The 63,949-nt window shown below is 32.9% G+C and overlaps 2 protein-coding genes and 3 pseudogenes across 2 annotated transcripts; 4 read left to right on the top strand and 1 right to left on the bottom strand.

The window, feature by feature from the left end:
* Window positions 1-3,429: 3,429 nt before the first annotated feature.
* LOC125809421 (tubulin-folding cofactor C-like) lies at window positions 3,430-4,201 on the top strand (annotated as a pseudogene).
* A 10,372-nt stretch (window positions 4,202-14,573) lies between these two features.
* LOC125809338 (heat shock 70 kDa protein 6, chloroplastic-like) lies at window positions 14,574-19,270 on the top strand. The gene is made up of 8 exons (XM_049488995.1): window positions 14,574-15,328; window positions 16,205-16,457; window positions 16,874-16,953; window positions 17,060-17,202; window positions 17,327-17,425; window positions 17,634-17,823; window positions 17,941-18,339; window positions 18,612-19,270. The coding sequence occupies exons 1-8, from the start codon at window positions 14,816-14,818 to the stop codon at window positions 19,023-19,025; spliced, it is 2,091 nt and encodes a 696-aa protein (XP_049344952.1). The 5' UTR covers window positions 14,574-14,815; the 3' UTR covers window positions 19,026-19,270.
* A 9,100-nt stretch (window positions 19,271-28,370) lies between these two features.
* On the bottom strand, window positions 28,371-36,179 carry LOC125809348 (uncharacterized). Its single transcript, XM_049489006.1, has 10 exons — window positions 35,998-36,179; window positions 34,883-35,013; window positions 33,021-33,165; window positions 32,731-32,858; window positions 32,194-32,265; window positions 29,511-29,637; window positions 29,319-29,443; window positions 29,174-29,215; window positions 28,632-28,844; window positions 28,371-28,538 (listed from the first exon to the last, which is right to left on the bottom strand). The coding sequence occupies exons 1-10, from the start codon at window positions 36,140-36,142 to the stop codon at window positions 28,470-28,472; spliced, it is 1,197 nt and encodes a 398-aa protein (XP_049344963.1). The 5' UTR covers window positions 36,143-36,179; the 3' UTR covers window positions 28,371-28,469.
* A 7,268-nt stretch (window positions 36,180-43,447) lies between these two features.
* Window positions 43,448-53,555, top strand: LOC125809420 (putative late blight resistance protein homolog R1A-3; annotated as a pseudogene).
* Window positions 53,556-54,156: 601 nt separating this feature from the next.
* LOC125809419 (uncharacterized) lies at window positions 54,157-60,700 on the top strand (annotated as a pseudogene).
* Window positions 60,701-63,949: the final 3,249 nt, after the last annotated feature.

Raw genomic sequence — 63,949 nt, 5'->3', positions numbered from 1 at the left:
CCTTATATGCTTTACGTTGGAATAGAAGAAGCTGACATCAAATGTCCAAGTAGAGCAATTAAGTGTTAACATGGTAAAAGACACTATCTCCCCATTTGGGATTACATTTCTATGCTAATGAGTTTTATCTCAGTCTTTGTCGAGAGCATCCAAGCGGATGAATTCTCAAGCAAACCACAGGTGCGGACGACATAAAAAAGGATACAGCACAACGTGGAACTTTTTCTTAGCAGCAAACTGGGGCATAGTCCAAAGAGGAATACCAAACTCTTAGGACGCGAGCTGAGGAGCGACTTCCACCACAATCAAACTACACCCTACTAGAAGGCATGTGGGTTTTTCTTTAGGTTTATTCATTCCAGTTTCGCATCCGAAAAATTTTGGTTTCCACCGAAGGCAACTTTCCAATCCTAGTGACAATGCACCAAGGTAAGTTCTTAATTATGGTGTAAAGTGCACCACATTCATGGCTAAGAGGTTGCAAGCCTCCTTTTCACATTCGACTTACTTGTCACTCCCCAGAACCAAAGGTTATCTTGCATAATAGATTTCCTTTTCAATCGATTGAGTCAAACTACAAGCAGCCTGATTTCCTAAATTAAGGGATATATAGGCAGGATCAGAGATGAAAACTCGGTTGTATTCCAACATTCGCTCCTAAATCTTATTCCCAAGTTTTTCGGTCTCTTTATAATTTGATATTGGAATAACTTTTGAATTTTTTCAGAATCGTGCGGTAAATCAAGTGTATCGAACTACAAGTGGCCTAAATTCTCATATAACCTGAGATATGTAGGAAACCCATTTTTGGGGTTCGGCCATAATTCCTAAGTCCATACAAAAGCCATTTTCATAGAACATGAAGATGTGGTTGCTCAAAATTGAATTTGTCAATTTCATTTGCCTCAGATTTCTTTTATCAATCAAGTCAAACGAGGTACAGTTGTTGACACCCAATTTTATACCTCCACAATATAAATTAATTATTTTGAGCTTCTTCAATTTCAAACGATTTAAAATAATTAGTTTTATAAAATTTCAAAAAATAAAAATAAAATAATAATAATTATAGTTTGCAAGATATTCTAAAGAGTTTTATCACTTTTTGTAATTTTAAATTAACATATATGTTTTATATAATTTTGTATATAATTAGTATATTTTATAAACATTTCGAAAACCATCTCAAAATCATGTACCAAGAACAACTTTTCCCCTTCCTTTGGGGAGAAAAATTTGAATTGCGAGTTCGAGCTTCAAATTCCTACTCTACCCTTTTCCCACTCGAATTTTCCAGATTTTCCCTTCTATATATATCCCCTCTTTCATTCACTGTTGGAGTGGGGAGGGAAAAAAAAGTTGGGAGAAAAATACTAAGAGTTAGGTAAGTGTTGAGAGGAAGAAATATATCTAAACCAAAAATCTTTAAAGCTGTTCGGATCAGTCTTGGCTCTCGCTCATTTTTGTCTTGTTCGTTCAAGTTTCTCGAAATTGTGTTTTGGTGGAAGAATCGCTGCCCTCTGCTGCTCTTCTTATCTCAGTTCGCTACTCCAAAGAAGGTAAATTATTTTCATTCTGATTTCGTTGCTTAGTTTCCTAGCTTATAGTTGGATTGTTATGGGTGGTGTGAATCGGTTAGTCATTATTGTGTTTTTATCTCAATATTGAATGCTCTGTACTTGATGAGGATTTAGTTTCCGAAACTTATTATAAAAATACCATATTGGTTCGTTGTATTAGTAGTGTTTTGGTCTATTGGAGTGTTTCATAGCAGCATGTGCATATTGTTTCACTTTGATCTTGCTATGTATGTCATGTTACATCTTTATCTTGGTATATTTTGAAAATAAAATTTCATCACTTATGTTGAATCTAGTAGTCTGGTATGATTTGCTTTAGCCCGCTGATTATTCTGAGACAACACTTTAATTACTGTCACATCGAGAAATGCATCTTTGCCATTTATTTCTATTAGTTATCATGTTTAAGAAACTCTAAGTTGTAGATTTTCATGCCTATCTTATGATTTGATCTAAAAGAGTAGTAGCTTTATTGCATAAAAATGAGTTTGGTCTTATCATTTTAGCATGTTCGTGATTGATATATTTTATTAGTTCATGATTGTTATTTTAGTATAGTCATAAGTATTCCCTTTTTTAGGTGTCTTAACTTAGAGTTATTAAATAGTTCTCCATGTTTTTTCTCATATTAATCTTTGGTAGGATATTAAAACTTGAGTCTAATTTGGTTGTCTCTCATTACGTGGGTAAATCTCTGAGTTTTGTATGTTTATTTGTTGGTTAACTACAGATGCATAAAGATAGGTATTATTGAAGTTACCTCTTAGCTTTGACTTAAATTATTGTTTGGTGTTTCAATTCATTTACAAAAATATTTGTAGTTATTAATAATATGTTTGTTGGTACTAATTTGCGTAGTGTAGTTGTTGTTGGTTATAATTTTCTATTTCTTACTCTTTTGAGTAATTTTACTGTAAGTGCCTTCTATCCTTAGGATTAAATATGTTTTGTCAATATACAAGTCCTCCTTATTTTGCATACAGTAGGATACTCCTTGATTTAGGACTCTAAAAACACAATTATGTATTTTCTTAATTTAGATAAATAAGATTCTTATGTGATTTTATCTTCTTCTTTTACATGTGACATTTATCCGAGTCCATTTTGGACACCTTCGTTACATTTCGTTGAGTTGAGATTCATTATCGAGTCAACTTCATCCATTCCAAGAGCAGAGGCTAAAATACAGGGCAAACAGAAATAAATAATGCCGAAAAAGGGTTGTATACAACATTATACACTGATATACATGTTTAGTATAGCAAATGTGAGACCCCAAAACGCAAAAACACAGGACGGAGACGAAATACAGGAGTCCAGAAGCAAGAGATACATGAAAAGAGCTTATAATACACGCTAATATACACTAATATACATCAGGTGTATACAAAAACGGGTTTAAGATTAAACCCCAAAAATTCCAGCGAAATTGGCCCAAAAGGAGGCCCAAATCCAATTTCTCCCTTACTCTTTAATTATTTAATTGTGATTATTTATTGTTTGTTGTTTAACTCTAACTTTATAATTGTTAATTAACTTAATGAATTCCCCAAAAGATGAGTTATTTTCTTTGTGTTGGTTTAATTTTAATATATTTTATGTTTTTGTGTTCATTTATTTTAGGGCAAAGGGTCAAAAATACCCCTCAACTTTAATTTATTGTTTAACTTTACCCTCGCCGTTAAAATGAAGTTAATTTTACCCCTCCTGTTACTAATTTCACCAAATTTACCCCTCATTAGACGGAATCCCCAAAATTGACCCAAATTGACCCGAATTTAAAAAAACCCCTATTCCCTATTTTAAACCAATGACCCGACCCCCTAGAGGATAACCCATTCCCCTACCATCCTACAAAGTCCGTACATGCCTCAAAACTATAACCGATCTAAAATAATTAGTCGAACAGGTTACGTGCGAAGTAATCCCAAGGAAGAAATTCTCTTTCAAAAACGAATCAACGAAGAAAATCACAACGCAAAACAACATCATATCAGAAGTTCCAAATGTGATATCAAAGGATTCAGTGTTAAGGGTTTTGGATTCGCCAAGGTTTAGGGGCAAAGAAAATGAGGTATTAGTGAAGGAATTCGGTAGGGGTAATGATGAAGAGATCAGGGAATTTGTTTTATCAGATTTAAAGGGTTGAGATGTGAGATTAATGGGGGAGTGTGAGGGCATTGTTTGTGCATAAATTGATTGATTGTAAGGTATATGTTGGACCTGTTTTTAGGTCAGTGTTGATTGAAGAAGTAACGAATTGTGTGTTCGTTATGGCTTCACATCAGATTTGGATTCATCAAGCTAAAATATGTGATTTTTATCTTCGAGTGAGGAGTAGGCCGGTTATCGAGGATAGTGATGGTGTAAGGTTTGCACCATATTGCTTAAAGTATGAAGGGATTGAGAAGGATCTTGAGGAAGTTAATCTTGGTGAAGAGACAGGGAATTGGTCGAATGTAGATGATTTTAAGTGGTTAAGAGCAGTGCAGTCTTCAAATTGGTCAATTTTGCCGGAAAATGAACGCGCTGGCACAGTTGATATGGAAGAACAATCAGAGGGAAGAGAAATGAAGAACAACGGGTTAGAGGGGTCGGGGCAGGTCTGGGCATTGGGTTAAAATAGGGAATAGGGTTTTTTTTTTTAAATTCGGGTCAATTTTGGGGATTCCGTCAAATGAGGGGTAATTTTGGTGAAATTAGTAACGGGAGGGGTAAATTAACTTCATTTTAACGACGAGGGTAAAGTCAAACAATAAACTAAAGTTGAGGGGTATTTTTGACCCTTTTCCCTTTATTTTATTAATCAAGTATATTTGTCAAAATTTTATTAAGTTAAACCTTTGGTCCTTAAAAAAGATATTATTTAATGCTTCTTCACTTAAATCACATTTTTTTACTCATTTTAAAATTGTTTCATGTTAAAAATGTTTTTCTCAAATAAACTTTAAAAATGTTAGTCAAAACTTTTTTTTTCAATTAAATTAATGAATACTTACTTAGGCATTTTCTCTAAAGGGTTAGTCAATTAATTTAAAATAATTTTCATGCTTTAATTTATCAAATTGGTTTAAATTATTGTTTTAAAAATGAATTAAATAAATTCTAATTAATCTAGTTTTATTAATATTCTAATCACTTGCAATTTAATTCAAATGTTTCATTTTGGGTCCCTTTCTCTAAAACATAAAAACAAAATAAAAATAAAAAATGCGTCATTTATTTAATTATTTTTTCAAAGTTAATCAAATATTGTAAGTTATTATTTTTTACGTCAAAACCATTATTTTCCTAAGAGTAGTCAAATATATTTTAGTCAAGTCGCAGGTCAACCACATGTTAGCGGACACTTCAAATGCTTAAACACTTCTTGAAGTGTAAATTGAACTTCGAACCCTCTTTGGTATTTTCAAATGATTTTTTCTGTTTAAATCTTTGAAAATTATAAGTTTTCTTAATTTCTTAAAAAAATTAAGTGGCGACTCTTTTCTAAGTATTTTTCTCAAATTTTTTTATACTTAGAACATTTCAAAAAGTGATTTTTCTAAAGATAGGAAAATTACGACATAACATTAATTATTTTTATTTTTGTGACCGATTTAATTATTTTGAGTATTTTCTGATAATGTTTGAACTTATCTGTAAGCCTCATTATAAATCTCTTATTTACATAGATGGTTTTCTTCTTTCTTAATTATTTTTTTCTTTGAATTTCAATAATTATTTTTGTTGACTAATGGTAGATCTATATGAATTATTTATATATGTTTGTCAGCTAAAATGATCTCTGACCACTTTTTGAATCACATTTGTTTACTTTGATGTCTAATCATGACTTAGTGCTATTTTTGTTTGCCTTGGAATAATTTTATGTTTGTTTATTTTTTATTTATTTTTTCGTTAATTTCTTGTTTGAAAAATATTACACATTATGTTATGTTGCATTTCTTAGTTTTATATCATTATTATTATTATTATAGTTAAATTGGCCAATGAAAAAAATCTCTTCGTCGATTTCAAAGGCCTCTCCATTTTAAAAGACGGAAATTTAGTTTAGGTTTATATTCTTTGTATGTTAAAATTAGCCGATGAAGAGATTACCGTCGATTTCCAAGGCCTCCCATGTTAATAAAACGGGATTTTATTTTTAAGTTATTATTTGATTTATTCATTTTTACTCGTATTTATTTATTACTAACACTTTTACTAAGTGTATTTATAGGTACTCCGGAGTCGCTTCCCATTGAAGCCATTCGAATAAAGTTCAAAAACTATATTCATTATTATGTATATTGTTAGCGATAGGCAAACATTAGGTCGTTTCTCATATTTCTTGTTTACTTTATTACTTGTGTACATTGCATGTTTATTATAGTTGTATATTATTATTATTATCTCCTCCTCAATTTGAAAAAAATGATTTAGTTGGGACCCACAGTTGTGGATTTTGAAATATGTCTAACATTTTCCCTTCGGAATAAATTGAACCCCTTACCTAGAATCTATTGATTTCATAGATCATTTAATTGGTTTCCTCGTTTTTCCTAAAATTAGGTGGCGACTCCTTTAACATTCGTCTATTCTTAAAATTCTATTAAAATTGATTCAATTGATTTTTTTGAGTCACCGCGATGTTTCGTCCTATTTGAATAAAATAGGGATGTAAACAGAATGACGACTCCGCTGGGATATAGAGGTTCTAACCATTATAAATTCATTTTTTAAAATTAAGGAGTTATTCTTTGGGAAAATGCATAAATTGCCCCCTAAACTTGTCATGAAAAGTCAGTTACACGCTTAAACTATTGTAACGACCAATTACACGCCTTTACTATTTAAAATAAATTTAACACCACCCTGAGACGTGTAACATCACTCTCACAGCATGTAGTGTATTACATTCGCTGCCACATCATCCCCACGTCAGTGCCACGTCAAATTTTATAATTTCTTTATTCTTTTTGTTTTGTTTTCTTTATTAATTAACTTTCTTTTTGTTAACTCTTATTTACACTAATTAATCTCTATTTAATTATTAAAATTCTCTAATAGTTATATTTTTTTTATCGCTAAATCCCACCCACTTAATCTCTAATCTCATCGGAGAAATCATTCATTTGAATTTATACAAGAATTTTCTTTGTCTTCTTCGGCGAAGAACAACCAATCCATCACCACCATAAGTCCGCCTCCACAATGCCATTTGTTCTTCTTTTTCGACGAACCATCAGCCACCAAACAACCACCACAAAACAGCCACTCAAAATCCAAATCAATCACCAACAAACACCAAACCAGACCCTCTTACCTTATCCCTTTGCGATTTTATTCTTTTGATTTGTTTTACAAGTGTGTCGGCAAGCTCAAAGCTTCAGCCATGGCTCCGATGAAGTTCCAAAGAGCTCCACACTTTTAGATCTGAATAACCAACAAATAATCTGAACAACAAACAACACCACTAATACACTCACGTCACTGTGAATTTTTGAGGTTGTGATGAAAAAAAAAAAGTTGTGATGAAAATTAAAGAATGAAGAAGAAGAGGGTAATGGGTGGGGATGAAAGATTTTGATTTTTTAATTCTTTTTCTAAAGGGTAATGGGAAGGGAAGGAAGATTTTGATTTTTTTAATTCTTTGTTTAACTTTAATTTTTTCTGACGCGCCAATTTTTATTTATTTTTTATTTTTTGCCACGTCAGTTTTAGGGAGTAAATAAATTCAATTTTAAGTAGTAAAGGTGTGTAATAGGTCGTCAGGATAGTTTAAAAGTGTAACTGACTTTTCGGGACAAGTTCAAGGGAGAATCTATGCCTTTTCCCTTATTCTTTTATTATGTTATTCATTATATCTTTGTATATTTTGTTGATTATTTGTATATTATACTTGTTATTTATTCATTATTTGTTTAAACTATATATAACTGTCATTGCATTTCATGACATTTTCTGTTGTATGTATAGTATATTAAAGAACGGTTATGCGGAACCGCAGCCAGACTTTTTTATACTCAACCTATTTCCGGAATGATCGGCAATTTATTGGTTCGTTATGCATCCAATGGTTGTCGTGAGTTTCAGCCTAAGTTGTTCACTTGGGTTCCCGGTCTTTCAAAAGTCATTTTAGTCAACTAGCGTAGAGCGAAACCAAATCTCGATTTCTAGCGCATTTTGAATTAAGTTGACCCAACACCCAAGGCGTGTTAGGTCCATTAGAAGCCCACTTTGAGTCTAAAATAGCCTCCGGCCTAAATGGACGATCATAATTGTGTGTTCAAATTTGAAAGATGTATACGTCATTTGGCAATTCATTATCACTCGGGGTTAGGGGTTTAATTTAGTAGCTTACTCCAGTCGAAGAATGAACTTTACAAACTACCATTCCATCCAAAAGGTGTTGGCATTCGGAAATGACAAGAAGCTCAAAAGGAAGTACATTCCATAAAGGATTAGTTTAGGATGGTACCCCTGCGTGAGACTGATTATTTGTATTTTTTTCTTTTTTCTTATTTTGTAATTCTATTTGATTTATTCATAAAATTAGTACTAAGTATTTTGGGGCAATGTTGTCAAATGGCGTAATACATCCTTCAAATTGATAGGCCTACCCTTGACATAAAAGGGTCACACATTTGTATAGGATGCGCAATAATTGTTTGTATGTTATGTGATATAATTGAGTTTGTATTCAATCAAAGCAATGCTTATGTGTTTAATTAATTTTTTGTGTGATATTTTGCATTATCCATTATAAACACGAACTAACACTTTTGCCTCTTGAGTTTTTCTTCTTTTTTAAACAAGAGGTTGATTTATGTCAGAATCTGAAAGTCATTGTTTGTCCGAAGTTGCAAGGGACAAGAGGACTCGCGAAATTCGAGTCTATATTTCATCAGACACTAACACCCTGAAGTTGGTCAAACAAGTCATCAATCCTGGGGATGGGATACTTATTCTTGATTGTGACTTTGTTCAACTGCCTATAGTCAATGCACATTCTGAGAAAACCATCTTTCTTATTCACGAACAATACTGGTGCACCCCATGGTGAAATACTAGGTCTGATGAAGCCCTTATCTAGAAGGTCTTTCAACTGCTCTTTCAATTCCTTAAGCTCAGCTGGAGCCATTCTGTAAGGAGGGATAGAGATAGGTTGGGTATCTGGAAGGAGATCAATTCCAAAGTCAATTTCCCTTTCAGGAGGAACTCCGGGAAGATCTTCTGGAAACACTTCTGGAAACCCACTGACTACAGGAATTGACTCAAGAGTTGGGGATTCGGAACTAGAATTCTTAACCCAAACTAGATGATAGAGATAACCCTTAGAGATCATCTTTTTGGCCTTAAGGTAAGATATGAATCGACCCATAGGCACTAAGCTACTACCCTTCCATTCTTGGATTGGTTCGTCTGGAAACTGAAAACGAACAATCCTAGTTCTACAATCGACTGAGGCATAACATGAATGTAACCAATCCATGCCTAGAATGACATCAAAGTCTATCATTTCTAACTCTACAAGATCTGCTGAGGTGACTTTCTGAGAGACTGTGACAGGGCAATTTCTGTATACCCGTCTTGCTATAACTGGGTCACCGACTAGAGTAGAAACTGAGAAGGGTTCTGAAAGAGTTTCTGGACTAACACTGAATTGGACTGCTATGTAAGGAGTTACAAAAGACAAAGTAGCCCCTGGATCTAACAATGCATAAACATCAAGATCAAAGACTCGTAACGTACCAGTGACTACATCAAGAGAATCTTCCTGATCTTGATGAGCCTGAAGAGCATAAAGCCTGTTTTGGCACTGTCCGCCACCAGTACCAGAAGAGTTACCCTGCTAAGTCGGGCGACCTGCTGGTGCTGCTGAAGTTGTAGACTGAGCTCTACAATTATTTCCTCCTTGACCTTGTCTTGAAGGACAATCCTTCAATCTATGACCAGACTGACCACACCCAAAACATCCTTCCTTACCTGCAAAGCACTCGCCCGGATGGTTCCTACTACATTTCGGGCAAGTTGGGTAGGTTTTGGTGCCTGAAACACTACCTTGAGACTTAGAGCCTGACGCCCTACCTTTCTGATCATTACGGAACCTGGGGGATGGAACACTAGCTGATGAAGGGGCTGGAGTCGAAGACTTCTGCTGAAAATGCGAGCGGTTTCCACCACCCGATTTCTGGTGGGAATACTCGTAGTTACCTGTTCTTGCTTTCTTAGTCTCCTTAGCCTGTTCCCTAAGCTTATCACCCTCAACCTGCTGAGCATGAGTCATGAGCCTAGAGATGTTCATGTCTCCCAACAACATAGCATGCATGTACTCTGTTTTCACTAAGTCTGACACTCCATAGAGAAACTTATTCATCTGAGCTCTGGAATCAGCAACCATGTGAGGAGCATACCTGGAGAGTTGGTTAAACTTGAGCCCATACTCTTGGACAGTCATGTTACTCTGCCTTAAGTTCATAAATTCCTAGGCCCTTGCTTCTCTCAATTCTATGGGGAAAAATCTGTCTAGAAAGGTTTTGCTGAAACATTCCCAAGTAATAGGAGCAACATTTGTACCCCTGTTCTCCTTCCACTGAGTATACCATATATGAGCTACATCCTTAAGTTGGTAAGATGCTAACTCAACCCGATCATTCCCAGTGACTTGCATCACCTCAAAGATCTTCTTGATCTCATCCAAGAAATTCTGGGGATCTTCACCAGTCTGCGATCCTAAGAACTCTGGAAGATTCATCCTAACAAAGTCACGGACCCTTGCTGCTGCTGATCCACCATTTGCATTCACAGGAGCTTGAACCCGCTGATTGTTCTGGTTAGCGACACTCTGAGCTAACATCTGAATGACATTCCTGAATTTAGCATTTGAGACTTCCTGATCTGGAACTGGAGGAGCTGCGTTTGCGTTCCTGGATACTGAGAACCTGAACCTACATCACGAGAAGATGTAGCACACGTATGCGTCAGTACTTGAGAGGTACTGAGCAGGTAGGATAGAGTAAAGCTGAAAAGAACATTAACTGAACAAAGCAATAAAGCAATGAAATAATCTGAACATGATATAGATACTGAATACTGAGCTAACTGAATGCAATGACCAATTTATAACATGTTGACTGAATACTGAATGAACTGTAAATGTGGTCAATGCAATAGAGTCTGACTGAACTGTGGGAGCTACTAATAACCGACATAAAATCACATGAGCTAAATGTGGAGTCCGATGTATACGCCCCATCGAGAGAACGCAATATACCCGGCCAAAGGTATAGAGGCATGACTAGCGTGATCACTAAACTGATATTGCCCACAGAGGGGACTTACACCTACGTGGCTCGTAGTTCTGGGACTATATGGGTACACTGAAACCCTAGTCCAACTCGGTATTATGCTACTCCCAATGAATTAAGTAGTTAACTGGTTATGACTGAATTTCTGTAAATGCTGGATAGCTCGAACTGAACATGCAAACTGAGAATGCAACAATTAATCTGATAATGATGCATTCATAAACTGAGGCATGTATACTGAATACTGAAATATCTGACCTGGCATGTGTAATTCAAGAACTAAAGAAATACATAGTTAGGGTTCTGAAATTCATGCGATAAACTGAGCAATAACATGATAATATGATTTGGAACATTTAAATAACTAATTCATGATGATCTGCTATAATTCTAGAAACCCTAGGTCTGTTCATAATCATGGAATCAAGAATCTGACTGAATTCTAGGGACCTAATGGGCGAAAGGAACCCACTAGTGATATCCCACATACCTGGTGACGAATTCCACGGAGAAATCTTTCGATTTTGGGGCTGGAACTGAAGAAACCTCGTTGCGTTCTTGAACTAGGATTCTTGACCTTTTTCTCCTCTCTTGCTTTTAATTTTTCTAAGTTTTGATTAATGAATTTGACTTAGGTAGGTTCTAGTTATGTTTCTAGGCTTAAACTAATTAAAACCTCATGATTTAGGGTCTAAACGACGTATCTTAGGGGTTAAACGAAATAGGAAAAGACCAAAAGACCCTTGAATTAACTGCTGTCGGAGTGACTGACGGAATGGACCTACGGTCCGTCAATCAATCGACGGTCCGTCGATTGGGTCCGTGGTCGAGTCTGCCCGACAGGGCTTCACTAAAACGGGAATAACTTTTTACTCGGAGGTCGGAATTTAGTAAACTCGGTGGCTTTGGAAAGATAATTAAATTATCTATCTAACCATAGGTCATGGTACACATAATTAATTTTTTTCTAAGAGTTATGACCATCTGAAGTTGACCCACCATTATTTTTCAGCTAACTGGCTGCTGACTCTCATCTACGGTCAGACCTATGGACCGTGGATTGAATGACGGTCTGTGCTGGTCGACCATAGTTTGTGTCAGAGGCTGGGTAAGGGAAGTCTTGATCCATGGACACAGACCACGGACCGTGGTCTGATCTACGGACCGTGAGTCTGTCCGTGAGTCGGGACTTAGCCAAATTTTCTGACTGAGTTCTGGGGAAGTTTTCTGTCACGAACCACAGACCTGCAGGACGGACCGTGAGTCCATCTACGGTCCGTGGATGGTGTCCGTGAGTGCCACCTGTAACACCAGAAATCTGAAATCTCTATTTTCGGATACGGGGTGTTACATAATTCTCATCTCGATGAGATACGTAGGCAACCCTTCTTAGGTTCGATATTCATTCTTTAAAAAAAATATTGTGTATATATTGTAAGAGTCATGTCTTCAGCTCAGTTGAGACCAATACAGTTAGGAGCATGCGAAATATTCAATATGATGAAGATGACTGACTTTGTGGTAAACCATAGATTCCCGTGGTACCTCTCATTTGTACTTTTGTGATTCTTGAAAATTCTCTTGCATGCATTCAAGATAAGAATAAAATTGACCTCATGGTTTCATGCGCATTGTGTGGTGAGCTTTTAGATCAAAATTCATTTGCATCGCACTGTTGACCTAGAACTTGGCTTGAATGTTTATTAAGGCGAAATTCTGAGTTATGTTTGGTTTGGGAAATGATTATAGACATTCTTTGACTCGATTGTGCCTTTCAAAACCTACCAAATGACATTAATCCCTAATTTTCCCACTTCGAGCCTGAAGCCTTTTCTTTGGACGACCACATCTTAGCCATTAGGCGAAATCCTGAGTTATGTTTGGGAAGATCTCACATGAGGATCATGTTCATCATCAAATCAGGATGACCACGGAGTCAGGAAGTGCCTAACCTTTCTCCTTCGACCTGATCCTTACTGTGACCCGAAATGAACTTATTCTCTCTTTGTCTCTTGCCTTTGAATCGAATATTCCGATGAAAGCGAATTCTCTTTCCGTCCCTCATCATCGAGAGGAAGAATCGCTAAGTGACCAATGACACTAGTCGATTATGTAGTTGGAAGAGGTAGAATGAGTCCTTAAGAAAGAAAACATTGCATGAGATTCTCATCCGTTTAGAATCTAAATTATAACGACGATAGCCTTTTTGTGTTGGAGAGGAAAAGTGAATAGAATAGAGAGCAAAAAAAATGAAAAGCTACTGCAAATTTCAATCAAGTCTGATACGTAATGAAAGAAATGAGACTTTCCTATAAATAGGTTTACAATAAAATTGAAAATACTAAAATTTAGGTCCACTAACTCTCTAAGTACTATTAGCTACTAATTTGTCACAACATCTAAACTTGCTAAAATAGATAAAAACCAATTAACAAACTCCTAAAGACTTGGCCAAGTATCTTTTAAATCACTTTTCAACACTCTCCCTTGATTCAAAACTGTAAACTGCAAGTTGAACTTTGAAGAACTCGTGCTTTGCTTGCAGAAATGACTTCGTAAAGATGTCTGTTGATTACTCATTTATATCACATGACTTCAAAGTAATCTCTTCGTTAGAAACAAGACTTCGATTATAGTGATAGCGAATATTTGTGTGACTTGTTCTACTATGAAATGTTGGCTTCTTTCTCATCGCAATAAAAGATCTATTGTCACAAAAAATTCTTAGTTGCACCAGTTGGTTTTTTATTAAAATCAGCACCAACTCTCCTTAACCAAATTGTTTGACAAGCTGCAGAGGTTGTTACGGTATATTAGGCCTCTAAAGTTGATAAGGCCGCTACTTGGTGCTTCTTTGAACTCCATGAAATTGCTCCAGATCCATCATTAAACAAGAAACTAGATGTTCTCTTTTTATCATCAATGTTACCAACATAGTCACTATCAGTAAATACAATTAGTATGAAATTTATTATCTTAGAATATCAAATTTCGTGCTTTGTTGTCCCAGCAATATATCTCAGTATTACCTTAGAATATCAAATTACTTTAAAGTTACCCTTACTTATTTTACTATAATGAAAAGTGGAAGAAAAATTAAAGAACTTACGTTTCTATGGTATGATCTCGTCAGCCCCACTATAACGGTCATGCAGACACTATAGAGGTGTCACCATAGCAGGAGTCTTTTCGCTATGACGGGATGACATCAGCCCGAATCAATTCAAATTCCTAAATTTAGTCGCGTACCTTGATTTTAAAATTGACAATGTATTTCAAGAATTTTTGAGATTTCGCACAAGGTGTCTTTTTAAATAACAACAAATTAGGTCATTACAGTAGATTCATGAGAGTTACATCTCATGTCTCGAAGCTTTCGCCTTACCCATGTTACATAAACCGTCTGGACTTACGCCCACACTTTTTATAACATAAATGATTAGTAGCTCTTTTTATAAAAATATATTTCAAAAAATGGTACGTTTTAAATTTTTAAAAGAACTCCAAAAGCAAGATTATGGCCCCAAAATCATTTTTTTTTCTAGTTTTTGGGTTCTTGAATTTTTTGTCAAAAACTTTTATTTTTAACTAGGTAAAAAATAAATCAAAATTTTCAGAAATCACCCTGTAGGTGGGAAAACGCCAAAAAGAAGTTTGTGTTGTCTTCACCAGAAGCTCCTGGAGTTTCCCACAATTTTCATGAAAACCCCATAACCAAGACAAGGACCTTCTCTTTATCTATCGCCTTTTACAGTATATAATACTCCAAAACAACAAAATCTTGATCCCCTAGACCCTTCTAGAATTGTCCTTTACCAGTATCCTTTCTCTATATACATACATCCCTCTCTCACTTGCAGAGTTTCATCAACAACAAGAATTGTCGATCATTTCAATATTTCACTCTCACACACTAAACCAAACCTATTTTTCAGTTAAAAAATGGCTTCATCAGCAACCCACCAAGTGAAAATCCCATTTTCCGGGCATAAGCTGGATAACAAAACCCCATTTTTGGGAGGGAAAATTAGTTTTGCATCACGGAAGAAATGTTACAGCGACAAGGCGGTGAGGCAAAGGTGCAGACCCATGAAAGTAGTGAATGAGAAGGTGGTGGGGATAGATTTGGGGACGACGAATTCAGCAGTGGCCGTAATGGAAGGTGGGAAACCGACAATAGTGACAAATGCGGAGGGGCAAAGAACGACGCCGTCTGTAGTGGCGTATACGAAGACTGGGGATAGATTAGTTGGGCAGATAGCGAAAAGGCAATCGGTGGTGAATCCGGAGAACACTTTCTTCTCAGTGAAGAGGTTTATAGGGAGGAAAATGGCGGAGGTTGATGAAGAGTCGAAACAAGTATCGTATAGAGTGATGAAAGATGAGAATGGGAATGTTAAACTTGAGTGTCCTGCTATTGGTAAACAGTTTGCTCCTGAGGAAATTTCGGCTCAGGTATGTATGGCTGTCCCATTTTAATGGTGAATTTATCTACTACTTATAAATTTCACTGCAAAATTGAACTTGGAATTAAGTTTGGTTGACAGATTTATGTTTTTATCAACTTTGGAGCTGAAACTTAGGTTGATGTTTGACTGTTTTTGGTTACTCTGTTTTCTTGATTATCTACAAAGTTTGAAATTTTGTTTTAGTGTGTGTTTATTCAAGCATCTCCTCCTTTTGCCTATACCCGCTCTGTTTTAGTTCCTTTAAAAAAGAATGCATTTTTTTGTATATGGCAATTCTTGATTCTAACTTTTTACGTTGCGTATAAAAGACCACAAGATTAAGATTAAAGAGTATGTTAATAGAATGATTAAGATTAAAGAGTATGTTAATACATTCTATGTATCCTTTATTTAAGATTACAAGTCTTCCTTTTTTTTTAAAAAAAATCGTGTCAAAGTCAAAACCAAACAAATAAATTGAAACGGACGAGTGCTATTTATGAGAAACCATATTTGGTTTGGGCTATTTCTCATTACTTGTAGGCTGGTGATCTTGGTTGTGCCACTGTGACTAACCATACAAATTATGTTGTTTTGAGTTATAACTAATAATTGTGCTGTCCTCCTGTGAACAGCACTGATAATATAAATGGGAATCAGTGATGAGTTGAAGCTAGCTATATCTTTCAATCTCTTAGTTAAATTATCTGTTGAATTTTGATTTGTTTAACTGAACCATTGAAAGTTGGTATGATTATATAGTAAGTATGGTTACTTAGTTGAGATGGATGGAGTCATTAGACGTATCCGTGTTTACCGCATATTTGAAAAGCATCATGCTTCTTTTCTTATTCTAAGGAATTGCTTAATTTCTGGTTCCCAGGTCTTGAGAAAACTTGTAGATGATGCTTCAAAATTCTTGAATGATAAAGTTGCTAAAGCAGTGATTACAGTACCTGCATACTTTAATGACTCTCAGAGAACTGCAACAAAAGATGCAGGTCGCATTGCCGGATTAGATGTTCTCCGCATAATCAATGAACCCACTGCTGCTTCATTGGCTTATGGATTTGAGAAGAAGAGTAATGAAACCATTCTAGTCTTTGACCTGGGAGGTGGTACTTTTGATGTATCAGGTATGTGAAGCTATTCAAGGCAAGATCTGGCTTCAGTCTCAATACTGGCTCTATTCTTCTTACCTATAGTTTAGATGATGACTATTGTTATTAACATAAACATAATAATATAAAAAGGATTATTACTACATCCTGATCATATGAATCTTGCTTTTCCAGAGTTTTCTTCCTTGGTACTAGGTTTTGGGTTGTATTATAGACTTGAGCATAATTCTATTACCTCTGTCGTGTATGCTGTGAGATCTAAGTGATGCTGACAGCTAATACATTAATGTTTTTACTTATGTATTTCAACATAGAACATCAACAATATGGATGGAAGAAAAAGCAGTGATATGAAGGCTCGTGGGTAGAATTCTAACTTTAAATGTGCCTTTGCATCTACACTAACTCATATATCGACTTCTATGATGCAGTTCTTGAGGTTGGAGATGGAGTATTTGAGGTACTTTCTACCTCAGGAGACACACACTTAGGAGGTGATGATTTTGATAAGGTATTAAATTATCAGTACCTTTGTTTTGCTCACATGCATCTTGTTTTTTTTTTCCTTGTTTTGGGGCTTCTTCTGTACAATGCTTACACTTTTTTCTATCAAACAGAGACTTGTGGACTGGCTTGCTGAAACTTTTAGGAAAGAAGAAGGAATAGAGCTTCTAAAAGACAAACAAGCGCTTCAACGTCTTACTGAAGCTGCTGAAAAGGCAAAGATAGAATTGTCAACCTTGACTCAAACTAATATCAGGTATCTCAGTTACTAGCTGGTTCTTTCTCCTTTGCTTCCCTTCCCTTCTGGAAAAAATGGAGGGTGAAACTGCTGCTTCTGCTCTAACAAGCTTTCATTGAATGTACCTTTCCTTTTTGTGCAGTTTGCCATTCATCACTGCTACTGCAGATGGTCCGAAACACATTGACACAACATTTACAAGGGCCAAGTTTGAGGAGTTATGCTCAGACTTATTGGACAGGTATCAATTTTGTCCACAAAATTACCTGTCAATTAGTATGGGGGTGTTGTTATGAATATATAGGCTTCAGCTGTGCAATAGCTTAGATTTTGAGATGATCTTGCTTCTGTAAACTGATGTAATAGTCCAGCCGCATAATCATCTTGTTCCTAAGATTTCACTGTTTGTCCTTCTGACTTGACAACTCCGATTGAATTTGTCTTCACAGGCTTAAGACACCAGTTGAAACTGCCTTAAAGGATGCCAGCCTTTCCTTCAAAGATATAGATGAAGTAGTTCTTGTTGGTGGATCAACACGAATACCAGCTGTTCAAAACCTTGTCCGCAAGATGACTGGTAAAGAGCCTAATGTTTCTGTCAATCCTGATGAAGTGGTTGCTCTTGGAGCTTCAGTTCAGGTTTGTGGCTTTCCCCTCTCTCTCTCTCTTCAAATCATCTTGTCTTAAGATTTTATGCAGTAATTATACTCGTGCAATATTGTGATCCGGTTACATTATTCTCTTTTATATTCTCAGGCTGGTGTCTTGGCTGGAGATGTTAGTGACATCGTGTTATTAGATGTAACTCCATTGTCACTTGGTCTGGAAACTCTGGGTGGAGTTATGACCAAAATCATCCCAAGAAATACAACACTACCAACTTCAAAATCAGAAGTTTTTTCAACTGCAGCAGATGGGCAAACCAGTGTTGAGATTAATGTGCTGCAAGGTGAAAGAGAGTTTGTAAAAGATAATAAGTCTATTGGAAGGTTCCGCCTAGATGGAATCCCTCCAGCTCCCAGGGGTGTTCCCCAGATTGAAGTGAAATTCGACATCGATGCCAATGGTATACTTTCTGTCACGGCTACTGATAAGGGTACAGGAAAGAAGCAGGACATTACCATAACTGGTGCTAGCACTTTGCCCAAAGATGAGGTATACTCAACAAATCTTTGGTGTTTTATCAACTTACAGCTACCATATTTCAAGTATATTAGTGTGATTAAATGCCTGACAAGATACAAATTGCATTCCCTGATCTTTCCTCGCACCTTATCAAGTATTGCACAATAGTTAAAGTGGATTCTTAAGTTGCATGTTACGAACTGTGTGAAATATTAATCACAGAGAGATTTGTAATTGTGGTTATTATTTAATCCTATGACATATTTCTCACTGATGTTACTTTTAATGAAATGAAATTTCAGGTTGATAGAATGGTTCAAGAAGCTGAGAAGTTTGCTAGAGAGGACAAGGAGAAGAGAGATGCCATAGACGCAAAGAACCAAGCAGAATCTGTTGTATACCAAACCGAGAAGCAGCTAAAAGAGTTGGGAGATAAGGTGCCTGCTGACGTTAAAAACAAAGTGGAATCCAAACTGAAAGAGCTCAAGGATGCCATTCCCAGTGATTCTACTCAAACCATTAAGGACGCAATGGCTGCACTGAACCAAGAAGTCATGCAGCTGGGACAGTCTCTATACAGCCAGCCAGGTGCTGCTGCTGGTCCTGCTGGTTCTGGTCCTTCTCCTGGTGCTGGTACAACCGGAGCATCTGGTTCCACCAGTAAAGATGATGGAGATGGAGAAGTTATCGATGCAGACTTCAGCGAAAGCAATTAAGAATCCATCAATATATCAAATTTCTTTTAGCAACAACACCAATAGTAAATATTTCGTGTAAATTTATAATAGCAGATGAGAGGATTGTATATGCGTGGCTAGTTCACTGGAAGTGTAACAAAGTTGAAGAATAGCTTTTCCAAACCAATCTGGTCAACAAAAGTGCTCTCAAAACGAGTAATAGCGAAATCAATTGTTGCCCAGTAACTATACTTATTTCAATAATTGAAGCTAGAATTTTGCATATTATGAGGAGATTTTTCATTATTGATTCTGAAACTGAAATATTTATTCAAGGACGAAAAAATTTCATTCATCTTCTTATCCTAGCTCATTCTGTAAAATATATTATATTACTAGAAAGAGGAGTGTAAATAGTTCCTCCAATTAGAAATTGTTCACATATTCACCATCATCTAACACTTCAAACAGATATGAAATAAAAGGGACATTAAACCTTAAAACAGAGATGTTAATTAATCTGACATAAATAAATCATGAAAACCAACATTAATTCATCTAAATCGAAGCAATTTGATGCAAGCTCTTAGAATCTTATTGCCTTTCTCCTTGTGAACATTAAAATTCTCAGTTTTTTCATCATAAACAAGATTATCATTTCGATGATGAATTTTGCAATATCCTCCTCCTCCTCTACCTCCTGCAGATGAAGATGAAACTGAAGATGATCTTTTCATTGGAGTACTACTTCTTTCTTTCTCCGTCATGGATTTGTATGACGAAACAGAGCGGCTTCTTTCTAAAATAACTCCAAACATCTCTCCATCCCCTTCTTCCCCATTTATAATATTTTCATCATTTTTGTTGCTTTTTTCTTCATGGGGTTGAGATATTATTGGTGGGGTTTCAGATATTGAAAGAGAAAGATGATCAGAGAAATCTATAGCTACTGATTTTCTTTTGCTTTTGCTTTTACTGTTGATTCTTGAATATCTGTTCATCTTTGTTTTTTTTTTTTTCTTTCTGCAGAAATGGTACTGTTATTTTTTGCAGTGTGAATGTGGGGTTTAAATTAGCAGTTGGAAAAAAGAATTGAGTGTTGAAGTTGTCAAAGGGACTAAAGAATAAGAAGGTAAGTCAATCATTGGATGAAAATGTGTGACTGTGATGTGGGCAAACTTGGATGTTTCTTATTGCGTGCTTCAATTTATTCGGAAAAAACATTTAATTTAAGAAAAAAAAAATAAAAAAATCTTAAATCTTGTGATTTTAAAGTTAGGTAGAATATACTAAAATATTTTTTAATTTTGTTATTAAATTTTTTAAAATTTAAAAGGTTTTTAAAAAAATACTTTTTTAAATCAACTAAAAAAAAGTAAGATACAAATTGCTCAAAGGGAGTACTTTAATTAGGAGGGAAATTATGAGTTCCCTTGCTCTTAGGCTAATATTTTTCTATTCCTTATCACATTCCCACTCACGGTACTAATTGTGTATTGGATAGAAGTATCAAAAACACTCTTAAATTTGGCACAAATTATTAGTTTCATATTTGAACTATTGACAGCCTTAAAAACACTCATTTACTTGACTAATTGAAACTATATACACTTCCGATCTTGCAACATTAGTGAAATACATCCCTAAAGTTTCGTCAAGTTTAGGGGTGTTTTCAACACTTCTCTCGATTTTTATTAAAAACTTCATGCTCCTACAAGGGTTTGAGACCACTTGCTATGATATGTTGCATATTGGGAGCATATCAAAGGTGTATCTAAGTTTAGTTAGTCAAGTAGAGGGGTGTTTTTAAGGATGTCAATAATTCGAGAATGAAACTAATAATTTGTGTCAAGTTTAGGGGTGTTTTTGATACTTCTCTCAAATATTAAGTTCATATAATTAGGGGTTGAATTGAATTTTTCGATTAGATTGTAAAGTTTTGACTTTTCAATTTTTTATTTTAAAAAGGTACAATTCACTTTGAATCAAAACAAGTTTGATTTGGTTCTCTTGTTTATTTGGTTCAAACCTTTTTTGTTTATAATTATTTGATTATGTCATAAAACAATTAATATAATTGAATAATTATATTTAAGAACAACAAAAAAGAACAAATAGTATAGAGGATTATGCGTCCAAGGCTCCAACATATAAATTGAACACACATAAGGTGTGTCAGCTGAAAGTAACGTATGATGAAATGTCTCTTATGATTGGTAAGAATTTGATTAGAAAAAAATAATATTTTAAAGATCTTTCATATTTTATTCACGTATTTACTATGTTATTTTTGTCACTCTTATGTAAAGGGAGGTTAGCTGCAGAGGCGGACCTAGGTAGAAGGGTATAGGTGAAAGTTCACTCGTTAACTTTTAAAAAATTATATATACATCTCTTGAGATATGAACATAGATTTTCTTACACACCCTGAGATGCCAAAGTAAGTTGGGTGAATTGGTTGAAATGTTTTTTGAATGCACGACCTCATGGTGCAAAAGTAGAGTTGACTACTATCACTCCACAAAGCAAACATTGCGATCAAAGTCATGTAATTAATATTTATATAAATACTTAGTTTTTATAGTTCTTATGTTTGACAAAATCATTGTAAGAAACACTATGATATGACATACTTTAACTAATGTGTATTAGTCTTTTATGATGCATCCATCATCTTCAATTTTTGAATTCGCCTTTGATCTGATTGTATTAGCAACATGGTGGACTTGCTAATAGGAAAATATGGAGTTTCTTTTTTCCACAATATACAAAATTGAATTGTGTATAAACCTTTGACTTTTTAGAAATTCTATTTTTTGTAGAGTAAAGTTGTAGGATTATTGTGGACTTACTCCATGCAAGTGTTCTATACTACTTCAAGGTGTACACATTTGTATTTTACACACACCTTAGACTTTCATCTCCTTATGCACCAAATTCTTGAATTTCTATTTTGACAATTTAATTTAAAGGAAAGGACTATACACAATATGTCATATTATTTAATATCCCCTCAAATAACCTTTAACTTTATCGTGGTTTCGAGCTCTAAAAAGGAACAACTTGATCTAGTGGAGAATATTTCAACATATGATGAAAATCTAAATTAATTGAACAAGTAGATTTTTGATACCATATACTCCTTCCGTCTCATTTTATGTGAGGTAGTTTGACTCGACACGGAGTTTAAGAAAGAAAGGAAATTTTTTTAAAATTTGTGATCCAAAATGAATGATAGAAATTTGTGTGGCTGTAAATCATTTCATTAAAGGGTAAAATAGATATTTTATAGTTAAATTGTTACTTAATATAGAAATGTGTCATTCTTTTTGGAACTGACTAAAAAGGAAAATAAGTCACATAAATTAAGACAGAGGGAGTAATTATTTTAAAAAATAGTTTTTAGGTAAGTTGATTTGGATAGTGCATATTCAACTAATTTTTAATTGATTGAAAGTTTGTCTTTTGGTGTGTATGATGTATATATGTATGTGTATAAAATAAGTACAAGAAGTCAACAAATTTAAAGGAGTTTCCACCAAGAGTCTTCATGAAAATTAATTTAATGTCAAAGATAGGTATTAGATGGAGTAATTTCAATGGATATTAAAATTGAGAAAAAGGACAAAAGAGAACAAACAAAGGTATTATTAAACAAACTAACTTATTTAAGAAGGCAAAAGGACAGCAAATGGGTCTGGAAATTACTCATATTATGGTACTATGGTTATGTGGTACAAAGGGATTTCCTTTTGCCCATGTTATATGTTTCTTGGGATCCCTTTGTCTATTCAAATTTTTATTTTATTTTTTTGGTAAGAAAATAGTTTATGGTTATGTATGAGCGGAATGACACGAGGAATTCTTATACTTGGCTTCGTTAGTTAGTTAGTTAGATCCTCCTACTCATTATTTTTCAAATGAACATTTAAACTCGATGAAACAGTATTTTTGACCTGTTTCTCAAGTAAAATTCTTTTCAATACTCAAAAATTCAAGCTAAATGCACATTCAAATATAATTCAATTTTCAAATATACTCTTTCAACTTTCACATAGATGACACTAATGGGTAGTTGTAGTGATTTTTATTGAGAAATTCCACCACCAAGAGTTTCCACTTGAGGTCAAATATGGGTAGTGGTAGTGATTTTTATGTTCTTTTTGTCAAAAAGTCCAATTGATGTCAAAATGGGTAGTTATGATTTTCTAAAAGTTTCATTGATAGATACTGACTTTGAAAAACTGACACAAAACAAAAGTAAAAGAGAAAGAGTCAGTTAATTAGAGGGAAAGAGAACAACAAGGTGGGTTGGCAGTAGTATTTTAGGTGACTCAGAGGTGGAATCCGAATTTTTAGTTTATAAATTTTAAATTACTAGTATTATTCTTGATTATTGGATTTTTTATTTTTATAGCTATGCATATCAAATAAGTTTCTATACATGATAAATATAAAATTTAAATCAAATTATTGAATTCTATAGTATAAAGCCAGCTCCACCCTTGTGTGGTGCCAAGTGTTCTACAATTTTTAATGTTCCTTATGAGTTAGATGTGGCCAATGTGTTAGTTCTTTGTGGGGAATTTAGGTTTTATATTTGGACAAAAACCAGGGTGTTCCAGTCTTTTTGTCTATGAGTTGGTAGGGATTTTCTTATTTTCCATTCAATTTTTGGTATCTATATTGGAGCCCGATTAAATTCGAATTCACGTCAGGAAGTCTCATAGTGGGGCTAAAACACTCTCTAACAAAGGCGACTCCGTACCTAAGGGGGCTCGAACCCGAAACCTCTTGATTAAGAATAAAGAAGTATTTATCACTCCATCACAACCCTTGTTGGTAATGATAGGATATTTGTTTGTGAGCATTTTGATGTGCCGAACTTTCATTATGTTCCGGCTTGAAGATGAGTCTATTATATAATATTGAATTTACATAATATAAATTTATTTATTTTATTTATAATATTAAGTTGTTAATTATAAATATGACAACTTCATAAAACTGCATGGTTATACATGTTTCTATATCTAGTTTTTTTTTACTTACTGTGCTGATTTTGTGGAAGTCATAATTTATTTTTATTTAATTTTTAAAATTTTCAATCGCAATAATATTTGAAGACGTTTCTTTATTAAAGATTTCATTTTCTCTTTCTTATTTCCCTTTTGAAGAAAGGAAGACCATTTAATTGATTTTTTATCAATTTCAACGTTAATTTCAAGGTAGAAGAAGGCTGGGGTACACATGATCGGCAGGGGCGGATCTACATGGAGGTTAGGGGTCACCCGACCCCCCTCATCGAAAAATTACACGGTATATATAAGATCAAATTCTGTTTTTATGTGTGTATATATTAAAATGAACCCTCTAAACACATGTAAAGAGGCTAGCTCAGTGGTAAAGGGGGTTCAAGAATTCGCTTGGACGTCATGGGTTCGATTTTGCGCAACAACACTTTCCTGAAATTTTTCTTGTTTTCTTCATTTGGAAAATCAAATAGCAAGGCTGAGATGAGCTCAACATTTTTGGGCTGGAGATTTATTGTTTTTTTTTTCTTCATTTTTTAATGTTATTTCTCCTTTTTAATATTCATTTTTTCGAATTTCTAAGGCACATTATTTTCATTTTTGTATTTTATTTTTTTATCTCCATTGCTCATTTTACTTTTTACGTAACTCTCTTTTTATATACTAATTCAAAGGAACTTTTTAAAAAACTGTCAATTATTCTTAAACTTGAAATTGAGATAGAGAAAAAAAACTTTAAAGATAAGTTAAACTTAATCAAACGAATAAATTTGAAAGACATGATTATTCATCATATTTCTTTCTCATTTTTTCAGTTCTATTCTAGAGAGATGTAAACTACATTGATATGATTTATTCATTTTTTTTACCGATGAAAAACCTTATAAATTGAATAAATGAACAAAAAATTGGTGATGCTATTTATTTATCCTTTTATTATGCATTATAATATTAGTAACTCAATCCCCACACATTTTAAAAAGTATTAAACAATTTTTAAAGTAACATATGATTGAATGAACACTAATTTAATTTATTTTAAAAATTCAAAATAAAGTAAAATAATAAAAAATTAAAGAAAAAAATCATTTAAAAAAAAAAAGAATCAATGAAGCATAGTAAAAGTAGGAAGAAACGCTAAATGCGGCATGACAAGACAAATTATATTTAATGGATTAAGGATAATTTTTTCTTTCCCGATCCGTTTTGCTCCATTTTCTTATTTACTTCTTATAAGTTGAACCCCCTCCACGAAAATCCTGGCTCCGCCACTGAGGATCGGATTGGTTTGGGTTTTTCAAATATCAAAATCAAATCATTTGAGTAAAAAAATTAAATTTGTAAACTAATAAAACTCGGGTTTTTTCGGATTTTTCAACCTCAGGTTGGTTCGGATTTTTCAAATACCAAACCAAACCATTGTGTCGAATTTTTAAACTTTTAAATCAAACCAAACTAATAAACCTCGAATTTTTCCAGCTTTTTGGATTTTTTCGGTAAAGTATGCAAACAAACATATAATTAACTTGTGCTCCAAATATTTCTTTAGTCCAACCAAAATACAACTATCTAAGCTATTTCTTAAGAAAAAAACACAAAATATGAGATGAGTGATGACACTAAAATATTCAATAAAAAATAATTATGAAATCATCATATAAAATAAATATTGCAAAGTCATAATGAAACTGGTCATAATTAAAAGTACTAAATCAATGCTAAAATAAATCTAATAAATATTAGTTACATGAGATTATGTATTTTAAATTAAAACTAAAGAACAAATATTCAATATTATTGTCATTCTTAGTGTTGAATTAATTTATTTTGTTAGCATAGTATTGATTTGATTTCGAATTGAGCTTTATTAGAGTTACTAATATCTATGAACTATAACCTTTATTGAACCATTCAAAATTCTAAGTCTAAAAAAACTTGAAAAAATATGTTAAAAGATAAAAATTATGAAAACATATAAGTAAGATTTAGAAATTACATCAAAGTAAATACTTTTATTATAAAATAATTTTAAAAATTATATATAAAATGTCGGGTTGGTTTGGTCTTGGGTTGACTTTTTTTAGTTAAAACTAAACCAACCCAAGTATAGTCGGGTTTTTCTTCAATACCAAACCAAACCATTAGTCATATTTTTTTTCCGATTTGACTCGATTTTCGATTTGATTTTATAGGCCGAGAAGAAGGTATTCATACCATATTTTCTTGGTAATACCCTTTGGTTTGTTTGCTTTCATTCTTCATTTTCAAATTTCAAGGAGAAAGAGGTTACACTTGTGTATTTGTTAAGAATATGGTATATTAGAAATTATTTATAGAATAAATACTGGTGTATTATATGCATTAACATTAGGATGATATAATAAAAGGTACATTGATACCAAGTTTGGTTCTATAATAATTTTTAAAAAATAGTATATTATATGATGGCAAATAAATATGATACATGGTATAAGTTGTTATATCAATATTTATTCTATTCCTTCAATCTTGAAATTCATATACATTCCAATGACATAGTTATAGATAGACACAAACAAACTTACAACATGCATAACACCATAATATAATTAATTATTTACAATTTTTTTTGAAAATTAGTACAATTTAATTAATATATTATGGTGACAATGTGGTGTACACTTCAAATATGATATATTATGCACAACATACATCATAATTTACACCACAAGCTAACCAAGAATTATCAGTTTATTTGTTAAAATAATTTAATTACACCATGTGCATATGATGATGATTTAACATTGTTATCCTAAAAAAAATTAACATAATAAATGACCAATACAAAACTATAGTTAACTAAATGCATTACACCAGCATACAATTAATTTATATATCATTTTTTAATTAATTATATTTTGCATGAATGTACATTATGGTGAAAATATGGTGTACGGTTCAATTTGATACAAAATAGATTATTTAAACCAACACATACACCATGAAATAACCAAGAATTTATCAAATTTATAGGTATAATCAAGTTAATTTATACAATTCAATTTATATTTGGTGATAATTTTGATTTGGTTATATGTGCAACCTTTCAATGCATAATATCATAATCTACAAACCATATTAATTTTTCCGTTTTAACAATTATACAAACACTACTGTCATTCAACATACGAATTATTCATCAAAATCAATTTACAAATAATTTATTTTTCATGATTAACAACATCGATTTACATAAAAATCAACAACTCTATTAAAGTTTTAGAATTATACGCACAAGCCTTCATATCACTGTTTTCCTTCCCTCCACATACTGATGTTCTACGTTGAAATACATAAATCGAAACACTATTTATGTATTTAAACGTTATACAACTTTATGCATAAACAGAAACATTCCTTCCCTCAGGAGGTTAGAACTCTACGTAGTGTCTATTTGTTCAACTTTATACGAGTGTTTATTTATGCACACCCAAAATTGGAGGGCATAAATATGAGTTGAGGCCAAATTAAAGGATCTATTCATGTATTTTGTCATCTTAGAAAGAGAGGAAAACAAGTATGTTCAAAGTGGTACTTATGTGAACAAGAGGCAGAGACAATAAATCAATTGGTTGTACATAGCAGAACTACAAGGCAGCTATGAGATCAATTCATCAATCTCAGACAGAGGCATATCCAAGATTTCGAGATGATGGGTGCACTATTACAAAAATGTTGATCTAAGATATAAATTTGATCGACATTTAGGTTCTTATTACTAAAAAAAGGTTAAAATTTTAATATTATAGGTCCATAATTAATATATATATGAATTAATTAAAATGTCAAAAGTGCTACCAATAACCACTTAGAGAGGTGTTATATAATTTTAGAAAGGAAAATGAAACAAGATAAATATAAAATTTAAATTTCTAACCTCACGTAGAGAGGTGCACCCAGTCATCATCCATTACATGATACTCCGAGTGTGGGTTCACATATCTATATTTCAATAATTTCTTAAAAAAACAACTCTACTATATATGATCTCGGGAGGGGAGCATAGGTTCATGTGAACCCGGTGACCCCCCCCCCCCCCACCGGATACGCATCAGAGGTTCTAGCTGGACAATGCCAAAAAGAACCTTCGAAGTTATTGCATGCTGGAACAAAGATGGAAACTGCAAAACTAACAAAGATGATCCTGAGGAATCATAGATGTACTAGGTACCTTGTAAGATGAACAAGGCTCTAGGTTTTGTAGTTCACCTGCCTCTTTCGTTTTTGATCGGGGTGGATCCTGATATATACGCAGAAAAAGATTCAGACCTTTATTAAGTGAGTGCAAACAATTAAGCAAATTAGACCTTAGTTTATCTGAATACTTGTGCCAGTACAGAGATAAATATGAAACGTAAAGAAACTACTTTGAGCAATGGCAAGAAATGTTTCTTTCATCATACTGATTGGTTCAATTGACAATCTCTATTCCTGTAAAAGGTTTTCCTGCATGGAGTTGAAGAGCAACATCTCCAACAACCTGTAATTTAACAATTACTCTCATATTACAAGTTCCATTTCAACAAGATGTACAACAAATAATAAACTAGCCTGAATTGAGCAAACTACTGACCTTGGCCATGTCTCTGTAAGACAATTCTGTCACACCAGCAACATGGGGTGTGATTATAACATCTGGAAATTTGAGGATAGCATCATCAGGATCAAATGGTTCAGTCCAAGCCACATCAATTCCTAAACCTCCTAAATGTCCCGATTTGAGATGAGTTAAAACAGCATCATAATCCAACAGACCACCTCGAGAGATATTAATCAGAATGGCACCCTGCACCAAACAAGAGCATGCAAACTTTCATGAGATATAAAAATATTGGTAACCCATTGTTTACCCATCTTCAACCCACCCATTATAAGCCCGGTAAAGTTCGGAAAGTTTGTTAACCCGCCTATTTATTTATTCAACACATTTTTAACCCACATAGCCCATTTGCCACCCTTTATATTATTCAACACATTTTTAACCCACATAGCCCATTTGCCACCCTTTATATTCTCCACTGATTTCCCCCATGGAGGAATAGAATTTAACACGGTTCCAAACTTCCCCCTGACCCCCCCAAGTTTCTGGAAGGAGATTTCCACTTGAAGACAAACCTTTCTCATGACAGATATAAAATTGTTGTTCACGATGCCAATCTGCAAGTGAGCAGCATATTTTTAGGTATAAGCTTGGCAAAATATATTGATCATCAGAAAGCACAAGATTTCCTGACCAGCCAGAGAGAAAGAGCAGTCTTACAGTTTCACTGTTCATAGCTAAGCAACATACAACAATATCAGCTTTGCTTGCAAACTTCAAGATATCAGCATGGTTTCCCCTCTCGTCGACCAGGTCAGTGTAGCCACCATTCTCAACAGACGGTGCTGGAAACATAGATATGCGGTTCCTATCAATATTTAGAAATGAATGAAATTCACAAGGTTTTCTTACCCTCGGATTTGCTCGAGTCCTGTGCAAGCCTGCCCCAACTTCGTTTCGTAGCAAGTATTTTCACGTCAAATGGACGTAGACGCTTTGCCAAATGTATCCCGATATTTCCAAACCCCAGGATAAACACCTATATGATAATGCAGAAATTGTTTAAGACATAAAAAAAGTGTGATTCTTACACAAGTTTGATGGTCTGTAAATTCGTCCAGACCTAGTCATCGACAATATCCAAGCTCGCGACAATGCCATTAAAGTCTTTTCATTTGTGATATCTATTAGAACTACTCCACTGGATATTAGCAAATTTGAATGTGCACTGTGTGTTTAGTCCCATTAAAAGAATGAAGGTGAAGTTGGAATTAGACAGGATAATGGTACATTTGCAAACAATTCAGATATAAGTCCACTCTTCCTGAGAAAATGACATGATAGATGAAGAAGTAACCCATAAAATCAATATATGATGATCAAAATGGAGGCGCATTACAAGAGTGACATGTAAAAGGAAGATACCTAACAACGCGAAAGGCAAGTTCTATATATAGAATGGTTGGATGGTATGTAGGAATGAATGTTGACCCCTCTAAAGCCCAACATATCTAAGATGTATTCATACCATAGGACTGAATGATGAGCCCTTTAATGCCCAACATATCTGTAAGATGTATTCATAGGAGGAGATTTCAATGGACAATGTATACATCAGATCAACCCCGAGGGGCTATGACTATGTGCAAGGAGGTTTTGGTTTCAGGTACAAGAATGAAGGAGGAGTCTCGCTTTTGGATTTCACCAAGAGCGCTTGGGTTAGAGGTAGTCAATTCGAGTTTCTCAAAGGAGGAGGAACACTTGGTAACTTTTCATAGAACGGTGCTAAGACACAGATAAATTATTTGCTCCTTATGAAGGATGATGAACGTCTTTGTAAAAACTGTAAGGTTTTTCTAAGTGAGAATCTTACAACCCAACATAAGCTCTTGAAGATGGATTTGGAGATCAAGAGACAGAGGAAGAAGTGGGTTGTGGGTGACCACCTAGGATCAAATGGGGTAGCTTGACTATGGTCAGTGCCCAAGAGATGGAGGAGAAGTTGATTGCTACAGAGGCTTAGGGGAGTAGTGGGGATGCGACAGTATGTGGGATAGGAGTGTTAGTTGCATTAGGAAGGCAGCTAGAGAGGTGTTCGGGGTCTCGAGAAATAGATTAGGTGGGCACCGAGGGGACAAATGGTGGAATGGAGAAGTCCAAAGGAAGGTGAAGGCAAAAAAAGTGGTGTATGCGAAGTTGGGGGAGAGTAAGGACGGAGGAAAAGCGGACATATAAGAAGAGGTATAAGATGGCGAGGAAGGAGCCAAAGTTAGCAATTTCGACTACAAAAAAGGCAACATTTGAATGCTTATATGTAGAATAAGAGGGCAAAGGGAGATAATAAGTTGTACGAGCTAGCGAAGGCGGGAGAGGGGAGGGACCATGACCTGGATCAAGTTCAGTACATCAAGCAGGGGCGGAGCTACATGGTAGCGGCCTAATAGACACTTGTACTAGCACCGATTTGTCATCCCGGCCCCTCAACTTCACAAAGTTTCATCCAAATACATGAACTGGTTCAAAACCTACATTTCAAACCCCTTTGACCTGCATGTCTCTTAATTGCCCTACCAGTTTACAAGCCGCACTTAAGCCCTAAAGCGAGGCTCAAAACATGTTAAGCGCTCCGTCTCAATTAATGTGCGGTTCAGCATCATCATCAAGGTTCTAAAGCATACTTTTCCTTGTCAATGAGCCTCTTCTAAAGAGGCGACACTAAACAATTGATATTTCACTTTATCGTAAAAAAAAAATCAATTTCTTTGTTCATATATTTGTCATTCATGCTTATAATTATTAGCCTTGGACTAAATATATATATTTATACATATTTTTTCCCTTTGCGCCTTTTTTCATTAAAGCCCATCTCCTCCTTCTCCAACACTACTATGCAAAAAAAGTCATAAACCATTTTCTTCCTCAATTTCTGAGCAGAGACATTGCTCCTCCCCCTCCACTATTCTCATTTCTTTCTCTTTTTTGATAAGGAAAAACAAATTTCATATTCTCATTTCTTTCTCTTCCACCCATCCCTATCGTAGACCACTGCCCATCTCCACTGATAAAGTTTTGTTAATAAATAAAACAACTATTATCTTTTTCCCCAAGTACCCAATGTGTATATACTTGTATCCTAAAAAAGGATACAATACCCCTATGCTCTTTTTTGATAAGGAAAAACAAATTTCATACTCATTTCTTTCTCTTCCACCCATCCCTATCGTAGACCACTGCCCATCTCCACCGATAAAGTTTTGTTAATAAATAAAACAACTATTATCTTTTTCCCCAAGTACCCAATGTGTATATACTTGTATCCTAAAAAAGGATACAATACCCCTATGCAATAAAATGGAAAATAGAAGAAAAGAAACGGATACCATATAGGTACTTACTCCTAGGAGTATCCTGGGTGTTTTGTACCAGCACTGCAGCAATTAATCTAAGCAATTTAAATTAGCATCCCCACTTCATAATTTTACACAAAATACACACCATTTACCTTAACAATTAAGGTAATTAATTGTCAAGTAAACATATTTGATGAAGCATTTGTAGCTCAGCCAACAGTTGCAGGATAAAAAGTGAAACTCACCGTTTTCCCTTGCAGGTTGTCACCAGTTGGCTCCCCTAGCTTTTTCTGCTCCACAGAAATTTTCATTTGATTCTGCAACATTTGGGGGATGCCAAGTTAAAAAGGGAAACAACATAGCTTACATGAGAACAAAAGATACTCTTCAGTAAACCTATACATGTAGCTATCGGCATATACTTTCACTTCTAGAACCACAAAGATAAAGTAGCAACGGGATTCCCAGAAGTAGAAGTAAGTACTCAACACCCCTCTTTATTTGACCACTCAGTCCAAATCACTTTAGATTTCGTTGAGATTCTAGGCTCTCGTATCCACTCCAGTGAAGACATTAACATTAGAAATATAAACCACTTTCAAGCAGACAAGTACTGAAACAGACTGCAAAACCAGATGCATTAATTATTCTTACAAAATAGTGATATATATCCCAAATCTATCAACTTTATGAAGAACGGAAGTATAATATGTTCTATGTGTTATCCTCAAAGAGTTCAGAAGAAGTAAAGCCTTGAATTATAAGATTAGAGTCAAACCAACTTGCTTACGCAGGAGGCCCAAGATGAGATATATGGCCATTTCAGCACATGAAGCAGCATTTCCAGTTGCACCACTTGGGATTTTGGCGACCTTAATGCCATGCTTTGTGGCAGCATTAATGTCAACACCTTTAGACAACAACATTATAAAATATTTAGGCAATTGGAAACTTTAAAATGGCTGATTAACAATGAATCCAGCTACCAAAGAAATAATATCAAGATAAAGGAGAACAAAACAAAACAAAAGGCATAAGGCAAGGAGACAAACAGAAAAAGAATCAATTTGACCTTCTAACCCAACTCCAAATTGCATTATGAGCTTCATCCTCTTTGCACGGGAGAGAACATCAGAGTTCATACGGAAGCTTTTAACCACACAAATTTCATAGTCACCAATCACAGCAGGCACACTTTCAAGTGGAACATCATCAACCTACAACGGAGGCATATATCATCATTCAAGATTTGATTATCACTTGTAATTTGGACCCATTTTAGAAGATAGTGCAAGAAGGTACTGACAGATACCACTCAAAAAATTGAATAGCAGAATTAAAGAGTTTTACCTTTTCTATGAGTTAATTTTTAGCTGTACGTTAGGAAAAATAACTACGAATCAAATATTGAAATGGTAAAGAAGATTAAGAAGTTAGATTTAAAAATTGCAAGTTTATAATTAGGTAGCATGTTTACCATGCAAACAGTGCACAAGTACAATTAGCAGCTCTTAGTTTACTCAGTAAAGTAACAAACAGACCTCTAGACAATTAGTTTCTCTGTTTATGTTTTTGCTTTTTTTTTATTTGATAACTGAGTAGTAGTTTTATCAGTACAGCCTGTAGATGTATTATAGTTACTCTATTTGATTTAGTGTACGTACAGTCATTTACTAATCCTCCCAAAATGAAGCCTATAATCTACACAAACTGACATATGCTTGTCACCTAAGAAATACAAATGAAATAAAAAGGAATAGTCTTGAACAAACGAATTTCAATTCTTTCTAAGGTTTTACGATCATCTCTCTCCAAACTGTCCAAATATTACACAGGTGATTTATCTTTCATATGTAAATTTCCTTGCCTCAATGCTTGTAAAAAGTCTTGTTTCTTGACCCTTTGTTTGTCCCATTTGTCCTGTGTAGGCACTTCAAGTGAAAAACATAACCATTTTTGTTTCCCTTTGAAATGATGGTATATAACAACTTCTGTTGTGGCTCAAGTTTCCTTTATTTGCTGTCAAATATTTCCACTCATATCAAATTAATTGTCTGCATCTTTAATGAGTTGTATGAAAATAGCATTTACTTTTTCTTTAGAGGAAACTCTTAATGCAAATTACAACACAACAATACATGGACCTCTTGCCAGCCCTACGTATATCAACAAGATAAAGGCGGTATACATTTTACATAGGAAATACTAGAGAATACACATTTTTCAACTCTGTTTTTTGAATGATATGAAGTCAAATAAATAAATTCATCTTTGACAAGAGAATGCAATGACTACCCCTAAAATAAGGGCTCACTTTTCATGTATTCTGATTGTGCATATGATTATCAAACGTCTACCTCGCTCCAGATAGCTATATCAAAATTTCTTTAGAAATCGAAAAAAATAGGCAAACCAAAAAAGTCAGAAACCATGTAGAAACTTCAATTATGCAATTATTTTTTAATCATTCATCAAGATCCTCTGTTGCTTTATGAACTTCATCACTATTATGTAAACAAGTTTATAAATCAACCTGCCTTTATTTATTTCCCTATGGATGCCTGAAGAACATATATGATTGAACAACTTTGAAATGGAGCCAATATTAAGTCTCGTGCAACGAAGAAATACAGCCCTTCCTATCTGATAGAAAAGGATCCCATGATCTTGAACCGATCTTACCTGAGATTGTAAATCCCAAGTCTGTCTATGGAGAGCGGATCTAATAGTATTAGTGTCTATAATTGATTTCTTATGTGTAATACTAATCGATAGGACATCACTGGTAAGTGCTACAAGAACTCATGCATTGGTCCCCGAAACCGTTAGTATGGGACATTTTCTTTTCCAAGTGAAATCCCCTAGTATATGAAAGCCTCAAAAAGTTCTTTCATTGTTGTGGAATAAGAAGCAGTAAAAGAAAGAAAGTAACACCTGAACAAATGGATAGCCTTGCAAATATTCTCTTGTATAATTGTGAGAATCAGGAAAGTGAGGCCCACAAAAAAGAACACGGGTAACGTGACTGCACCTATTATCACTCATTTTCTGAAATGTGTTTGCACCTAAATGAATAAGAAAATGCAAATATAGACATCAGTAATGTACCCTTATTACACCTGACAGTGAGTATTATACATATTGTTAGAGAAAACACATTATCATCATGGCTGCATATTGCAAAAATCTCCCTCTCCCAGCACTAGGTGGGATGTGGACAAAGAGGAGAGGGTAAAAATCCCTTCAAATTATGTAATGGTATACCAGCAGGGGCCGACCCATGTTGAGCGAAGAGGTGTCACTAGACACAGAGGCGTATCTAGGGGGGGTCACCAGGTTCACGTGAACCCATGGTCCCCTCCCGAGATCATATATAGTAGTGTTATATTTTTTAAAATATATTGAAATATAGATGTGTGAACCCACACTTATAGTATCACATAAGGCGATCATGACTGGGTGCACCTTTCTCCGCGAGGTTAGAAATTTGAATTTTATATTTATCTTATATTATTTTTCTTCCTAAAATTAGATAACACTTCTCTAAGTGGTAATTGCTATATATATATATAAGAATTAATTTTAGACCTATAATTTTAAAATTTTAACGGTACTAAAAACCTAAATGTCGAATCGATCAAATTTATATCATAAATCAACCTTTTTATAACAGTGCACCCATCATCTCAAAATCCTGGATATGCCTTTGACTAGACACGCTTTGTCAGAAAATTTTACTGTATATCATATCTATGCATAAAGTGATATATTGAACGAAATGACACTGTTTGACAATGGATGTCTCTTGGAGTTCGAACCTCAACCTAAGCATAGTTTTGGGAAATATAAAATGTATTGCTTAAAATTATGGTTAAGTAACATTGAACCTTAGTCCTTAGATATCTTCTAACTTTAACACCAAACTAAACCAATGAGTCAACGATATGTCTTATATATATAATATGATATTGGATCAACCAAACACATGAGAACAATTGAACATAAAAATAAATTTAAGAAAAAAGAAAAATTGTGAATTTGTGGATTACCAGCTTGAGCTAAGGAACAGAACCAATGGCGTTGATGTTGGTGATGAAGATAAGTGTTCTCCAGAACGTTGCAAGTGATGAGTGTTTTTGCGTTAGAAACCCAAGTTTTGCAGAGAAGTAATGCAGAGGTGCTCTTACTGTACATCTATGGTGAGATGAAATCCGATCTAACTTAGGTTTTGTCAGACTAAGATTTGAAAAATGCAATTCCATTAGGATGGGAAACGGATCCCATCCAGTAAAATTAGCTCCAGTAATGTCCGGTGATAGCTTTAGATGATGCCACCTAGACAAAATGAAATCTAAAGGCTAGAAATTATTGCTTCTAAAATTAAATTTCACACCGTTAATTTTCTCTTCTCCACTGTTTGGTACAAACTAAAATTGCAGAAGTGTCAATTTAATTAAAAATGTTTTTTTTATTATTATTTTAAGTTTTTTTTTTTAATTTCTCTCTCGTACTTTTTGATTTATTTAAATTTTGATTTCATCTTAAATCTCACTTCATCTTCCACCCTCCACTTTCAAGTGATCCATCCCTCCATTTTCTTTTCTTTTCTTCACCTCCCACCCTCACCCCTCTCCCCACTGAACCCTCTCCCATTTTTTTTTCTTTTCTTTTTTTTCTTCTTCTCCGGTCAAATTCTTTATTTCAGTGATTTTTTATTTAAAAAAATCATTCTATTTTCTAGACTTCATTGAATTATTGATAACAAAACTAATTATTTTTTTAAGAAAATTTAAAATTTTGAAGATATCATCAATTACTCCTTTTCATATAACTTCAAAATTAGAAATGATAATTTTAAAAGAATCAATGAATTCCTCGTAAATGAAAGAACTTAATTGAAATCAAATAAAAAAAAACTATATGATACTTCCTAATCATCTTGAAATCTAATGGGTTTATCAAATTTTTTGAAATATAAGAAAATATTTAGATAAAGTTTTAAAATTAAAGAGAGTAAAACTAATAGTAGTAAGAAAAGGAAGGTGAAATTATGGTAAAAATGGTGACATTGAAAGTGAGAAGGTTTAATAGAGATGACAATAAAGTTTTGAAGAAGAAAAAAAGAGAAAAAATAAAAAGGAAAAAATTTAAAATAATAAGAAAAATAAGAAAATATATTTTATAATAAAATGCTTGTGAAAATAAAATTATATTAGTTATTTTAGGTTGCTCACTCTCTTTGTGAGAGTGCACACACTCTCTATGTCAGGTAGACAAAAAATAATGTAATAATATCAGTTCAAGATTATTTAGTGGGGTAATAGGATGTCCGCATAGTTAAAGTGTCTTCTTGAAAATTTGGGACAAGTTCATGTATCACTTTATGTCTTTTCTCTTTTTTATACGACAGGTGTCAAAAACACACCTGAGCTATTTCTTTTTTTCGAGTGTCATACCTAAACTATTGAGAGTGTGAATTTTATAGATAAACTATCACTTATTAGTGTGAGAAACACACATTAGTGGTGTGTAATAGACTCTCTCTTTTATTTATAAAAACATTGCCACGTGACATTTCATATAGAAAAATATTTCACCTTTACAAAAATTAAATAAACTATTAATATTAGTTAAAACTAAAGTTAAAGTATTACTATTCAAAAAAAGTTACTCTATTTTTTTCATTTCACTCCACCATCTCCTCCCCTACCTCATCCCGATAATTCCCATCCTTTTATTTTTTAAAATTCTTTTAGAAAATATTTTTAAAAATTCAGACCTCACCTCCTCCCCCACTCCTTCCTAAAATATTGATATTATTTTTTTTAAAAAAATAAAATATAAGTCAACCCTAGCCCGTCTAACTCTCCGCTTCTAATTTATTTTTATACTAGTGACTTATCCGCGCTTCGCGTGGAGAAATAGACTATATCACTCGTTTTTTTTTTCTGAAATAATTTTTACTTTATTTAAAAATTAATTTTGATTATGAAAAATTCAAATTAAACCTCCATGTTTAGAATTTCAAATAAAATGTTATTTTGTCTCATTTGTGAAAAAAATATATAACAAAACATAACTCTGGTTTTAAAAATTTCTAGTAAAATGAAAAATATTTAATTTCTAATTATATATGGTCAAACGCCCACCAAATTTATGATTTATTTTTTCTTTCTTTCTAATACTGGAATATTAAAATCATCAAAAAAATATAATCAATTTTATTTTCAATATTTCTTTCAAGTCTTTTTCAAAACTTAAGTTTTTAAATTAAATCAAAAGTTACATAAAAACATTATCTATATTTTGTTTTTTAAGTAAATATGAAAAAAAATATATAAAAATAACTTGTTAGCAGACCTTGTTTAGTTGTTTTGTTAAACCTTCAGAGTTTATGGGAACTCTATATTTAATTCGTCATTTAAACTTGCTTCCGTATCTTTAAATGGTTTAGTTTCTTTAAGTTGCTTAGTCGGGTTGTAGTAGTGGTTCTCCCACTGGAGGGTTAGTGTGGGTGTCAATCACGGCGGTCTAGGTCATGACAGTAACTTTACCCTTCTACCCTTATTTAATTTTTTTTAAACTCAAGTTTTCAATCAGTGAATATGAATTAATTTATTTTGATTAATTATTTTAACCAATAAACATGAATCATTTACTTAGCTTTTCTAAGTTGGTCAAATGTATATTTTCAAGGCTAATAACTCACAAGGGTAAAAAATGAACAATATGCTAATTTATGCATTGATTTTATGAAATGACAAGTATTCCCTCTGTCCCTAATTACTTGTCCACTTTTAAATTGACACACCTATTAAGAAAACAATTATTGACTTAGTGAGTTTACCATTTTACTCCTATTAACTATAAAGTGGATGAATTAAAAACTTAAAGTTTTCAAAAGTTCTACCTTTTTCAAAGTAATTAATTGAAGGTATAATAGGTAAAAAAAAATTGTCCTTTCTTGATTTGTCAAAATGGACAAGTAATTAGGGACAATTAAAAAAGAAAAGTGGACAAGTAATTAGGGACAGAGGAAGTATTATGAACCAACTATTTATAAAAAAGGATGTCATATAAAAAGGAACGGAGGGAGTACTAATATTTATGTAATTTTTAAAAAAAATTGTGATCAATAAAATTGGGTTACACGTGCAAGGTGCATGCCCATAAATTAGTATTCCTAAATGAAACAAACGTAATATTTGAAGATAATTTTTATAATTTAAGTGACCATTTAGGGAATAAACTCCCAAATATACTATCTTTTTTTCAATTGGTGTAAATCCTATAAAGAGGATAGAAACTTGATTTGCTTAAACAAAATCTTTTCTATGATCGTATCATAGATTTAATTTGTAGCGTTAATTGGGCCTTAAAACACCAAAATTGAGGCAAACTCTTATGACCTCAAAATAACATGTACAAGAGTCAAGGACTAAACAAAATTGTAAGAGCATGGTATCGTCCGCTATCGATCACCTTTAACAAAACATAACTAATAAGTTATCATGATATAAAAATATAAACTTAAGCCACAATAAAATATTACCATTTATTGTGACGAGCAAAAACAACCGGCATAACCACAAAATTGGTTACAGAGTGTTCAAACTTGGAGAAGTGGTGTTTTTTTAAAAAATAAAATAATAGACACATCAAAATTTTCAAATCAAACTACACAATATTTAGTTAAACAGTGATTTAAAAATTTATTTTTGTAGAAAAATAATTTAAAAAGAAAAAGATAAGTCAAGCAAATACTGGCTGAGAATTGGTTCAAAAATTCAACCATCAACTACTTCAATTGATTCCAAAAATCAAGAGAAATGAAGTATCACGAAAGAGAACAAAAAAAAAAATGCATACTTATATTGCAATTGTTGGTGCATCAACATCATAGCTCTTTTTATTATTATTATTTTGAAGAAACAAATTATAATGGCAAATCAACTAACCATTTTCATTCACTCTCAATAGTCGTATATTTTGAGAAAATTTCAGAAATAACAAATATAATAGATAAAATAAGGCTCTATATGTATAGTTTCGATAATTGTGCTCCATATCGATTTATAGCTCTGTTTGCTATGGAGGTTGCAGTTGTATATTTATGCATGTTTATATATTTCGATTGTGAATATACAAATAGGGTAAGTATAAACAAATTCTTTATACATTTAGAAATTTTTCAAAACTTCGTTTGTATATTTCACTTGTCAATATACAATTATGAATTTTTCATAAATCATATACAAATAGTTAGGGTAAGCATATACAAAATTTTGGATTTATACAATTAGCAATCGAATTATACAAATTCTAGATTTATACAAATCAAATGAATTATACAAATCAGGTGAATAACAAGATTCAGCAAAACTATATATAGCTACAAATTAGAATTTCCCTAAACAGTAGCTGTAGCATTTAATATGATTTGAATGTTCGTTATTCTGCGCAATTTTCCCAAAAAATCAAACTGCTTTCAATTAGTTTATGTCAATAAATAATACTTCCTCTGTCCCAATTTATATGACTCACTTTCCTTTTTATTTAGTCCCAAAAAGAATGACACATATAAAGTAACAATCTAACTATAAAATATCTATTTTATCCTTAATGAAATGATTTACAGCCACACAAATTTCTATCATTCATGTTGGACCACAAGTTTTAAAAGTCTTCCTTTCTTTCTTAAACTCCATGCGGAATCAAAGTACCTCATATAAAATGGGACGGAGGGAGTAATAAATAAAGTAACATCAACATGCCATTTTTTTTTCTTGTCACCTTACTTGACTAGGACTAATTGAATAACGTTTTTCTGACTATTAATATTGATCCTCTTATTTGAAGCATCCCACAATAATAGTGTATCAAATTAAATATACATACTTCATATTTTGTTTCAACGTTTCAAAGTTACAAATATCTTTATTATCACTTATAAATTACAAATTAAATAGAATAAAAAGTTACCCTTTCAGATTTTCTTAATACAAAATTAAAAATCTTTTATAAAATAATCATAAAATTTAAAATAATATTACAAAGGACTACAAATTAAATCTCCAATTTTTTTCGTCAATGATTATCCACTAGCAAATATTTTAATGGACTGCTGGAAATTATATAGAAAGACTTCGATTTTATAATTCAAATTTATAATAAACTTTAACTAATCTATTTCAGATTATGACTTGGATAAACTAATTGAAAGTTCACATTTGGAGATCAATCTAACAGGGGAAAAGGGCCTGATATACCCCTCAACTTTGTCATTTGGAGCTGATATGCCTCTCGTTATGAAAGTGGATCATATATATCCTTACCGTTATACAAACGGCTCACATATACCCCTACCATTACAAAATGAGCTCACATATTCCCTTCATTAAACGGAAGTGAAAAAGTTAGTTTTAAATTTATATTTTTGACTTTTAATTTTCTTAAAAATTATTTAGAGGCATATATGATTCTTCTAGCAAAGTTCAAGGTATATTTTAATCTTTTTCATACATAAATTATTTTTTGACTTCTTTTATTATAATTATTTGAGTTTCTTATTCTTATTTTATTTTTTTCTTTCATTCCTTAGTGTAAAGAAAAAAATTTAAAACTATTTTTTTGTGGCTATATTATAATTTAAAACTATTTGTTTTATCTATATTGTAATTTAATTTTTGTATTTGAAGAAAAAAATTTGGTCATCTTTACAAGAATATTAGTGAAACATAAATAAATTTGACCATCAAAATAATAAATCTAAATTAGTCATTGAAAGAAAAAAAAAGTTAAAACAAAAATATATGTTTAAGGAGGATTAAATATACTCATATGGGATTACATTTTTTTAAAAATAAAAAATAAAAAATTAAACTGAAATTAATTTTTTTCATTTCCGTTAGAGAAAAAGGGTATATATGAGCTACTTTCATAACGAGGGTTATAGCAACTCTAAATGACAAAGTTCAGGGGTATATCACACCCTTTTCCCATCTAACAATAATAATGCTTTTGCTGACTCAATTTTCTCAATATAAGTGTTGTACATCTGCAACAAGGCAAACTACTATTTGAGAGGAATTATAAGCTTGGAAGTAAAGAAAAAGGTATGATATTTTTCTACTTTTCTTTTTCTCTTTCATTTTACATGTATTTTTGTGATTCATTTGATTTGAAAGAAACATACATAATAAGAACTAGAAAAATGGTTTATATTTTTTACTTAATAATTATAGAATGTATATGCAATTTGTTGGATGATCTCATAATTAACATCATTTGTTCACTTGGTAACTTAAACCCACAATTTTAGAATTAGATGCGAGCATGCTTATAGTTACGAGCAGCTCCTGACATTGAATATATATTAGTTGAAAGAATCTATTTCCTGGCTTCAAGATCGATCTCCGACCCTCTTTCCTTCCCTTTTTAAATTGTTTTTCAATTTTTCTCATGTTGAGTAAGTAAGAAACTCACATATTTTCCTTTGTATCAACCACACCCATATAGGGTCCAAGCTTGTAAAGGGAGATTAATTAAGGTCTCTAATCATGATATATGAAGAAGACATTTTAACGTAGTTTATGTAGATATAGATCTTGGTTGGCTCTACGTACATTTAAAATCTCAATATATCATGATACCGGGAAACACTTTTAACATAGGGGCCCGGCGTGTTCAATATGGAGGAATTAATAGATATTTTTTCAATTTCTCATCTTCGATTGCTTAATGTTTTTTAGAAAATATATCGAACACAAGAAAAAAGAAGTAATAAACCCACTTATTAGCTTTAAAAATATTATTTAAAAAAAAAAACATTTTCAGAAAATGATTTCCTTTTACCAAACACACCCATGGTTTGTGTAAATTTAATTATTCTCTAGTGCTCTCTCTATTCCGTTTAATTGAATATTTTGAGATTTTTTCATTGTTCAAAATAATTGAATTGTTCAAAGTTCAAGGTAGATGTTTGAAACTTTTTTCATATTTTTCCTTTAATTCATTGAAGTTTTATATTTTATAGGAAATAAATTACATTACTTACAAAGTAATATTTATGATTTCACAAAGGACAATAGTGAAAAGTATAGTTTAAATTATGTCTTTGAATGTTTTCTTATTATCTGCCTCACAAATTCAGCTACTATACATGAAATTTTGAAATTATTGAAAATTTATTAGTGTATGTACTTGTGTGACGCTTTGAATAGCCTATAAGTCTGGTCAACGTAAGATATTTTAACATGTTAAAAATAATTTTAGGAGCTTGTAGATTAGCGGTAGAGCGAGAAATCTTGTATTTATTCAAACTAGTAGGTATTTTTAGAATTCAAAACCTATAAATTTTAACAGTTAACATACTTAACTCTTGCTTCTTGCCGTTTCTTTTACTTGTGTTTCTAATTTTTATCCTTATTTAATATGCATGTGATTAGTTGAAAAATCAATTTTGTAGATATTGAAGGCTGGTTCGAGGATAGAGATTAAATGGAAAAAGGAGGAAAGTCATCATCGGTATGTCTATCAATATTTTTACATACTCCAAATTAAAGAAACAAGATAATTTCTATATTTTTTTATTTTATATATATATATATATAATAGAAAGGACAGTTTCAAGTCCTTTTCAACATGTCAGTTTTTTGACATTAAATTAAAGCTCGGAGGTATTAAAGCCTTTTAAAAAAATTACAAGATAAACTTGCTTAAAAATATTGTAACTTTTGCATTGTTATTTGAACCTAAGTAAGAGCTCTTAAAAAGATTTTTTTTTTTCTATTTAATTACAAACTATGCACTGCCCATGGTGAATATGATGGGTCCCACTTTCTATTTGCCATAAATGTTATTAAAGTCTTGCAAAAGATTTTGCAAGATAAACTTGCTTCAAAAAGTTGTATTTCTTGCTTTGTGTTTTGTACCTTAGCAAGAGCTTTAAAAAAAGTCCAATCTTTTTTTACTTAATTACAAATCCTACACTGTCATTGAAGAATATGATGAACCTCACTTTTCTATTTGCCATAGGTATCATAAGACGTGGGCTTTGGTCCACTTCCGTTTTTTTCCCTCTTCCATTTGGCATAAATTTCATAGATATTTTCTCCGTTGCTATTTATTTATCAAATATATTTAACAAATCAAGAAACAACTCTTTTTCTCCTATTATACCTTTTATTTATTAATATTAAAAATTAATATAAAAAGTAGTGAGTAAATATGTTTAAAACTTTATCAATTAATAAGAGTAAAATAATAAATTCATTATACCAATCATTATTTTCTTAAGAGGTGTGTCAAGTCAAAATTTCACAAGTCAAAAGGGTCGGAGGGAGTACATACTTCATTCGTCTTTTACTTGTCCGTTATTTAAAAACGAAATTTTTTATTTTTATTGTCAATTTTCATATATTAAGAATAATTTTTTTTAAAAAAATATATTATTTTTTAGTATTAATTATTTAACCTATAAATTATTATTTTTAATGAATATATAACTTCAAATATGACAAGTAAAAATGAGCTGACATAACATATAATGAGAAGAGATGGTAGAAAGGATAAATAACGAGAAGAATCAATTATAGGAATCAAGGAAAATGTTATCCTCTTATTGGCGGAGAGTTTTTTCGAAAATCAATTCATATCCACTAATTATAATTAATAAAGTAAATGGTAAATGTTATCTTTAATTTGACTCTTATAATAATAAAATAATATTTTACTTTTTTATTTTAATAAATTAAGAAAATTAATTATTTTTGCCTGATTTTATCATTATAGTTAAGTAATTCTGTAAAATACTAATAGTCAAGTTAAACTCCTAGATAATTGATAGACTAAAATTAAATTAATTAGTAGAGTATGCACATTTTCTTTATTTTTATCCTAATTTTTATTTTAACGAAAATTTATTAATTTGACTCTTATAATAATAAAATAATATTTTACTTGTTTATTTTAATAAATTAAGAAAACTAATTTTTTTTCCTGATTTTATCATTATCGTTAAGTAATTCTATAAAATACTAATAGTCAAGTTAAACTCCTAGATAATTGAGAGTCTAAAATTAAATTAATTAGTAGAGTATGCACAGTTCTTTATTTTTATCCTAATTGTTATTTTAACAATGATGTATTAATAATAAATTTTAAAATATAATTAATAAAATTATTCCGTAATATGTTTTTGGTAAAAAAAACTAAAAATAAGAACCTTGATGACTATTGAAAGTGGGAGTTGAAGCTACCCAGTAACTTGACATGTGGAATTACTAAAGCCCACACACACACACACACACACACACATATATATATATATTAGATAATGTTGCCCGTGCTATGAACGGGCCCAATAATATAAATGGTATGTTTTGGGGCTAATAACTGAGTTTTTGAAGCGATTGTTTGCGTGGATAAAGGAATAAGTTTTTTTATCACAAACTTGTACTTTCTTTGACGCTATTTAAGGCATAATAAGATTACCCACATACAACCTTTTTGAAATATTTTATGTTGTCAATTATCATGATTTATAGTATTTTTACGAGAAATTCACTTCAAGAATCAGTGGAGTTTTTTGTATTTTTTTCAAAACATATTTTATATTGTCAATTATCATGATTTATAGTATTTTTACGCAATTTTTAAATATAAAAAAACAAAAAAAAAAATAAGACAAATAAATTAAAATGGACCCAATATATGTTATTTTTGTTGTCTCAATTTATGTGACACAAATGAAATTTGGAGAGTCATCCCAATTTTCATATTTTTTTTAAAAATATTTTAAGTTATTAATTATTGTGATTTATAATATTTTTATGTAACTTTCAAATAACGTACATTATTGGTCACTTTGTCCTAATTTATGTGATATGGATAAAATTACAAAATGAATCCTTTTAAAATGTCTTTCAGATATTTTAAGTTGGTAATTATTATCATTTATAATACCTTTTTGGTAATTTTAAAATAATATGTGTTATTTTTTCTGTCCCAATATATGTGAACCTGATAGAATTCTGAGAGTCAACGTATTTTATTATATTGCTTTTAAATATTTTAAATTGGTAATTATTGTAATTTTTAATGCTTTTTAAGTCATTTGTAAATGATATATGTTGCTTCCTTGATTGGAACTTTTCCATTTGTGACATATATATATATATATATATATAGATATTTGGTGCTCGTGCCAGCACGAGTCCAATAAATATTAATTTTTTTTGTTTTAATTTATGTGATATAAATGGAATTTGAAGATCAGTCGATTTTTTTATATGTTTTCTTAAAAATATTTTTGAAGTTATTAAATTGTTGTGATTTATAGTATTTTTTTTTAGTTTTGAATAATATAGGTTACTCATGTTTCAATTCACGTGAATAATCATAAATATTTTCAGTTGTTAATTTATTGTGAATTCTAGAAATTTTGACGTTATTTTCAAATAGTACATGTTTATTCTATTCCAATTAGTCAACCAAATTTCTTATATGATTTAAAAATATTTTTAATTGATAATTATTGTGATTTATAGCATCTTTTATGTAACTTTTAATAATATATAATTTGTTCAAATTCATATGACAATGATAAGATTTCAAGAGTCAATGCAATAAAAATTTACATTTTTTAAAAAGTTGTACCTCTAATATATTTTGTAGCTAAAATATACTCTCTCCGTCCACTTGTATTTGTCATGTTGCGCTTTTTGAAGGTCCATTTGACTAATTTTCAAAGTTAAATCAGATTGTATTAATTTGACATTTTAAACAAAAAATTTAAATATGCAAAATCTATACGAAAAGTACTATAAATTGTAATTTTTTGCCTATGAATATGATGAAAAAACACATTCTATTTTAAAATATTAGTTAAAATTCTTATAGTTTGACTCTAAAAAGGAAATCATAACAATTAAAAGTGCATAGAGAGAGTAATAAATAGGTAATTAAATTTCAAGAAGTTTAAAATAAAAGGTTGAAAAAAAGAATTGGATAGACAACATATATTGAAAATTGAAAACATATAAATAATAAATGGGGCCAAATGAGGTCAAACTTTTCGGCTAATTTATACGCAATTTTTAAATATAAAACACACACACAAAAAAAGACGAATAAATTAAAATGGACCCAATATATTTTATTTTTGTTGTCTCAATTATGTGACACAAATAAAAATTGGGAGAGTCATCAAAATTTTCATATTTTTATTAAAAATGTTTCAAGTTATTAATTATTGTGATTTATAATATTTTTATGTAAAAACTAGCTCAAAGGCTCTTGGAAATCAAGGTTTTCTTACTTGTTTAAATGTGAAAACATTTTAAACTCTTTGGGATTACATAGTCCCCATATACTTTTGAAGAGATGAACTTCAATCTTTACTCTTTACTTTACTCAACTTGAACTTTAAGTCTTAAAACAAAGTTAAAACATTTGGAAAGGACTTTGGAAAACTCTAAGAACTTTCCTTGACTTGACTCTTACTTCTCTTGACTTTGATCTTAACTTTCCTTGATTTGAATTATGGATTCAAGGCTCATGATCTCATGTTATGGATGATTTCATGTCATTTAAACGTATCTTAGAGTGTAGGAATTAACTAGGAAACATAGGTACATTTCAAGGGAACTAGTACGGAAAGGATGGGAAAAAAATAGAAGACTTAGTATCCCTGGCGCTTTGAGTGGCGCGGGGGGGGGGGGGGGGGGGAAGACCCAAAACTTCAGAGCTGAATTTGGGGCGCGCTGGCTGGCGTGGCGCCCCAGGGTCAAAACCTCAAAGGACTCTTTGGGGCGCACTGGCTGGCGCGACGCCCCACCCCTATTCCCCCCAGATTTTGATGGAATTCCTCCTTCGTTTTTCAACTCTAAACCCTCTAAATTCAATTGGGTCTTTTCCAAAACACTTAGATTCGATTACATAACCAAAATATGCAAGAATCTACCCAATACGACATCTAATTTCATAATTTTGGATCAACAACTCCTCAACAATTTCAACGAATCAAGAACTCAATAGAGCTTTTACAAAACCCATCAAGAACTCAATTTCTAAACATTCAAGAATATAAATTCGCTGAAATAAATCATGATTGGCATGCGGGTGAACTAACCCAACGCTATGTGATCTCACATACCTCGTAGGATTAAATCTTTGGCGAAATCCACGACCAAACTTGAACGTTCTTGACGAATCTTGGCTTTTCTCCTCCTTTCTCCTCTTTTCTCCAAGCCCTAGCGTGAACTTCAACTTTTCTAAACTGGTCTAATTCTGATTAGATCCCAAATAAACTCCTAAAAACGAATTAAAATAAATGGGTAAGGAAAAGACTAAAATACCCTTCCAAAATCCGGTTTAGACTTTCCTTAATTGAACATCCCAACTTCAAATGGGCATATCTCACTCATACGAACTTGGAATTGAGTAAACTCATCTTCGTTGGAAAGATTATTCCAAGATATTTCCTACGATATTTGGAAGGACACCTAACTCATCCTGAGCTAGGAGTTATGGTCGTTCGAAGTTGACCAAAAACCCATACTTAACATAACTTAACCAATTTTTCAGATTTTCATTCTTCCCTAAAATGACTATTTCCAATTCTAACTCTTTCTAGTTCTTTCAAAATAGCGAGATGTTACAATAATTTAGATAAATACTATGAGAGATGAATTAGATGAAGGATAATGTAGTGGTTGTAGAGATGAGGATGGGAAGTCCAAGGGATGAGGTAAAGTTGAGGTGTGTTACGTTAAATAGGAAAGAACAAAAAACTTATTATCCTTAAAAACACATTTTTCAAAGATTTACACCAACCAAATATGAAAATATCAACATTCTCTATTACGAATACACCCTTAAATGCATCAACTTTTTTTCCTCTAATTTCACATTTTAAAAAATTAAAAATAAAACGTTTAATAATATTGGGCTCGTGCTAACATGGATCACAACTACTACTTAACTATAACTGTGGATAACCACACAAGTGGTTGTCAACATGCCTGCTTCACTACACTTACATATACATTTGTCTACTTTTTCTCTCTGCTTTAATTTGTTTGTCTTATTTTTTTATTTTTTTTATATATTTTAAAATTGCGTAAAAAATACTATAAATTCTGATAATTGACAACTTAAAATATTTTTAAAAAAACACATAAAAAATTCAATTACTTATAAAAAATTTGATTAATTCATAATTAATCTATCTGTATCACATAAAATGGGACAAAAGAAGTAACATATATTATTTAATTTGAAAAACTACGTAAAAAGTATTGTAAATCTAAATAATTAACAACATATTGACTCTTAAAACGCTATTTGTGCTACATATATTGGGACAAGGAAAGTAACATACATTATTTCAAAATTACATAAAAAGTATTATAAATTATAATAAATAACAATTTAAAATATTTAAAAATCATATTAAAATTCAATTCTCTCTAAACTTTATCTATGTCACATGAAGTGAGACAAAAAAATAATAGATATTGGGCCCGTGCTAGCACGGGCACTTGTGTCTAGTTAGTTGTAGAAGAACTTCCTTATTGTTATTGCTGGAATGGAAATAAATATACACGATAGTCTTAGCAATTTCCTAACTCCAAAAAATGGGGAGATAATGTACAAATGAGTAGTATTTAAGTTGGTTATTTTTCTAGCAATTATTAGTTTATAACAATACTGTTAGTTTTTAAGTCTTGAGCCAAAATTTTCAGCTGAGCCTCGAGTGAAATTTCTGATGTATATGTTTTTGATTTAACAGCTACTATTTGAGGAACAAAGAAGAAGAATCAGGAATTTTATTGATTGTTTGCTGAATGGCTTAAAACAAATAAAGAATGAAGAAGAAGAATTCATCGCTTCAAAAAGGGAAGAGTTTGAAAGGCTAATAATGGATGTGAGATTCCTAAGAACATTTGTCCTGTTTGGGAATACGAATTTCGATGACTTCTATGAGAGGATGTCCATGAAGATGTACGGGGTCAATGAACTGACTCGGCTACTTTTCTATAAAGATAAATTAATCCTAGCGAAATACAACATGGAATGTCTTGCCCCTCTGCTTCGGGAAGAGATGGAAAGTTATTTGAGTTTGGAGAATGATTATGTAGCCACGGCAACAGAGATGAAAATAATGTTTGAATACCTCATCAGAAACCTCCATGATCTACCAACGTACTCTTCTTATTTGCTTCTCCCTCAGATGACTGAATACAACATTCTTCAGAAAGTATGCAAACATCTGACAGATTTCTATCCTATCCTTCAGCCAACAAAACAAGTAGTACTGAATATCTCTATCCTTGGTTCCAATTGACTGTTGATAGAGTAACAAAATTATGTTTTGATCTTTGGGCTGGACAGTATAAAAGATATAATGACATCTCTCAATGCTCTTCCGTGATCACTTCTGGACTCATCGACATAATCCCTCTTGAGCTGGAGGTTCTATACATTTGTACTTTTAAGCTCATGAAAGAATCAAGGTCAACTCATGAACTACAAGTCTTTGTTAAGCAAATCCTAAAAGCATCTCCGAGGATTCTTCAAAATTATCTGATTCCATGGCCGGTGTAGTAACTGTCAATTATGCTCCAACTCAAAGCATTAATCTCATGATGGAGTTCCTATTGATCTTTCTAACCGATATACCAAAGAGATTTATCCATTCTGGCAAATTGAACGATATGTTGGCACATATCAGAGTACTTACAAGGAAGATATCTATTCTGGTGAGCAAGCTGTTGGAGGAGAGCTCAGAGAATAATATCGACAAAGCGGATTTTTCAGCTCCAGACTTTTTGCAAGAAATTGAACGAATGAAGGGAGATATCAGACAGATTTTCTTGAAAGCCCCAGAGTCATCTCAACTTCGCTTTCCTATGGATGATGGTTTCTTCTTCATGAATATTCTACTCAGACATTTAAATGATTTACTCATTTCCAATGCTTATTCAGTTTCTCTGATAAAGAACGAAATAGGGATGGTGAAAGAATACCTTGAATTCCTAAGATCATCTTTCGGGAAAGTCAGGCAAACATTGGATGACACTAGTGGAGTAGTTAAAGATTGTTGGGTGCGTGCTTTAGATGTGGCATATGAGGCAGAACATGTCATTAGTTGCATTCTTGTCAGAGATAAAGCTCTCTCGCATCTCATCTTCTCACTTCCGGTGTCACTGATAAGATAAAGCTTATCGTCGCACAAGTCACCAGTTTACAGCTGGAGGATAAGAATGGGGATCACCCCCTTGATGCAAAGTCTTTCGTCGAGCCAATTGAGTCAACCTCATCATTTTTTGTTGAGGTAACAGTAGGTCATGAGAAAGAAGAATCCCAGATCATTGACCAGCTCCTTGATGAACATGAATCTGAGCTTGATGTCATTTCGATTGTCGGAATGCCAGGACTCGGTAAAACTACTCTGGCCAACAAAGTGTATAACAATACATTAGTTGCTAGTCATTTCAAGATGTGCTTGGTGCACTGTTTCCCAAAAGTATAACAAGTCAAAGGTGTTGTGGGAGATTCTTCAGCAAGTTACTGGCACGGAAGAAAAAGGAAGTGAGGATGACCTTGCTGAAAATCTACGAAGAGCACTACTCGATAAAAGGTACCTCATCATCTTGGATGATGTGTGGGATATTGCAACAGGGGAGATGTTAATATCATGTTTTCCAAAGTTTAATAGAATAGAATTATTTTAACTAGCCGAATTAGTAAGGTAGGTTCGCAAGTTAAATGTCGTACTGATCCTCTCGACCTCCAAGTTTTAACACCTGAAAAAAGTTGGGAACTATTCGAAAAAAGGGTATTTGTAGAAGGAAGCTGCCCTGCTGAACTGTCAGATATTGGACACCAAATAGTTAAGAAATGTAAAGGACTTCCCTTGGCTATTGTTTTGATTGCTGGAGTAATTGTTAGAGGAAAGAAAAAGGAAAATGATTTGTGGCTTAAGATTCAAGATAATCTGGATTCCTTTATTTCTGCCAACATCAATTTGCAGATGATGAAGGTTATGCAATTAAGTTATGACCATTTACCATACCACCTGAAGCTGTTGTTACTTTACTTCGCAAGATCTCGAAAGAACAAACGAACTCCAGTTTCTAAGTTAAAGCAGTTGTGGATGGCCGAAGGGTTGGTGGATCATGATATCCCATCCAAGAGTAGTTTAGAGGAAGTAACTCAAAGTTACTTGGATGCTTTAATTTCCAGTAGCCTGATAATGGTTGATCATATCCTCTGCAAGAAGAGTATGCCTTTTTCTGTTAGGATCAAGGTTTGCTATGTGCATGATGTTGTGCACGATTTTTGTTCAGAAAAAGCCAAAAAGGCAAAGTTTTTCAAGTTAATGAATTCAGGTGCTCGATTTCATGCTTCGGATTTCCTACACCATCGTCTAACCATTCATTCTGACGACGGTCAACTCCACAAAAGATGTACGTTATTCAATTATAATAAGTGTTCAGCTGGTAGTAAGCATCTCATATCTTTGAAAGTTAGCGGTTCGCATCTCAACTCCAGGTATATCTGTCATACAAGATCCTTTGGACTTGCTAGAGTGTTGCAACTGGATAGGGTTATGCTGGAAGACTCTTTAATGGAAGAAATAGGGTCCCTATTTCATTTGAGGTTCTTAAGGATTCGGACTCTTGATGTAAAAGCTATGCCATTGTCGTGGTTGAACCTCCAGAATCTGGAAACTCTGATCATCAAAACGAGAGTTTCCATCATTGTTTTACTGCCCAGAATATTCAAACTGTCCAAGCTGAAACATGTGAAAATTGACTTTTGTTCTTTCTTTGAAATGGAAGAGGAAGAGGAAGAGGAAATGGATGCAGACAATATTATGCATCAACCAAAGTTAGAGCACTTGACAACTTTATCCAAAGTTGTTATGTCAGATCATGAAGCCACGAGTGATGTTCTGGAGAAGTTCCCAAATCTTCAGCACCTTCAGTGCCACATCAAGGAACCTATAGATCCTCCTACACACGGCGATTGGTTTCCGAAGCTTGATGTCCTTAATAAACTTGAATCACTCATTGCAATGTACGAAGATGTCAGAAGCTATGAATATCCCGAGTTAACAGACAAAATCCGACAACCCAATGAATATTACTTCCCTAACAACTTGAAAGAGTTACGGTTGCATAGCTTTCCCCTGCTGAGACCTGATTTGTTGTCAGCAATCGCGGCATTGCCTGAGCTTGAAATTCTAGAGTTTATGGACTGTAAATTCGTGGAGGATGAGTGGGACGCAAGTGAGGACATCTATCAAAGTCTTAAGACTCTGTCTTTGCTAATGGTCAACCTTTCAGAATGGCAAGTTGATACGGAAACTTTTCCCAAACTTGAGGAATTAGTACTAAAACATTGTGACCATCTTTGGGAGATCCCTTGTGCATTTATGGATATACACACTTTAAAGTCCATTCATTTAACTAATATTAATCCTGAGCTTGAAGATTCAGCCATTAAGATTAAGAATGAAATAGCAGCTTACACAGGAGAGGACAGACTTCAAGTCCATATATCAGATGTGTATGAAGAAGAGGAGGATGAAACATAGGTAATTAATTTCTTACATCTTTACCCCTACATACATATATATACTTCATTTAATTAAAATCATATACTTATATAATTTGCAGAATGCCCAAAAGACACAAGGATAGAACAACAATGAAGAAAGAAACAACGCATTTGCATTTGCAGTCTCAGTTCATCTGATTACTAGTTCCAATAAATTACAAACTTGTTACTACTACTAGTTTTTTTTCCCGTGGTTCTGGAGATATTTTAAATTACTTTTTTGAGTGTTTCCTTTCATGTTTTGTTATTGGAAGGTTTTAATACCAAATTTTATGTTCCAACTAGCCTGAATCTGATGAAGAGCAGTGACCAAATGTATTCTCCAAACCTCATTTTTCTTAAGAAAATAGTAGTTTCTCAAATTGAAACGAAGACATTATACATAAATTTATGAATCAAAATCAACTAGATACATAAAAAATCTAAACCTTGGGTAGAGAAGGGTGTTGAAACGAAGGCATTATATATTAAATTATGAGTCAAAATCAAGTAGATACATTGAAAATATGAAGCTTGGGTAGAAAAGAGTTTTTAGTAACATATTCTACTTCCTCCTTTTTTTTTAAGAATCTTTCTCAATGGGTAATTTAGAACTTGCAATGCATCTTTCATCGATTTTGAATCACAAACACAAGGGACGAGATCTTCCGTTTGTGAAACTAATTGGGTAAGACCAATAATAAACGTTGGATCAGAACCCATATGTAACTTTCCATCGCCATATGACAAGCAACCGATTCATCTCTTCTCTTCCGTTCCTTTTGCTTCATGTTGTTCGATAATGCTTTTTCTGAAGATCGCCTGTACATATCTGTCATCCATATATATAAGAAATTTATAGATGAAAAAGCTAAAAAGAATTTAAAAATAAAAAATTGATGAAATGGAATGAAAAAAAAATGGATGAAGAAGAAGATTGGTGAACTGGAAAAGAAAAAAGAAAAGATTTGAAATATGAAGGGTTGAGTAGATGCTACGACACTTGGTCATTTACTCTAGCAGATGCATTCTGCCCACGCCATGAATTGATTGTACTCCTACCAATGTCAATGAGCACCCTGATCGTTGCTTGGCGTGGGATAACATTATAAGTTGGTGAAATGGCAAGTGGTTGTCGAGATTCTACCACCTTGAGGACTAAAATGTTCCAAGTAGTATAAGAAGGCTGAAGATGATAGATAGTGCCACAAATATAGGCCTTGCCATGGGAGAATGAATCGTCACTAGTGACTTTTGCTTGCTTTTTGTACTACTTTGGCTTGTTCTAATGAACTACCTGTGCTTGATTTTGTGCATGAATTTTATTTTTTCTTAATTGTGGATGCAGCTATTGTTGAACTTGCTTTTCTGTTGATAGATTTTCTCCTGTATTAGTTTCCTTCTCGTCTCGTGCTTAAATATCTACTCCAGAACTCCAAAAGAGTATTGATAAATTAGTAGAATATGCTATCAAAGTTGGTCCCGAGTTTGAATCAATGATTCGCGAAAAACAACAAGGTAATCCAGCATACAATTTCCTCTTTGGCGGTGAAGGCCATTACTACTACCGCTATAATCTTAATTGGATGGCTACACGCCCACCAGGTGGACCATTTAATGCTCCTTTTCCATCCTCTTCTTTGCCTATGATGCATCCATCAAATTCTATGATGAGTCCATAACCCTTGAATGCCTCTTATAGTAGCTCCAATGCTGTTGGTTCTGCTGCAATGATGGGTTCACGTCATTTACATCAACCTCCTTTCCCACCATTCTATGAACAACAGCCCTCTCTGCATTTTGGCCGAGCTGATTATGATCACTCACACAAGTCTTTCAAAGGTCTATCAAGGCCTCTTCCGTCAGATATTGAAATGGAGTTGACTAATGTACTAAACAGTCTTAATGGTACCAAAGAGTCAAGTAAAGGTGCAAAGAATTGGTTCAGGCTGAGGCACTTAGAGACGGAATATTTTCCCTAGATGATTCTGAGGGACAGCTGCATATAGTCTATCTTGCCAATGACATCCTATTTGAGAGGTAATATATCATTTAGTTACCTAATAATTTACTGCACAAGTAAATACATGTGCCAAAATGAATTCTCTATCTTGCCCGAAGTTTGAACTGGACTTGAATTCTTCCTTTACTTTTGGAAAAAAAATCTTAACTTCCATCAGTTATGCCTTTCTTTGAAAAGGGATAAAAATATCTTCATCATTTTGTGGAAAAAGATGTATGTCATTTGGTGCATCTTACTGATTTCTAATACCAGACAAGCAGACAATACTAACTGCATGCCCTTATAATCATAAACACTTAGGGTGTGTTTGGTATGAAGGAAAATGTTTTCCTGGAAAACAAGTTGATTTTTGACTTATTTTCTCATGTTTGGTTGGTAAGTAGAAAATATTTTCCGAAAAAGATTTTTAGTGTTTGATTTATGAATGAAAAATATTTTTGAGAAATATCTTTTATTTTAACTAGAGTAGAAAAATAATTTTTGAAATTGAAAATATTTTTTAAAAACAAACTTAAATTTTTTTTGGGGGGTGGGGTCTGGTAGGGGGATGGGTGGGGGGTCGAGGGTTGGGGTGAAAAAATAAATTTTTGAAGTTGAAAGTATTTTTTTAAAAACGAACTTAAATTTTTTTTTTGGGGGTGGAGGGGGGTGCTCGTAGGGGGTGGGTGGGGTGTCGGGGGGTGGGTAGGGGTGAAAAAAATTAAATTTTGAAATTGAAAATATTTTTTAAAAACAAACTTAATTTTTTTTTTTGGGGTGGGGGGTGGGAGAGCGGGCTGGTAGGGTGGGCGGGTGCGAGGGGGGCTGGGTAGGAGGTGGGTGGGTGGGGTCAAGGGTAGGGTGAAAAAATAAAATTTTGAAGTTGAAAATATTTTTTAAAAACAAACTTAAAATTTTTTTGGGGGGTTGGGTAGGAGGGGGGGCGAGGGTAGTAGGTGTGGGTAAAAAAATAAAAAATTAAAATTAGAAATATCTTTTAAAAGCAATTTTTAATATTTTTTTGGGAGGGGTAGGGGTGAATGTGGGGTAAAAAAATTGAATTTAAAAACAAGCTTTAAAATTATTATTTTTAGGGGGTGGTTTGAGGATAGAGACAAAAAAGTAGTTGTAATTTGAAGTTGGAAGAAAGGTTTGAAAAATATTTTCCTTAAGTTCAGAGGAAAGTCATTTTCCTTAAATTTGAGGAAAATGAGTTGATTTGAAAAACATTTAACCCAACCAAACATGAGAAAATTGGAAAACATTTTTCGAAAAATGTTTTCCTACATACCAAACACACCCTTAAAGAAAGTTGAATACCTGAAACACTAGGCGTCAGTAATTGGGACAGCTTGATATCATAGATCTTACTCAACTAGTGCTTGTAGCATATATAGTGATATGTACAGATATCTATGTTCCCTCTCCACCCCAAGTCCCACAGTTTTTTGATTAGATGATACTATTTAATGTGAATATGAATTATACAAACTGGTGTGATTTATCCATTATCACAAGCTGATGCCAGCTTTGAACTAGACGAGGAAAACGGATGTATTCCTAAAAATGAAAAGAGATGATGTAGAACTTGGAATACTACTAGTTTATGTCAACATAGAATGTAATTCTAGATACCTAGCCATGGTGCTTATTTTTATCATACACTGATTTCTGATGGATCTCCATAGTCCTACACCATAAGGACTCTTGAGTTCCTTAGTAATCCAGAGGTTCTTTCCAAAAACCTTGTTCCACAGAAGCAACTCTCAAATGCCACTTCAAAAGGAGACTCTGATTCCGAACTTTCAAATTCTTTATATCCATTTCTCCCTTTCTTTTTTGTTGTTGATCACTACATGTCTACATCCCATTTCACCAAGTGGTATTTCTTTCCTCCCTCTCCTTCCTTCTGATGGAGTCTAACTTTTTGGATACACTCCCTGGCACGGGGAATAGAGACATCATGTATGTTGGCATAGCATCAAGCACACTATTAAATATTAATTAGTGTCAACCTTCCACCCAAAGATGAGTATTGGCTCTTCCTGTTCATCAACTTCTTTTCACACTTTTCCACCACTGCATTCCATATGTTTTTTGACTTTTTCTTTGCTCCTAAAGGCATCAATATGAAGCAATGTACTTTTATAGAGTGGTGAAGATAGGAGAAGCGAGATTTTAAGTTAGAGAAACAATCATCCTATATTAAATTAAAGTTGAAATACAGGGTTTAAGCCTTGAAACTCGGGTTATCATAGGTTGGACACTAGCCTCACTTAGGCGGCACTTAGTGCAGCACTAAGACACTAAGGCGTGCATATATCACCCATGGATATCTTGACGATGACAGTGCTGAAAAAATAAATTTAGTTGGCGAAGTAATCTGTTAATTTGAAAAAAAGACCAATAATGTAGGAAAGGAGACATTCGGCATGAGTAAATTAGTCAATCTACCAAAATTAGAAACTCAAAAGCATATGAATCAACACTTCTGATGTGGTTTTTCTACTAGATTTACATGAAAATTTTACATAGCTCACTTAGTTTTAAAAAATATTAATTTCCTTTTTCATTATAACCGCTGCTGGTATAAACAGTTAGGTATCTCTTGCATTACACGCACATATATACATTTTATTTTCTTTCTTACACTAAAATGTGTGCTTTGATTACCTTTTGTTCTGAAAGACTTACCATACAATGGCGCTCTTTTACCCTTTTTTCCCCTTTGATAACACTGGTTATATGTCTTATGGTTTTATTGAACAATTAATAGAGTTTCAAACTTCTACTTTTACCTCTTTCTTTATTCTCATACTTCATAGTAGAACCAATCGTTATTAACAATCAGTATGTGACGTTTCGGTTTCAGTTAATACCATAGATTTGGAAACCAAACCAGTATTTCAACTTTTTCAAATAAAATCTGAAATCAACCTATACTGAATTAAATCGGAATTGTAGATGCAGTATGATTTGGATTGGTTAGTTAGTGGTTTCTAAAATTTTGCTCTGTGCTACGTGCTGGTGCTTTCTGGTATTCACATGACGGCTCTACTCAACCTTTGGTTGTGCATTAGCTGTATGAGGTTTGTGGGCGCTTATCGACATGCATGAGTTGTATGCACTCCTGACTTTTCCCCAATGAGCGCATCGAATGAATTGAGTAACAGCAATTTGGTCGGCTTACGTAAAAAATGTATATATTAGTTCTCTTTAATTATAATACAGTAGACCTTCCCCACACACATATATATATAAAGAGAGAGTTATAGTTACTCATTTTAGTTTTGAGTCTTATTGTTACTCATTTTAGTTTTTGGTATCTGCAGCTTTTAACGACGAATCAATTCTCATGAGCTTGACAATGAGGCACTTGCTTTTAAGCCCGTTTTGGGTCCCATGCTTGCGAGGATATACAATAATCCTCAAAACAAGGAAGAAAATCAGTCTCGACTGCAGAAAATTTTACAGTTTTGGGGCTCCAAGGAAGTGTATGATCAGGATACTATTTGTGCACTTGAAAATGAGATGATGAGTGGACAACCTACAAATTTTGCTGGTCCTCGGAGGGAACTACTGGCTGCAGATCCTTCTGCTGGTGCAGGTAGTTGCTGCTAATTTAGCTGTAATAAAGAGTACCATTAAAAGAATGTATCGCAATTTTTACTTCTGTATCCTTTTTTTTCAAGGATTGTCACACCAAGTAGCAAACCAGAGTGTTTTACAGTGGATGAGCAGGTGCCTCCTTTACCTAATTTAGCCAATCAAGATAAAGTTGTTCCTCCAATACCATCTGCAGATCAATTTCATATTCCAGGGTCGATGCCTGTGCTGTCCTCTGTTCCAAATTTTTTAGGGAGATCGGAGAGGTTAATCCATCAGAAGGTCCTGTTAAACCATCTGATTCAGCCAATGATTATGATGACTATGAGAGAGAACTTCCTGTTCGCAATTGAGGGGCTTGCATCCATCCACCTTCAAACCTCCAAGTTGACCCTGAAATTGGAAATACTCTGATGGAGGTGTTGAGCAGAAGCCTGGATTGAATAGCTCAGGACGGTTAGGACTTGGAACCACAGATAATCCAGATGAGTCAAGTCAATACGATGATGTCTACACTTCTTACAGAAAAGAAAGAAGCACAAATTACCATTCATCAATGAGTGCAAGAACTGTGAGGTAAATTAATCATCATTTTGACCAGTCTATAGACAGCTCATAGCGTTTGAGACAAATATTTTTGTCTCTTTTTGCTGCTGTTGAGTGGACTAACAGTTTTCGTCTCTGTAACTTTTAAGTTGATGTGGATATTGTAAGACATGTTTTTTTCCTACATGCTACAGAATGAATTAAATCTTGCCGTGATCTTCCAATGAATAAATAACTAGTTTGATCCTCAACAAAAAAAAAAAACTACGTTGTAATGGACTCCCTCTAGCATACACTAGTAGGGAGAATACCAACACAAAAGCTGGACAGATGAACTTTGAGACTTCAAGTTTTCAACATCTTATGTTGCATCACTTATATGGGAAGTGGTGAAACTATTATTATGTGCTGTAGGAAGTGATGGCTATACTTTCGTCCACGCCAAATTGATACAGAGATCATTTACTTGAAAACTAAGTCCTAGATGTGCATTGCATATTTACTATTTTGAAGTTTGTGGGTTTGGAGGTCAAAGACAATATAGCCTATTTGAAGCATCATAGTTTCTAGCATTGCAGTGGCTGGGGATGTCGACTTTGTTCCTTCTATGTGCTTTTAGAATTTAGCTTTAGTCATATTATTCCTTCTCTGAAGGGGAGCCTTGGAGCAACAGTAAAGTTGTCTCTGTATATCCTTCAGGTGACGGGTTCGAGCCATGGAATCTACCATTGATACTTGTGTCTGAGAAGACTGATACATTCCTCTCCTTTGGGTTGCGACCCTTCACCGTATCCTGCAGGAACACAAAATGCTTTGTGCACCAGACTATCCATTTTACTTGTTCTTTCTTTTCTTTTATTGGTAACCATGGTTGTGATGGTAGAAAGACTGAGAATGGCCTCATTGAGAGGACATATAACTATACTGGAACTTTTAATTCAGCTCTTGGCTATGCTGAAGGAATGAATGAAAAACAATTGTATCATTGAATGTTTAACCAAATCTTGTCCATAACATGAGTTGTGTGCTCACAAGGCATTTGAACAGCATAATGCATCAACCATCATTTACTCTTGTCTCCTCTCCCTCTTTAACTCTCTGTTAATCTGTGTTCATTGCAAGTTAGAATTGTGGTCTTAGAAAACTCCTATCCATCTACATTTCGGTCTCTCTCTCTCTCCCACTCCCCTCTTTTTCCTTTGAAGAATTCACTTCTTTTCGTCTCTGTTGGGATGTGTGTTAGTACTTTTTATCAACAGATGGTGAAGGTTGGTGCCAAGTTTAAGGGACTGTAATTTGCCCTTTTTATTTACTGATTGATACCAAATACACGTTTTTTTTTCTTTTTTAAAGGGATAAAAGATGCATAATAAGAATTGAACTCATACATTCTATAAGCCCCAATCTACATGTTTTCTTGGAAAACAATTGAGTTTCTTACCTGATTAATAGTGTGATAAAGCAAAGAAACATTATTCCAAAAGCAATTTTATGTAATCTAGCAAAACAATATGAGTGTGACAAAACGGTCAAAGACTAAAAGGAGAGGGAATGGATGAACATGAAATGTTAATCATTGAAATTTGTTTCTTCTATTAGGAAAGTCATTTTATATTTTGATCCAAATAAACATGAAAAAAATTAAAAAATGTTTTATAGCCATTTAAAGGTAGATTGTGTGCTTTTGAGATAGAGGTAGCCTAACTATAGGTAATCCGCTCAATCCGTCCACAAATTTAAGGGTTGGACTCAAAATAATTTGAATTGAATTCAATCTCAATTCATTCAAACCTTAATTCATTTTAAGAAAATCCTCAATTGAGCCCAATTTAATCTTCAATTTCAACATGTTTTAAGACTCTTTATTTGCTTCTCAAATTGAAGGTATGAATTACTAATCGCTTTTATATCTTTTAAAATTCATCTATTCATTTGTAACTTTCTTTTAAATTTTGTTAAATTGAAATTCAAATTGTGATTATAAAACAATAATATATCAAAATTATTGAGATTAAGTGGGTCAAATTGGGAAGTCAAAACCCAACCAGTTTTTAAGCCCAACCCATTTGAGCTCAAAGTAAACTTGAACATGTCAAGATCCAATCCAACCCAATTTCTATTTCAACTCATTCTAGTATATTCCAATCCAACCAGTCCAATTGACACCTTTGGCTTGAAAGATCTTATCTCAACTTGCTAAATGTGGAAATGATCTTTTTATCTTATTGGTGTGGTGGAAATGATCTTATAGTAGTTCACATCATATTCTTTTCTAGTGCAAAGGTCAATGACAGGTAAAGTATATATGAGTAAAACAATTCTATATGCTAATAAATCAACTCAACTCAACAACTGCTGCAACCTATAACCATTTTCTCAATGAATTAGAGTAATCAGAATAGATATATGAATACTTGGAATACAAGCGAGTTGATATGTATATGCAAAATAATAATAAGATGATACTCTTAGAAAAATAATTAATTTTGTTATCAATAATTCAATAAAGTCTAAAAAATAGTATGAATTCTATAAAGAATTTGACCGGAGAAGAAGAAGAAGAAGAAAAAGAAAAGAAAATAAAATGGGAGTGGAGTTCAACTTGACGTGGTGGGTGGGGTGAGGGTGGAAGGTGAAGAAAAAGAAAGAAAATGGAGGGATGAATCACTTGAAAGTGGGAGGTGGAAGATGAAGTGAAATTTAAGATAAAATCAAAATTAAAATTAAAATAAGTCAAAAAGTAAAAGAGAGAAAGAAAAAAAAAACTTAAAATGAAAAAAATATATTTTTAATTAAATTAACATGTGTATGTAATGATTGGTGTGTAAACACACTTGCTTCTTAAAATCTGGAGATGATCGAAAAATGATATAATAATATTTGTTCAAAATTGTTTAGTGGGGTAATTTGACGATTGCAAAGTTAAGGTGACTTTTTGAAAATTTGGGACAACTTCAGTGATGACTATGTCTTTTCTCAAGAATAAAAAAAAGCTTAAAAAATTCACTTAGTATAAAATAGAGGAAATATTATACAACATAATATTAGAAAACAATATTATACATAATGTGTCAATTTTGTATAAATATATATACCATAAAAGACGTTTATACACAAAAATGGACTAAATAAGTATAAATATTTTCTTCCCGTAGACATAAAACGTAATTTCCTCTTAAGCCTTAGAGCACATGACTAATTCGTCATATGTGAATTGCTACCAAAAGAAGAAAATATTTTTTTCGTATTAAAAGAATCGGTACCAGAGTTAAGTAATTTGATAGAATAAAAAATATGGTTAGGTATTTTTATTATCATCGTATTATAAACCTAAACATTATATAGTCACATAGATTATTTGGTATTCCTTTTGTGGTTTGGTATTAAAATTTTGTATTAGATATTATACTTTTTGTGTGTGTGTGTGTAACGGCTGTTGCATCTCTAACCCCCATTATAAGATGCTTCCTATAAAAACCCTAGCTAGGGGCATTATTTAGTTTTCAAGATTATTTATATTAATTGAGTAGTTCAAAAAGTGGGAAAATTTTAAATTTCGAAGAGCATCACTCAACTTTGTCAAGTATCACAAAAGTAGATTAAAAAAAATGAGAAAAGATCATATAATCCTTAAATTTGTAATTTAGATGTTGATATGTATTTCGTTATAAAAGTAGCTCACATATAGCTTTATCATTACAAAAGTAGCTCATATATAACTTTATCATTACAAAAGTAACTCACGTATATTCTTACTATTACAAAAGTGATCTATATATATCCCTACCGTTACAAAAATATATATCTAGGCCCTTTGTGTAACAATAAGAATATATCTAGGCTTTTTGTGTAACAATAAGAATATATGTGAATCACTTTTATAATGAAGGCTATATTAATTTTAAATCGCCAAGTTAGAGATATATCAAATCATTTTCCCTTAAAAAATAAATAAATGAGTTATACTTAGGCATCACTGGTTGAGATTTTTGTTAGAAAAAAAGACTTGATATAATCTTCAATGGTGCGATTTAGAGCTAAATTGGATTATTTTGCTAATTTTTTAAAAATTGAAGGTATAAATCATGTCTTTAAACAGTACATCCAAAAAAATTTAAAAAATAATCAAAATACTATAGCCAAACACAACTCCAAATTTAATATTTAAAATAAAATAAAATATTTTTTAATTTTCATGACTAAACACAGTCAATGGAGGAGGACCTATGTCAGCTTTT

This window comes from Solanum verrucosum, unplaced genomic scaffold, assembly GCF_900185275.1.
Source record: "Solanum verrucosum unplaced genomic scaffold, falcon-dt-bn FXZP01000062.1, whole genome shotgun sequence".
NCBI lineage: Eukaryota > Viridiplantae > Streptophyta > Magnoliopsida > Solanales > Solanaceae > Solanum > Solanum verrucosum.
Note: the sequence above shows the minus strand (reverse complement) of the source record. Positions and strands in the feature narration are given on the sequence as shown.

What these genes read in the sequence shown, in the direction of transcription:
- LOC125809338 (XM_049488995.1), top strand. Translation starts at nt 14,816, where the DNA reads ATGGCTTCATCAGCAACCCACCAAGTGAAAATCCCATTTTCCGGGCAT. An exon ending in CTGAGGAAATTTCGGCTCAG is followed by an intron (nt 15,329 to 16,204) that starts GTATGTATGGCT and finishes TCTGGTTCCCAG; the next exon opens with GTCTTGAGAAAACTTGTAGA. An exon ending in TGCTCAGACTTATTGGACAG is followed by an intron (nt 17,426 to 17,633) that starts GTATCAATTTTG and finishes TTGTCTTCACAG; the next exon opens with GCTTAAGACACCAGTTGAAA.
- LOC125809348 (XM_049489006.1), bottom strand. Translation starts at nt 36,142, where the DNA reads ATGTACAGTAAGAGCACCTCTGCATTACTTCTCTGCAAAACTTGGGTT. An exon ending in ATTTGGAGTTGGGTTAGAAG is followed by an intron (nt 32,859 to 33,020) that starts GTCAAATTGATT and finishes TGTTGTCTAAAG; the next exon opens with GTGTTGACATTAATGCTGCC. An exon ending in TTATATCTGTCATGAGAAAG is followed by an intron (nt 28,845 to 29,173) that starts GTTTGTCTTCAA and finishes TGTTTGGTGCAG; the next exon opens with GGTGCCATTCTGATTAATAT.